Source organism: Patiria miniata, unplaced genomic scaffold (genome assembly GCF_015706575.1).
Source record: "Patiria miniata isolate m_02_andy unplaced genomic scaffold, ASM1570657v1 HiC_scaffold_4, whole genome shotgun sequence".
In the NCBI taxonomy this organism is placed as follows: domain Eukaryota; kingdom Metazoa; phylum Echinodermata; class Asteroidea; order Valvatida; family Asterinidae; genus Patiria; species Patiria miniata.
This window is the reverse complement of record NW_024037071.1, coordinates 160550-232638: the sequence shown is the minus strand read 5'-3', so window position 1 is coordinate 232638 and position 72089 is coordinate 160550. Positions and strand designations below refer to the sequence as shown.

General features: G+C 41.0%; 5 protein-coding genes and 1 long non-coding RNA gene across 7 annotated transcripts in view; 5 read left to right on the top strand and 1 right to left on the bottom strand.

Moving 5' to 3' along the window:
• The window catches only part of LOC119739602 (LDL receptor repeat-containing protein egg-2-like), a 13369-nt gene extending 11422 nt beyond the window's left edge, over positions 1–1947 (top strand). For both annotated transcript variants that reach the window (XM_038214585.1, XM_038214584.1), the window contains exon 4: positions 575–1947. In XM_038214585.1, coding sequence (XP_038070513.1) covers positions 575–744 — 170 coding nt within the window. In that variant the 3' untranslated portion in view covers positions 745–1947. The remainder of the gene's footprint in view (positions 1–574) is intronic.
• A 6023-nt stretch (positions 1948–7970) lies between these two features.
• LOC119739600 lies at positions 7971–9347 on the top strand. Its single transcript, XR_005272600.1, has 3 exons — positions 7971–8045; positions 8556–8645; positions 9070–9347. It is a non-coding gene; the product is annotated as an uncharacterized LOC119739600 (long non-coding RNA).
• A 9894-nt stretch (positions 9348–19241) lies between these two features.
• Positions 19242–20455, top strand: LOC119739582 (delta-type opioid receptor-like). The gene has a single exon (XM_038214567.1). The coding sequence runs from the start codon at positions 19297–19299 to the stop codon at positions 20338–20340; it is 1044 nt and encodes a 347-aa protein (XP_038070495.1). The 5' UTR covers positions 19242–19296; the 3' UTR covers positions 20341–20455.
• Positions 20456–36089: 15634 nt separating this feature from the next.
• On the top strand, positions 36090–44983 carry LOC119740149. Its single transcript, XM_038215357.1, has 9 exons — positions 36090–36581; positions 37227–37913; positions 38076–38150; positions 38407–38561; positions 39930–40145; positions 40863–41121; positions 41957–42108; positions 42903–43132; positions 43527–44983. Exons 1-9 carry the CDS (start codon positions 36492–36494, stop codon positions 43775–43777), a joined length of 2115 nt encoding a protein of 704 aa, XP_038071285.1. The 5' UTR covers positions 36090–36491; the 3' UTR covers positions 43778–44983.
• A 43-nt stretch (positions 44984–45026) lies between these two features.
• Positions 45027–47077, bottom strand: LOC119740150. The gene is made up of 2 exons (XM_038215358.1): positions 46306–47077; positions 45027–45648 (listed from the first exon to the last, which is right to left on the bottom strand). Exons 1-2 carry the CDS (start codon positions 46903–46905, stop codon positions 45322–45324), a joined length of 927 nt encoding a protein of 308 aa, XP_038071286.1. The 5' UTR covers positions 46906–47077; the 3' UTR covers positions 45027–45321.
• Positions 47078–56676: 9599 nt separating this feature from the next.
• On the top strand, positions 56677–69347 carry LOC119739759 (probable G-protein coupled receptor 63). Its single transcript, XM_038214812.1, has 2 exons — positions 56677–58991; positions 67104–69347. Exon 1 carries the CDS (start codon positions 57173–57175, stop codon positions 58988–58990), a length of 1818 nt encoding a protein of 605 aa, XP_038070740.1. The 5' UTR covers positions 56677–57172; the 3' UTR covers position 58991; positions 67104–69347.
• The last annotated feature ends 2742 nt before the right edge of the window (positions 69348–72089 follow it).

Sequence of the window (72089 nt, the reverse complement as noted above, 5' to 3'; positions counted from 1 at the left end):
ACAAAAGAAACGGCATCATGTCCTAAAACGTTGGAGAGGCAGTTAAGAAACACTTACTTAAACTGGATACCGCAAAAGCAGCTGCATAACTCCAGCAATCTGTGGGCGGATTAACAAGATGTTAAATATCGCAAGGACCTGGGTATGCATATTTCACACTGTTTATTTGGGGCTTATCCAAACACATCCTTAAAGTCTAAATTTCAATACATGTATTTCACTTCGCTAGGTTGCGAATCGGAAAAGTAGACCTCAATCGTGAATATCACTTAGTTCCAAAAATCACACAAACACACTCTTTCGAAGGTGTTTATAACACGCATCATTACTACAGCTTTGTTAACCATCGTCCTCCGTTAATGTTTGGTGCAATCTGCATGATCTTTGGGTGATAATTTCCACCGATAAGTCCTAAATCTCATAGGCTGGGAAAAATATTTTTAAAAAAAGAGCTCATTCAGGTATTACAGGTATTGAACTCTTACCTGAACCTGTGACAAGATGTCCGAAATAAATCATTAAGAGATCACTTATATATATAAAACCAAACACCATTCTTTTCTTTTGCGTCCAGTCGACTGCGATACCGGGTACATTACCAAGCCAGGCACGGCGTACCGATGCGAGGCCATTGCAGGGCAGGACCCCGAGGACCGAATGTGCATCCTGGGCGGCTGGAGATGCAACGGCAAGCGGGACTGCCCCAACGGTGACGACGAGGAGAACTGCCCGGAGCAACAATAGGCTCCATGATCACAATTTAGCATAACTAACCTCGGGCTTTCTTTCCTACCAAAACTCCAACAGTTTTGCTAGAAGCAAAGCTCCCACAAAGAGCACAAGGGCCAGGTCACACCAGGCAATTTTCATGACCAACTTGGATGCAATCCAAAAAAATGTATTGCAGTGCAAGCTGAATGAAACCCCGAGAAGAACGAAGTCATCTTCCCGATCCTTAAATTCGCAGAAATTCCGCAGAACACTGCATGCAGAGAAATACAAGTTGGTTTTCTCGGTGATTGCCTCGAACGGGTTGTCTGTAAAATTGCCTTTTGTGACATTGCCCTAAGAACCTGAACTCTACCAGGAGCTTTCGTTTGTCCCCTAAACTACAATACACAGTTAAATACAGTAACACTTTCTATTAATGCATGAATGATGTTAAACAAAAGAAAGCATATTGCAATATACACTGACTCCAATGTAAATTATGAGATGCTTGGCTAATGGAATATCTGGTGTTGAATTTTGGCGGGTTTGGATATTACCTCTCTTGTTCATGGAAACTTATTTAGATACTTAGACAGGTTGCCATAGAAGCTGTATATTTTTTTTCCTTTCTTAGCGACTGTCCCTTCGGTTTTCCACAGCAGTAAACTTTCTATGTTTTATGCACAAATAAAATGTTAAGTTTATTTCTGTATAAAATGTACATGCCGCGCGCTTTCAAGCACAAAACATTCAACAAGTATCATAGAATGGAAGTAGCGTAAACAAGAGTGGATGTATTGTTTAAATATTTTCACTTAATCTGGCTGTGAAGCCAATGGCTAATTGCAGGCTTCAATGATGCAAAGTGGCAAATTATTTTCATTGTATTTTGTACGATCAAATCCTAAGAAAGTTTGCTTAAATTAATGCAAAAAAGCCCAATGCTTACGTAATGTAATTGTTGACTTGTGATATGCTCGACTAAAACACCAGAAAGTTATATAGTGTTCAAGTGTTATGTGCTAAGAATCATTTTAAGCAATTGGAAATGTAGCAAAGATATATGGGAGCATTACTTTTAGACCAGACTTTTTTAACAATCGTATTTTTTATTCTAATATGTAAACCATGTAAAACTAACTTAAAAGTTCTTGTTTATTAGCTCTTTTCCAGTTAATTGTGAAATGTACTAATGACCAAATAAAGTGTAGAACGAGATGAATAGTTTACATTCTATCTATGCCGTTTGCAAGATTTGTTTTTAAGACGTTGAATTTCACCTGTGCTTTAATGACCTTTTGAGCTGGTGGTAATGTTAACATCGCGTCTTATAACATCTGGTCAGGGAAGAAATGATTACGTGTACATATCTTCACTCTGGGATACAATCATGTCAAACGGAGACATATGGAAATACATAATAATAATAATAATAGTAAAATACATCTACACCCAGGATTTGGCTTTGGGGCTCACAATTGTTTTAGTTTTTAATTTTTTAGAAGTCAATTTTTTTCAAAAAATTTGCCCAAACTTTTTGGATGCAAACCAAAATTGGGGTTTTTTTTGTGTTTTTTTTTGGGGGGGGGGACTTGGGGAAGGGGACTATTTTGACGTTGGTGGCGCCACTTACACCCTATTACATGTATACCACTCCAAAATAGGCCACATACATATGACCAAGGTCAAATTGTGGGACTAAAAAAACACAAAATGAATTTCAGGGGGGGCCTGAAGCCCCCGAGGGCCCCCCCCCCCCCACCTTGGGTGCGCTACTGTGTATATACATTGTATAAGTAGCGCCAAATTCATTTCAATGAATTGGATTACAATCACTAAAATAATTTTTTTTTAAATCCTATTTAAGATAAAAAAAATTAATTACCCCCCCTGTATTAAATTTAAAATTAAGATAAAATACATGGGAGTCAGAGGAAAAAAATATAAAGCAGGCAGAACATTTGCAAGTCACTAGCAGTTAAATTGGGGGTATAAAAAATACAATCAAATAATATTTAAAAAAGATTCACACAGTGTAAAATGAAGACACAGATTTCAGTTCATAAAACTACAGGGCGAGTAAAAAAAAACACCCAAATGTCGGGAATATTGTTTTACGTTTAGTGAAGTTCTGCATGTAGCACTTTCAAAATATAGGATATGAAAGCCCAATTCATGAGCTTTCTTTTAGTACAAGAATCATTCAAATCACTTATGTACTTTTCAAGTTGCGGAATTTAAACACAACCACCGTTTTAAAGTTCTGTCCACGGATCACAAAAAAGGTTTTTTTAAAGGATGGGCCTTCAAAGGGATTCTGTTGAATATTTTTAACGTTTAAACTTATCGCTGGTGATGTTTGAAGACAATTGTGACGACGATTCTTGAAATCGCATTTTTTTTTAGAAGAGACAGGTTTTACGGTCATTGTGTTTAAATGGTGATATTTTCTGACCAGATTGACCAATTCCAGACATTTTTTCATCTAAAAGTACCTAATAAAATTGCCTTTCCAGTTATTATTGTTTTTGGTGCTACATATTTTTTTTAAATATGAAATATAATTTTGGGGGTTTGGGTTTCGCTTTTTTGACTCCCCCTGTACTGTGCAGGGGCTGTTTTTTTTCCCTTCACTCTGCCGGGCAAATACTGTAAAAGCGGAGTGGGGATCGAGGAGGCGGAGGTTGCATCTCATTTTACGTTAGGGGCGCTGTTCATATTTTTTTTTTGGGGGGGGGGTGTTTTACAATCTCACCCCATCCGTCCCTCACACCCCTCTCCTCCTCGTTTGGTTGTATCTACAATGTACATGCACAGTGTACAATGTACAATGTATATGCATTTGTTCTGAAGTGACGATTTTGGACAGACAGCGAATAGGAAGTATAGCCGTTCGTGTTTTCAAAGCAACTGAGAGGACGATGTTTAGGCTACAGGCAACTGCATTTCTCTCACTGGTTATTTTATCCTTCAGGAATGTCTCCATTTACTTTCAATGGGAAAGAAAATGGAAAATAGGCTCACTTTGGTCATAATAATACTGTTTCCCGCCCCCACCCCCTCCCCCCCCAAAAAAAAAAAAATATGGGGACCGGTAGCTAGCCATTTTGCAATAGGCTGGTGCACGCAATCATTACCGCTGTGATTTTGAATTCGCGAGGCGGGATTCAGACCTATACACGTCATGCATATAATTTGCATACATCAAAAGGAATGCATGCTGATGCAGTCAGGTTAACTACTAGCTTCCTGTCCCCTGAATCCGAAGGACAATGGGGATAGGGAACAAGACTAACTGTTGTCATTATCCGTATGCTGCATTGACCTCTCTACATTGTACTAACTGCATGGACTGGCTGCTATATGCCTATTTTGCATATGCACCTGGACGCCAACAAACAGCCATCTTGGTCCCCCAAAACGTCACACTGGGACGTACATGCGTTTACATTGCTCTTCGGTAGAGAGTTTTTTTAAGCAAAAGCTTACATTCGCCGCCTAAACTATGAAGTAGAACTTCAGTACAAACTACCCTTTAGAAGTTGCGTTAACTTTGCTTGCGTCAAATGCTTTACTGGTTTGCCTGGAATGACAAGGCACTTTCTTTCTATTAAAAGCTGACAGCGTTCAGAAATAATTGACTGCCATCCGGTTCTCTTTTTAATGCCAATTAAATCACATTAAAAGTCACTTTACTTCTACCTGGAAACTCGGCTTACGATCGTAATGTGTTTGCCATTCCATTACGCACCATGTCTGGACGAGGCCTTGTCGCTGTGTACGAGCAATGACGCGAGCAAATTAGCCGAATAAAGAATAAACATTAATTAACTGTCGTCTTGTATTTAAACACATGTCTTACAAAACTTCCGTTTCCGGGCTGGAGACCATTAGCATTTTTTAAGACGACTTTCGCACCTCATACAGATCTAGCTATTTAAGGACCCTTTTCCATCGTGAACAGCTGACTCATCACTGGTACATTCTCTTGTGATAAAACCACGGGTCAGTGGGAGTTCCAATTCTACTTCAGGACCAACAGTAAAGATATCATAGTTAACCATAGAATATTATAGTTAACCATGTACAACCTGCACCCATTCAGCCCTGAGATGAATGACAAAATGCCTAATGCAGGGAAAATGACACCAAATACAGCACAGGTAGCCGGGAAAAGCGATCTCGCAATAGATTGCGGTTTGCCAGTCCAACAGTTTAATGTAGGTGAGGAAGAAACATCGGAGATTCTGGATCGAGTAGATCTATCGAAGGAGCTACGGCCTCTTCTGGTCAGCTTGAGCCTGACCGGCTTGTACCATCCACCGAGTGATCCTGCCAAGTCCTGGCCTGTAAGGCTCTTGAATTGGCGTCGTCTCTACTGCTTCTCCATCAATGTGGTCATGTGGCTCAACGTTTTTTGTGTTGCATTCCCGTTTATAACGGGAAGTTTGAGTTCTAGTCAGTTCTCGCCGTCCATCGCTGTCATAATTTGCTGGAATTTGCAGTCCGCTGTGTCTGCTTCTATCTGGTTCTATCTTTGCTCAAGTTCTCTACAACCATTTACCGCTTTGATCACTCATTTGCAGCAGCTGTTTGGCTCGGCATCTGAGACCACAGCTGAGACCACAGCGTTTTCCTCCATCAGCCGGCGGTCGGTTCGCCGCGGTGTCATAACATGCGTGGTCCTTCCGTTCGTAGCGAGTTCCTCAACTACGTGTTTGTATACTCTCCTGGCCACGTCTTCGATAGAAATGATCCGCAACGAAACAGCTTTTTTGCTAATCCCCTTCGGTCAAGCTGGCGCTGTACCTCTCGCGATCGCCACTTTCTTTGTGGAGTCGGTAGGCTGTTATGCAACTGGTATCTTCTGCTTCGTATGCTGGATTATCACGAAGCAGTTTGAGTCTCTGAACTCTACCCTCAAAAGTCGCATCTCTTCTGACGGTAAATTGAAGGGAAGTCTTGCATCGATACGAGAACAGCATCAGCGAATAACAAGGTATGAACAATCATCAACATTCCAAAATTGGCAAACTTTACTGGGATCAACTAGTTTCTAGTTGTGTGTACGTTAAATTATATCTGCCATTTCAGTTTGTCTTTAATTATATTGCGTGGTTTAAGGTCGACACCCGATATTAAATTCCTATTGTCTTCTTCGAGCTTCATTTTTCTATTGTAATCTTTTACAAGGGTAGTCCATTTCTGCTAAAAATAGCTGCTTTCAAAAGAACCCCTCGCGTCACATAGAAACAAAAGGAATGCGCAAATACAGGGAATGTGGACTCGAAATTAAAACAACAAATTAATATATTTAAAATTGACAGCGAAATGGACCAGTGAAAGAATACAAATATACACGCATGTGAGAGAAAAATACATAGTATCAAATGGAAAAAAAGAGGGGGTGTTTAAAATGTGAACCTCCTAAGTAAGGCATCTCAATAAAAGGAGAACATTTACACGAAGGGAGCAGAATAAATAAATGATATTTTACAGCAAACGAATCCCACATGCAGACAAAAGATATAAAAACCCTCATTTACCTAGTAAACCATTCTAAAGTCTCCTCAATTAAACGAGAACAATCACATACCATTTAGACTTTTCTCTTAATTCAATCTTCCTTTGATAGCTCCATCTCGTTCTTTTTCAACGATGGCAGCCACTGGTTTCTATTGTATATTATTATGTACAGCAATATGTCCACGTTCGAGTTTAGTTTAATGTGCAGCCATATGGTTGCGAAGGGCGATTTCTAAAGGTTACCGGTAACACTTTGTTTTGAATGAAACTATTTGTACACAGACATGTTCACGTTGGCGGGTGAAATCGGTCAGCAGTAGCGCCTACGGCGCTTTGCTGAACGATGCACATGGGTTGGGTCGGAAAATAATTGTTTTGATCCTCTTCGAAATTTTCCTTGGAGATAGTTCCAGGTGTAACACTAGCGTCCGCAACAACAGATTAAGCTAAAATTCGGAATATACTTAGATGATATAAGCTTTCAACTACTCATGAAATAAAAACTAAACAGTATTGACGTTTCGGCATCGATGACGGCGATTTTTTTTCATTGACATGAAGTTTATAGTTTGTTCTTCAGTTAGAATGTAACATTTTAATCATACTGAGCATATTTTCTGAGAAACACAATGTTCAAAAGACCATGTTTTAGGGGCTCACGAATATCAATGCTCCGTTACAGCGTCTTAGTACGAAATCGGATTAGCTTTCCTTGACAACGACCGACGCTTTGCCTTCGTGACCATATGACTGTGTTGGCCTACTTTGATGCACCTTGTATTCGGTCGCAAGAAACAAGAGATGACCAACAATAAAGAAATGCCGAGGGGGGGGGGGCTGTTAACATCTGTCAATGGGGGCGCTGTTCAAAACCGACCATTATTCACGCTAACGGACAATATATGGGCCTTTTCAAGGCGATACGTGCGTGAAATTTAAAAACAAAAAGACACGAGAACGGCCGATGGTACAAAAAAGGGCACAAATTCTTTTTTAAAAAGGGCACTTGTTCAGACCCCCCCCCCGCACGCTGGCTACGCCTATGAGGGGCGTTAATCCCGGTGGGGATGGGGGTATGATGTCCCCCCCCCCCCAAAAAAAAAAAAAAAAAATTTGACCAGGGTGATGTGCTTTTGAATTACCCCCATTCCCCCCCCCCCCGCCACTTTTTCGTGACGAGAAAAAAAAATGCGGAATTTGAGGTATTTGTCGAACATCCAAACAACCAAAATGTGGTCAATAGCAGAGAAGAGTGGAGAAACAAAGTACAAAAGCTTTTAATTCGCCGTTTTGATGTAAGGGCCGAGTATACATAATGATATAGGTGTATATCTCGAAGAGCGCCCCCTGGTGTAATGTGGTGTCCAGCCTCCCGAGCCCTCCCACCCCCCCCCCCCCCCCCCCCCCCCCGCTTTTCGAATTTCAACGGCCGGGCAATTTGTGAATTTTGGTCATCCCCCACCCCTCCCCCACTCGCCGGCACAGATTTACGCCACTGGATCCACATGACTCTCAGCAGTATAATGTACTTGATTGGGTGTTTTAATCATCCCTCCTCTAAATGAATTGAATTTCCATGTACGGCAAATTCGGTGTTAATACCCTCTTTAAAATTACACTTAGCCTAGTCGTTGTCTGCAAAGTCGAACCTCGGGCCGGGGTTGCGGGTTTGTCAGTCCATCACAAAATATTATGAAGCAACTTAAAGGCTGCTCTTTTTTTGCCATTCTCCGCAGGCCCACGATGCTGTGAACTATTTGCACGAAATATCACAGTGGCAGGAGCGAGACGATCAGATTACTGTACAGGTAATGCAACCCGATGGATGCCCTTCCCACCTTTTCACTGATCAAGCCCTCATAAAAAAAACACGAGGTCATTGCCCAATTATTGCATTATTGTGGTTTATGTTAATCGTTGATCCATTGACCTAGGGTCAAGTCTTCCGCGTGTGCATGACACGTGCGCACGAAATGTAAGTACAGTACGTCAGATGATCTACCCACAATGCTACCCGATGTATGCATTTCCTTCACACGATTTTGTTTGAAAGGGATTGCCGGATACCAAGACGGTACTACGCCACTGCCCATTGATCCCTCCATGGAATGTTTGCATGCCGTAACGCCCCTTACCAAATTATTGTGGGTTATACGCCAAATAATTACTTAACTTTTTTTAAGATAAGACGAACATAATAGGAGGTTGCATTTTGGTTTGGGAAACGTTTGGGTAAGTGCGAATCTACCCACACCAAAATAGCGCCATCCTTTTCTGTCCGCCATTATCTGAACTTAGTTTTCATCAATATCTTACAGTTGACCCTGTTTTTGGCAAAGCTGAATGGCGCCCCCATCGCTTTGACAACATGGAGTTTTTTACCAGTCACCAAGGACTTCGTGTTAACGGTAAGCGTTTGTGCCATTTTCCGTGATTTGTATGTCGTTTGCTTTATGCTGTGTGCTTGGCTTGGTTTTGTTTTAACGACAGTCAGGCATTCCTTGTTTTGTTTGTACGATTTGTGCCTGAGAATTTGCAATATTTTAAACTTTTGAAACCACTGTTTTCGGTAATATCTTTAGAGTGAATTCAGCATCGGCCTTCTTTCCTTATTTTTGCCGGGAGTCAGTCTTCTTCCACTGAATGCTGACGACATAAAGAAAGGAATCTTAAAAGACAGTCGTAATTCAGACCAGATGATTTGTCAGCCTAGTAATAAGTCATCCCCATAAGAAAACCAGGATAAGTATCTACCACTTCAGAGACTGTTGGAAAATCTCATGTCAAATTTTTGATATTCAGTGCCTTCTTTTGTCCGCTTGACTTTCACAGGTTATTGGAGCGCTGTTTACGTACTTCGTCATTGTTGCACAGACACTGCCCATGTCCCACCAGCAGCAAACTTGAACCACGTTTCCCAATGCAGCCTGAAAGATGACCCCAAAAACCTGCGAGAGTTTACGCGAGAACACAGCACATCAGGGCACCGTGTCTAGGATCTACAACGTGTGTACCGTCCTATTCTTTGCGTTTTTACTTGTGTCCTGACTGGGCCCATCCAATTAAGGTCAATACAGGGTGTGTAAAAAAAAAACGAATCCCAAATGGCAGGACCACTTTTGGAATGAAGTTTTGCCTGTAGCACTTTCAAAATATAGGATACCAAAGCCCATTTAATGAGCTTTTCTTTAAGTACAAGAATCATTCAAATCACTCATTTTATCATTTACTTTTCATGTTACGGAATTTTGAACACAAACACCCGTTTTAAAGTTGCGTCCACGGATCACGAAACGAAAACAATTCACATGCATCCCTATGAGAATTGTTTTCGTTTCGCTGAAAGAACACTTACTTTTTTGTGATCCGTGGATAGGACTCAGTTTAAAACGGTGTTTGAGTTCCGTAACTTGAAAAGTACATAAGTGATTTGAATGATTCTCATACTAAAAGAAAGCTTAATGACTGGGCTTTCACATACTATATTTTGAAAGTGCTAAAAGTAAAATTTCACTCAGAAATTAGTCTTGCATTTGGGTTTCGTGTTATTTACAGTCGACTCCCGTTAGTACAAACTCTGTTAATACAAAATTCTGGTTTTAACAAACATAAAGCCTTGGTCCCGACTGTGCATTTATATGCACAATGAATGGGACTGATGTTCCTCTTAATACAAAATTCTGATATAACAAACAATGCGGCAAGGTCCAAACGAGTTTGTTATAACGAGAGTCGACTGTACTCACCCTGTAATAAATTTCGAAAGAAAAGAAAGCATTGCAATTTACAATACTTTGAAAATAATGCGAATTGATGACTATTGCAAAATCAAAATTTTGGCTGACCTCAACTTCCGTTCAATCGATCACGGAGATAACAATTGGGTATATTCAAACACGGGAGTCTGTATTTACACTAGTCAGAGTTTGGTACCCAGACGTTAACATAAAAAGTGAACGTGGACTGGCTAGACTTACACGCTCAGGCTATTTTCCACAACAGAGGTTTTGTAATGACGCCATGTTGAGGGTACAATCTGACGTAAATCCACAACTATGTAAGTTAACATGTTGCTGTCATTCAAAAATAGTATTTTAAATTGTTACATTGTCTTTGATTTTTAGATGTAATTTTGCTTGAATAAACGAACTGTACCTGTTAAATACCAGTAATTGGCCTACGATGTGTCGATGTGTAAGCCCACTTGATAGTATCTATACTCTTAAGTTTCTCTGACGCCAAGACGAAATCCAAGGGCATAAAAAATAAAAGAACATTTTAGACTATTTTCTTAAATCCTTTTGGTGTTCTTCTTGTATAAACAATGTATATTCTTATTATATTTGGTAAAAAGTAGTTGTTTTACCTCAAACCGTTTTAAACAATGTGATATTATTCTCTGTAAGCGTGGGCCTAAGGATCCAAAGCGAGACGAACAGAGTCCTTTCTATTAAACCGCTTCATTTCGGACTCATACAACCGTACCCCATTCTCCCTGTACCTCATCCCCATGCTAAAGGCCTATTTGTATTTCAACCTCGGTCTCAGCATTGTTCTGATTGGTTATTACAATACAACAGCAAGCAGGAAATTTGAATCGTGCCCAAAAAAAAGGGTTAAATTTTGCCCAACTTTTTACCCAACGTTGGTACAATAGTCAACATCCACATCTTTTGGGCGAAAAATGCCCAACGGCCGTTGGGCAAACACGTTTATCTACACTTTGGGTAAAATTACAGACGGAACAGTTGGGTACTTTTAATTATCCATTGGCTGGGTAAATGTAAAGAACCAATTGTTGGTAAGCCATTAACCGAAAAATGGGCAATAATTTTGAAACGCTGTTGGTTAGTTTTTCTCAATTGTTGGTTACTAAGAAGACTCAGATGTTGGGTACTTTGTCGTCGACTACAAGACGGCTGGTGACAAGACTAGGTTGACCAATCTTTATTGCCTAGATTTGCTCAATTTTAGGGCAATTTTGTTGACCAATGGTTGGTGTTTGCGGATTGCCAAAATAAGGTATACCTTCAAAACGAGGCTTGTTTTACATTTTATTATAAGTATCATCATCAAACAGCAAACTTGTTAACACTTTTGAACACTTTTAAACTTAAAACTTTGAAGCAAAACCCTTTCAAGCATTTACAGGAGTCCGCTACCTGAGTTTTTTTTTAAATAATGATCTTTTAAAATACGATATTCAAAGAGATGATAAAAATTAAATCTGCAAAGTTTCCCTTGATCAACTGACAATAATACGTCAAGACTTGGTGTTCAATCATTTCAGAATTAAATATAACTCAAATCAAAACATGTTCAAAACAGTATATGTTGATGACTTGGTTTTCAATTACATGTACTACATAATTAAATACAATTCAAATTAAGCATGTTCCAATAAAATAAAATAGAAAATGTCAACTAATGATGATTGCATTCTGTTACAATTCACACTGTTCAAAATTACATTTGATATTGGAATTGGGTCCTTCATGTGCAATATGGTATATGCGTCTCAGGTGACATGAGTTTATATACATTTATAAGGCATTTTAACCAATAAATCTAGCACTCTATATCTGTGAAGGATATATTCATTGTAGGCTTCATATATTCATTGTTTAAGAGATGTTTAAAATTAAATCTGCGAAGTTTCCCTTGATCAGCTGACAATAATAAATATTGATGAATTGGTGATTCAATTACTACAAAAAATAAATATAATTTAAATGAACAGCATTCTGAAGAAGAAGAAAATGTCAACCAACGATGATTTCCGTTAAGGAGAATACACGAGAAAGTGTGGATTCGTAATTTAAGAATTCACGAGGCGCGAAGCGCCGAGTGAATTCGTAAATTAAGAATCCACACTTGCGAGTGTATTCTTCGACTTAAACCATTGCGTCAACAGAAGTATTGGAAAGAATGCTGCATCCTGACGCCACTTTTTGCTTCATATATCATCTCAATGAAGGTCATTCGTTGCAAAAATGATGATAATACATGAATCTGGGACTGAGAAATGTTTCAAATTTTGTTAGGAAATACCAAGTTGAAATGACTCTCCATAGACTTCGTACACAAGCGCGGAAGTGGCGTCAAGTTGCAACATGTGTCCCTGGCATGTTTAGCATGTGTATCGTCCACACCCGTACAACCAAGCCATTTTGTGTGTATAGGCTCCTTACGACAAAATGGATAAATAAGACGACGATTTCTTTCTGATTTAAAGTAGTTTTTGTAGTGACGGCGGCGAATGTGACAGTGAAGATGCATTGGTAATTTTCGGAAAACAAATTTTCACGCAGACGGTCCTATTCAGGCTCATTATGGGGAACAATTGTCCGACTTGTTCAAAGTGTGGATTCGTAATTCCGAATCCACACTTTACGAAAGATTCTTCGTTCCGAATCCACACTTTGTGACCAGTGTAAGAGATTCGTAGATCCGAATCCACAGTTTTAACAATAGTGTGACGTCATAGCAATGGTTTAATTTTGTTTAACATTGATGGCCATCATCAGAGACTGCTGTAGTAAATCCCGTTTCTCGATTATCACAAACATGTCTGTTGGCTCCAGCACAGATTAGCTGTACAAGACTAGCACGTAGGGCTGGGGTGTTTTATCTCATCAATGATGTCCATATAATGGTGGCATAACGTCCTTCATGCAAAGAAAAGTAAAACAAAGACAAAATATGAAAATTAAATAAATCACTTAACTGAATAATTGCAAGTAGATCAATCGCAACCCCCCCCCCCAAAAAAAAAGTATCTAGCAATGCACTGAGAGCCCTAATTAAAACCTGTGTTAGGCCAAAAAAAAAAATATTCGGTCTCTGGTCAGACCAAAGTTCCGGAATTGACGCGGCCACGCGGCTTTTTTTTTTCCTTCAAGCTTGGATTGTACAGACAAGGTGGGGTACTATTTTGCTTTTTTGGTGTCCTCATGTACATTGGTGTCCTCAATAATTTGCCTTGGTGCTTTCGATCATTTGCCTTGGTGCAATTTCCCATTCCTTGGTGTGCTCTTTGGTAAAAAAAAAATTGAGGAGGTGCGGAAATAGAGGGCGCTGTTGGAGCTACCGCGGAACATTTTGGGAAAAAAAAAGATCGACGCGCATGATTAAAATCGACGCGCGCGCTGACCAGAGACCGACTTATTTTTTTTTTTGGCCTTATATAAGAATGCATGAAACAAAGGGAGTTCAAACGATGTGTTTATTTGCACACGTGAAGTAGAAAGTTTATAAAAACATTTAACCATTTTTCAGGCATTTTACTTTGCCAATGTGCTGGGTGGGAAATTTTCCCAACTTTCTGAGAAATTTATTTTCTGAAAAACGTTGGGCAGGAATTGTATCCAATGTTTGTGGAAACTTTTTTCGCAATGATCCGTCCACTTTATTCACCATTGGTTTTTAAAGAAACCTGCAGCCCTAGTAGTTTTAAATCAAACTCAAATTCCTCATTGCACTTATGTTTATGTTCAACACTACACCATAGGAGACATGAAATGGCAATCCCAACGATTTCTGTATAGCTGTCACTTATGCTTGTAGCGTTGTATCGGCTACCTCGTGTACCGTGATGGCAACACGTACATAATTATGGGCCTAACATTTGCTAGGCCTAACTCCATGATGCTCGTCGCATCATGGAGTTCTGAATAAACTCATACATAAAGGTTATCTCAGCTTCTTAATTATCTTGGAAACACGAAAACTGATTTCTTACCCAGATATGTACCACTCAGGTCCGACAGCCCACATTCTCTTAACGAATCTTCTGCCTCCGTAACTAATTTCGTGAGCTAAAAATGATGATGCATGGCCGGCCTGCCCATAACACTGCACTGCAAAGTTAGCAAAAAGTGCCCTCTATCGTGTAAACATTCCCAACATTTTGGGAAAAGAAGATACTTTGCTCAACATTTTAGTAAGTTTATCAAACCATAAAATAGCTACCCAATAAATGGACAACGTTTGCCCAAATCATACAGATTGTGATTTGACCAATGTTGGTCAACATGCTTTTTTTACCCAATTGGAAATAATATCCATTTGTTGAGGTAAAATTGCCCAACTAATTTTTGCCCAGCCCGCATTTACCCAGCATATTGAATTTTCAACCTGCGTAAAAAAACTTCCTGCCGTCTGAACAATCACAGATAGTAAAACATTCACAGACAGTAAACACAAAATAATGCTCACACATCAGGCTAGTCATCAACAGTCAGATCAAATTTCAAGCAAGCACTGCGACTAGTCGAATTCAGTCAACAGGCAAAAGCAGGCAAGTGGAAGGCACAGCAGGCTTATCAGTCTCCTACACTCAAAGCATAGCTGTTTCAAGTCACAAGAACAATCACGGCCAGTCAATCCTGCTTTATGCAGGCTGGAAGCTCTTAACTGTACAACCCACCCCCCCCCCGAAAAAAAACACCATGAGTTGATTGATTTTGACCTAAAAGACTACATGTACTTTGCGCAGAATGTATGTTTGCATAGGAGGGGTTTTTAATGCAGAATAAACACGCATTTATTTTAATCAACCCACCCTACAAAATATGTTTGTTTTTATTTCCGTTTTACTTCTTTGCTATTTTAGGGTAAACAGGTAGTTTGGATTACATGGGTAACTTCACCTTGAGGCAAAAAACAAGTTCGTGACGTCATGATAATAAACATGTTATTCATGGATTTTAAAAGATGTTTTAGAAACCAACACAGGTGCAAGCACTGGCTGAAGTGCAATACATAATTTCTGGGAATGAAGTTTTTTGCGAGTAAGTCAACCCTTATATCATCTAAGTATATTCCGAATTTCAGCTTAATGTTGTTGCAAACGCTAGAGTCACACCTTGCACTATCTCCAAAGAAAAATTTCGACGAGGTTTTTTTTCCGACCAAATGCACATGCACGCTTTTCAGATTTATAGTGCCGTACTAGTAGGCGCTATGGTTGACCGATTTTGGCCCGGAAACACAACGACGGGTACGAAGGGAATATTAGCATATTCATTAGCGTCACTCGGCATGACTTGGCGTGGGTCTAGTCGATCAATGGAAGCCGGCAAAAAGGGCGATATTCACTAATTAATAACTCGTGAAGGAGGCTATTACTCACATTTTTACTGAACACCATAATGGATAGAAACCTTAATAATATTGGTGAGGCTAAGTGCATAGACTGACAGATATTGCACACACCAGTGTTACAACTTTCAAAAATGTACGTTGCCAGGCCTATTTTTCAAATTTCAACGAAAAGTAACGAACATATCACAACGATTAAACTTGGATCGTTATAAGGGAATAAACCCTGAAAGTTGCATAAGGATACGGTCTTTCAAACGGTAGAAATTAACTTTCAAAGATTTCGCCCGCCAACGTGCGTTTGTTTATGGTGTAAATCGAGGACACACACGTGCAACACCATCGATAAATCGAGGACAGAAACTGAATCAAGGATTCCTCGGTTGGAAAACGTGTACAAAAAACAATGAGAGCTGTTAATACAAGGAACAGTTAATACATAGGAACAAAAGAAAATCCTCGATGTCTGTGTGCACGTAGTTTCATTCAAAATGAAGTGTTACGTAACCTTTAGAAATCACCCTTTGCAACCACATGGCTGGATACTGCTGCTATACCGTTGCTTAGAGAGGTTGTGGAATGCTGAAAATCGTTTTGTTTTTTATATTTTTTAATTGTAGGGTAGACCCATATATCATAATGACAAAGTCCCATTCTTTTGTAATGTGCGTTTATATGTTTATAAAACTGAAATTCATCGAGTAATTTGTTGGTCGGCGAGCGCATAATTGAAATCAACAGTCGTCGGGTTCTTCGTAAAATGAGAAAAATCGTGACGTAATCAACAGGAATTGTTCATACTACGCTGCATCGGGAGTCCTATTTATTACGCCACGATTTACTATGTTTTGTTTGCTGCCCCCAACGACGACTTTTACACAAATTGCACGTTCGGGTCGAAACAGGACATCGGAAAAACAGCTCTCAAAAGTAATTAACCAGCGAGACACAATATAATGTTCCCGTTACTTTCTCGTCTTAAAGGGCCGAAGACCTTTATCAGCTATTAGGCCTATAATTAGTTTGTTGGAGGATACTGCCACTGCACTTGAGGGGGTGACAATTATATCAGCCGTGCGCAGCACGCTGATATACTGTGATCGTCCAGTTTCTTTCTTTCTTTCTTTCTTTCTTTCTTTCTTTCTTTCTTTCTTTCTTTCTTTCTTTCTTCGGGCAAACGGTCACGTGACCAATGAAAAAATGGCCATAACTCCTAAACTAGTTGGCCGACTTGAAACAAACTTGGCCAAATTAAACCTTGTCACATGCCCTACCTAGCCATGTTCGTAAAATCCGGCCACTGGTCATTAAAGGGGCACTAGAGGTCATTTAATGAATATTTACAAAATGCTTCTTCTCCCACAGTCTTGACCCAATTGATGTAAAACTTGGTCAGTTGTATCTTTAGACCAAGCCTCACAAAACTTGTTCACAGAATTTGACCAGTGGTCACCTATTGGTCAGTAGGGGTCATTTTATGAAAAAAAAATAAAAACCTGTTTTACATTTTAAATCTTTGCAGCCCTGTTCAGTGTATTTTTTTATCTCTAATTCTCAAATGTCATATTCCTGACTTATTTTGTTGTTGAGTTATTTCAAGTGTTTCATTTTTCAAACACACATAAAAAACAATATAAACACATAGGAATTCTGGGAAGGTTTCAAACCACGACGATACTGTGGATGTTGTGTGACATACAGTGCCACACTCTCCACAGTCTTTGCACACAACCGCTACGTGGCCTTGACACTGCATACTTTTGGTCTGTTAGAGCAGCAGTGCCACCTGTGTAAAGATATATGTGTTCAGCCAGATACTCCACCGTGGATTAAAAAGTACAGAGGCCAATAAATAACACTACTGCTGTGAATAATTTTTGACAGTTTTGTGGATTAATCTACTGGCATTAACTACTGTTTCATGTATTGTTTTGACGGCTATTTTATGTTTCGGCAGTCTTAATGTCAAATGTTCATAGTTGTTTCTCTTACATTCTTTTGCCAATCTCAGCCACATTTAGCAATGATCACCTTGTGGTCAGTGCGAGTCCGTATTCAGACAAACCGATAAAACGGCAATTTAGGCTGATATCCGTGCTTCGGGAAGCACATTAGCTCTAGTTTTCTCTTTTGTCCAACTGACGTCATTGGTGGCCTTTGTTTTCTCCGAAGGTGTTCCTTGTTAAAAGAGACGTGATTATTTTCTCCGTTGATTATGTTGGCCATCGTTAGTTCTAAAATCAAACAGGTTGCGTTTGAAAGGGGTAATGAACGGGAATCAGGTTTCCTTAAGGTGAACTAAATTTAGAATGAGTAGAATGTAAAAATACACAGGGAGACACGGGCGTCGCGAGGAGGGGGGCAAGGGGGCGCTAGCCCCCCCCCCCCCCCGCCCCCCCCCCCCCCCCCCGCCCGGAAAAGCAAAACAAAAAATCAAACAAGAAAGAAAAAAAAGAAATAAAGAAAGGGGAAAATGGAAAAATAGGTGTGAAGTCATATTAATTTAGCTATTATATATTAATTTAAAGCACATTTCACAAAATTGGCGTCTGCAGGGGTGTCAATGTGGGTGGGCAAGTGTCCCCCCCCCCCCAACCTAGAAACAAATTATTAAATTGAGAATATGCTAGCGAAAGTACAAGGATTTTGCAGGGGAAATGTGCTTTTCCCCTCTCCCTGAAAGTCCTGGCGACGCCCATGCAGCAGGGAGATTCCCAAATCTCGATTCCGCCCACAAATTCAAAGCAATTACAGATTTGTCAAAAAACTGGGGAGGAGCCAAGGTGAGACCTATGCAAGTCTAATTCACAGGTGTCAGTCGGTCAGTTAGCGAGTGAGTTAGTAAGGTACAAAGATGATTATAGGTCGGCCCGCGTATCTATTTTTTGTTTGCAGCATACATCGCATATTAACCAATCACATCACGTACCCTAACATGAATATTTATCACGCTGTGTAAATGGAAGACCCTTAGGGTCTCGCGGTGTTTCCCTTCCATTAAACTTATCCGAACCAACAGAAATATTGGATGAAAATGGACATGCGTTCGAACCACAGATCTTGCGATCCATTCCACAATCCACTAGGCCACTGTGGCAGCTCGACGAAAGCCGTTATTTGATGTACATGCATGAATGAGAGATAGCGATGGTGTGACACCATTCAAATTTTGTTATGAATAAATATCGAACTAACTGAATAACCAAAATCCATTGACGTTGTGTACTGCAGATTAAAAAAAAACACCGCCGGCCTGCCCCCAGCTCTGGAACAGAAACTAAGTAGAACGAAGAATCACATAAAACACTCCGCATTTGGTTTTCCATAATTATTTTTCAGAATGTTTCGCGCGATAGTTAATCAATAATGTAAAAATAATCTTCTATTTTCGATCGATTTTTGCAGTCAAATATGCGGACTAGCAATGCTATTAACTTGACTGGGTTTTTTTTGTCACTTATACTGAATCGTATCCTAAATGTCCATTCAATATTAAGGCGCTGCTGCGAATGCGATGCAGTTTTGTACACATTTAGATGGAAACTATTGGTCGTACGTATTGCACACCCGAATGAGTTAACATTCTTCAAGTCTAAAAGTCTGTGACATATAACTGCATGCACAACAGAATCACTGTCCACCATATTCTCTATTCGTTCAAACAGTCGTAAAAACATAAGAATGATTCACCACATGTTAAAACAAACCGCCCATTGCTTGACCACTGGACATCATCACATCACATAGGCCAATAGGAACCAGCTTTGTGGTTGAGGCCCCACCTTAGTGGCACGGATTTTATCCAATCAGATACGCTGGAATCCAGTTTGACGTTCGCCTTTGCTTCGGTCGTGATTGCGATTTGATGCACAATGGTATAAAATCCGTCAGCGTTTCCTTTTTTCATATCTGGGTGTTGACAGTAAGTCCGCGACAGTTTATCATCAATTCCGGCGCATGAAGTATAGGGCATATTCTATTCTCAAAATACTCGACATGAATTCTACAAAGGAAGACGGGCACGGTAGTGAATTTGGCTCTCTGATCACAACACTCACCGTGATCACCTCCTTCCTATCTTTACTTGGTAACGGCACGGTGATCACCGTCATGTTAGCCAGACGTCGAGTGTTCAGCTCCTTCACCAATCGTCTCATCCTGCACCAGTCCACCATTGACGCTATTAATGGGCTGATGTTCCTCCTCCTACGAATAGTCAAGAGCCTCAATCTTGTGGTGTCTAAGGAAAACAACTTCTACGACCAACTGGTATGCCGTGTCTTGGCCTCAGATGTGCTGTTGTGGTGCGGGTACGTGACGTCCACGTACAACCTCGTCCTCATCTCGCTGGAACGGTTTATGGCAATCTGCTACCCAGTGAAACACCGGAAAATGGTGAACAAGCACAAGTTGAAGATAGTCATTGGAGTACTCTGGGCTATCAGCTTCGTCTACAATTTACCTTTATTGTTTCTGAACGCGCCATCCGAAGGACGCTGTCAGATAACGGCCGCTGAACTAAATTCGCAATTTCTCTTAGGTGTTGTAGCATTTCTCATCGAATACCTTGCACCTTTAAGTATCATAGTCTTTGTGTATGGAGCAATTTTTATCAAACTCAAAACGAGACGTGACGATTCGCATAATTTTCGAAATCAAGCCAAAAAGAACGTCCTTGTTACACTCCTGATGATAAGTGTCCTGTTTGTGGTCTGCTGGACGCCTGTCGAATGTGGCACCGTCATGCTATTCAGTCGTGATTTTGATGATGATGTGCCGGTGGTGATGGCTGCAATGTCACTGCTTATCAGTTTTAACATGATCGTGAATCCCATTGTGTACTGCTTCATGTACAAACAGTTCCGAGATCAGCTGAAAGATGTAGTGCTGAAACGACTGCGACGTAACCAGGTGCAGAGTGATGAGCTGCAGGTTCCGAGACACATGCCAGATCCTATAGTGGTAATACCGAGGGACTCCCTAGCAATGGCACATCTTTAACGACTCGATCTTTGATGTTTTAACAAATAGTATACAAATAATAAAGGTTCATGAGTGCAATGTTGAGAATATTCTCATGATTTGAAAGATTGAATGAGTTGAATGGAACATTCCATCTTTCAACGAATGAAAATATTCTCACCATTGCACGAATGCAAAACATTCATTATTTGTTTTATATGACATCCAAGTAGATCTTTGTCATTTGATTGGAGGATACAACTTTAAGAACAAACAAACTCCCAAAATTGAATCATAATCCACTACCTTTTTCAGCTGGTTCAATGCTAGCAAAGATTTAAAAGTCATCAAAGTCAAATCATTGACAAAAATGAAAATTAACATTGTAAGTTCTTAAAGTAATGCAAAAAAATTATTAGGGCAACTGCATCAACTTCAAAGGCAGGTTTTGTACTGCTATAACGCATGATATTGTCTAAAGAGCGCAAAGATCGTAGCGCCGGGTGCCGGGCCGTTGCACGTCTACAGCGTGCGCGCGGCGTGCATTGGATTAAAAGGGATGGTACGACAATGCACGGTGAACGGAACCAAAAATGCACGGTTATGACGTCGGCCGTGCAATGGTTCGATTAATGAATGCCGCGTGACCTACAATCCTCCAATCAAATGACAAGGGTTTACTTGGGTGAAATATTCAATAGAATAGTATTCTATAGAACAGTATTTCAATATAAGTGCAAAAACACGGGAGGCTTCAGCATGTTTGCACTTTGGTGAGTCATCCTTTTTCTTTTGCGGGTGGGTCTCCTTTCGAAGCCAGCGAAGTAAGAGCACAACACACTCCTCACGTAAGCGTACATTCGTATCGAGTGACGTCACAAAATGGTGAATATTAGAAACGACTTCAAGTGAGCTAGTTAAGCCGCAGTTGATTCCACCCTTGTATAAAACAGTCTGTGTTAACTCGTAAGAGGTGTAAAACTAGCAAATTCAAACAAAAAATTGCACGAAACAATTTTTACTGTACTGCAACCTTCTAAAAAAAAAAGTATAGCTGATCCATGTCTTATACGGTGTAATATATATTATGGTCTCGATAGTATCGTCCATCTGTATCCACTTGGAGCTAGTGAATAGTAAAATGAAATTCATAAACAGATTAGACAGTTTACCTATTGCAAGTGGTCAGGGAGCCCGTCATACAGGTTGTTTTTTAGCACTACGCGCGCGAGGCACATACCATAGATATGGCTAAAGGGGCGTTTCACAAAATATGAAGCAAAATTGTTTATCAAATTCGTTGGAAATTTGCGAATTTTTAAATTTGTTTGACTTTTTGACCAAAAGGTATTTATGAATGGGAATATGCAATTGGCCGGTATTAAACAGGTACGTTTAAAACTGGCTAGGGGCATGGACGCGGATAATGCCCCCGGCTTCGGCTCGGGCTATTTTCCGCGTCCAGGCCCCCAGCCGGTTTAAAATGACCCTCGGAGTTCTAAACGTACTTGTTTAAAGCCGGCCAAGCATATATTTATTCCCTTAGTAAATGGAGTGTCATTTCTTCTTTGCTAAAAAGGTAAAATCATGGATATATAGTCGCGTCCATCACAAGTCCTAGTCTGAGTAATAGGCGAAATTTAAAAAAAAGATGTTGAGGATCCCCACCCGCTTTCTTTTTGAAGGCCGCCTCTTTTTTTTCTTTTCTTTTTTTTTAATTGAAAAAAAAAACGAAAAAAATTATACATTTAGGCCTAATGATCTTTTTCCGAAAAAAATTCGTGCTCTCTAGCGTCACCGTGATTATGCTGTGGAAATTTTCGATTTCTCCGTTTGGTTACAATGGGGGCTATCAAAAATAACCCGACCGGTCATTTTGTAAAATGGGTAGGGCGGCCATTTTGGAAAACGTGTACAAAAACGTGTTGAGTCCCTCCGGTTCTTTTCAGAACCACACATACTCACAAAAGAGATGTATTCACATGGTGCTACCGCAAACTTATTCAAATGAGCTTGACAAAGATTTTCTTTTGTTATTGTTTATCCACTGTTACTTGTGTACTGGACTTGTGAATGGACGTGGGATTTACAAAGGGCGGATCCAGGGGGGGGGCCAAAGGGGGCCATGCCCCCCCCCCCAAAAAAAAAACGAAACCATTTTTTTTTTTTATGTGACATCGCAATAAAGGCAGGCAATGAGTACACCACCATCTTTTCCTCAAAAAACATTGGTTAAAGTGGTCAGAAATTGCCTCAGATCGCACCACAGAGCATCTAGAATCCAACATTTTTTCGGGGCCCTTAAGCGGGCCCCGAACCCCACGCCGTAATTTTTGACCCGCTTTTTGGGGGACCCAAACATTTTTTGGCCCCCCCCCCCCAAAAAAATTGTGTTCTGGATCCGCCCTTGGGATTTACATATGACTGGACTTGTGATGGACTTGTGATTACATACGTAAGGCCAAAAAAAGTCTCCGGTTTCTGGTATGGAGCTTGCCCAAAAAGTGGTGCGGCGACGCGGCTTTTTTTTTACCTGATTTGTTTGCTTCAAATGTCGGCTGATGACTGCAAATGGTGCCCGACTAAACTTAGTGCAAATATATGGGAGTCCAGAGAGGCCACATAAAGCTTATTCTCGACCATAACCCAATCTAAAAACACGTTAAAATTGTGCAGCAGCAGGATTCCAGTCAAACCAGTGAGTTTGGCGGTTTTGAGACATCATCTTTTATTGAAAAAAAAAAGTTTTCATTTTGCCGACGCGCATGGCTACGGCGACGCGCGCGCATACCAGAAACCGGAGACTTCTTTTTTTTTGGCCTAAAGGGAATATTTCCAGTTTTAAATGTCATCTAAAGTAGATTCTTTCATAACTAGATACAATTGAGTATGCCCTGTTCGTTTGGTTGGGAAGTAAAACTAAATTATACTTGTATGTTTGATTCGTTAAATGCTATTGGTGCATATTTGCATATTTGCGCCAACAGCAATGATGACATCTTTATATAGTGTTTGATTGTAACGTAATACTGAATGTACTTGTGTTTGATTGAAAAGTAAATTCGATTATAGTAGTATTATTGTGGTAATCACGGTAAAATCGTTTTCACATAAAAGTTTGATTGTGAATTTAAATTTGATTATACCTGTACGTTCGATCGTAAAGTAAACTTGACTTAATTCTCTCACTTCAATTGTGCTTAATTAAAACGTGTATCGCAGTTAACACTACACTTTAACAATCCGAGATTTAACAAGTAAATTGATGTTGAATAATTATTACGAAATCCAATGTGAAATAAACGTGTTTATGAAGTATTCAAATCCTGACTAAGCGGGGAATTCGGGGGTCGTTTTTCAACCCATTTGTTGCTGCACTTTTATTGCTTGTATGTACCTTTATGGTCTCAAGTTACAACAAACATTTCTTTTTGGTCGCAAACAATCTTCGTACACAATTTGATAGTTGGATTCGATTGAAAAGGCAAATAAACTGGAATTGCTGTCTTCCTTTCTCAAGAGTTCCACAGTTTAACGTATAAAAAAAAACATTTTCGTCTTACTTGTCATCAAGTTTAACATAGCACACCTTTTGGATAGGCCTATATACACTTCATTGTTTCACTGAAAATAAAACGAATAGGCTTCTATGTAAAGTAAGGTTCAATATATACTTCCGTGTTGGTTGTAAAAGTAAACTTATACTAATATGTTTGATGATACAGACAAGTGAAATAGTTATACTCCTGAGTTTTATTGTAAACGAATTGGATGATTTTCAATTCAGGCGATTCACAATGCAGTGCGCCACCAAGAGTTTGCCATGGAGAGTCAATTTTTCAGGTTTACGTTCGACAAAACATGGTCCATTTGAATGAGTGTCAGAAGACAACTTGAGCTAATATGTTATAGATTGGAGCATAGCGTTCTGCCGCCTTACAGAAAACTTGTACTTCACATTCTTACATTTGCTAGTGCATTTTTTTTAATAGAAATTTTGTTTTAGTTCGGGGGGAGGCTAGACAACCGCCACTGTTTTTCTCTCTGGTTTGAAAACCGGAGAAAACCGTCACTTTACTCGCACTGAGAAAACTATTTCAACCCATTTCTTTTTCTTGATGTCCGTTAGTGTTCCTATTCATTTTTCGACGGATTAACCCAACCCCTCAAAAAATGCCTCAAAACAAATTTGTGGACAGTGTGGACGTATGCAAGTCCACAAAGCGTTCACGCTTCCTGGTGAAAAAAAACCTTGTCTACATTTCAGCACGGATGAAATTGGGCGTCCTCTACTATAACATCCAGCCCTCCCCCTCCCCCGATGAGAAACCCGGATACGCCGCTGCTCTCAGTGTAGTCCTGGCCCAAGACGGAGCGATAGTTGCATTGTTGTGTAGCGCACTTGCATAATTGGATTTTTACTTTCTTGCACTAACTTCTTGGCCATTTTGTAGCAATGGGGACGGGGCCATTTTACTTCAATTAGACCGTCTGTACTAGCTCTGTGCATCATCACCGCAGTATCTCGACCGTTGATTGATTCCCGGAAAGCGCTAAATGATATGATACTCGATCATACGAAAGCCCTGTAGTGCCATCAAGTATATATTTCGCCAAGTTCGTTTTTATGAGTTATATATTTGGCCAAGTTCGTTTTTATGAGTTATATATTTCGCCAAGTTCGTTTTTATGGGTTATATATTTGGCCAAGTTCGTTTTTATGAGTTATATATTTCGCCAAGTTCGTTTTTATGAGTTATATATTTGGCCAAGTTCGTTTTTATGAGTTATATATTTGGCCAGGTTCGTTTTTATGAGTTATATATTTGGCCAGGTTCGTTTTTATGAGTTATATATTTGGCCAGGTTCGTTTTTATGAGTTATATATTTCGCCAAGTTCGTTTTTATGAGTTATATATTTCGCCAAGTTCGTTTTTATGAGTTATATATTTCGCCAAGTTCGTTTTTATGAGATACATTTTGTCCAAGTTCGTTTTTATGAGTTATATATTTCGCAAAGTTCGTTTTTATGAGTTATATATTTCGCCAAGTTCGTTTTTATGAGTTATATATTTCGCCAAGTTCGTTTTTATGAGTTATATATTTCGCCAAGTTCGTTTTTATGAGTTATATATTTCGCCAAGTTCGTTTTTATGAGATACATTTTGTCCAAGTTCGTTTTTATGAGTTATATATTTCGCAAAGTTCGTTTTTATGAGTTATATATTTCGCCAAGTTCGTTTTTATGAGTTATATATTTCGCCAAGTTCGTTTTTATGAGTTATATATTTCGCCAAGTTCGTTTTTATGAGATACATTTTGTCCAAGTTCGTTTTTATGAGTTATGTATTTCGCAAAGTTCGTTTTTATGAGTTATATATTTCGCCAAGTTCGTTTTTATGAGTTATATATTTCGCAAAGTTCGTTTTTATGAGTTATATATTTCGCCAAGTTCGTTTTTATGAGTTATATATTTCCCTAAGTTCGTTTTTATGAGATACATTTTGTCCAAGTTCGTTTTTATGAGTTATATATTTCCCAAAGTTCGTTTTTATGAGATACATTTTGTCCAAGTTCGTTTTTATGAGATATATTTTGTCCAAGTTCGTTTTTATGAGATATATTTTTCCCAAGTTCGTTTTTACGAGATGTTCTTGTGTGCAAAGTGTCACGTGCGCGTTGGCGTTCATCACTTGTTATTCTGTGAGAACATGCGAGTTCTGGATCGATCCTAGGCCAACCCCACAGTACAGGCCCCTGAGTCTTGCGGGAACGAAGCTAAGTTTAATTTGCCGTAGGCCCCCACCCAGATTCAGTATATCCTGTGTCGCCCTGCTGTATTGACTGGAGGCAGCCCTGCGCTGTCCGCCTTGATCTTCGAAGGTACGGTAAAATGGGAGTAATCGACCACTTATGAAAAACTGGCACTGCTTTGTATAAATGAGAATGTGGGATCTTAACCATAATTACTCATGACATGATCATGTACTAACCATGATTTCAGCATAGCATCAACCCTAGTCAGACCAGTCCATGGTCAGACCCAAGGTTTTTGCTTAGTAACGACTGGTCGAATTCTTAATCAGGTCGTATATTCCACTTACTGTAAACAGATGGGATGGAGAATTCGACCGGAAAAGGAAAACCAGCACTGACTAGTGTAACTGAGAGAGTGAGATCTTAACTGTTATTACTTATATTTATTAACATGACCATGTATTTACTTTGTTTGCAGTATATAATCAACCCTAGTCAGATCCATGGTTTGTGATTAATAGCCAGAGGTCGAAATCTTCCCCGGTCGAATATTTCACTTACACTGACTGTACACTAGGTGGCCATTTATTACTCAGATTGGTCAAGGGGTACTGCACTGAAACTGCGCCTGAGAGGGTAAACACATGGTAAATATGTAAAGCACCTGAGGCTGAGAAAGTGGACGTGGTGCTGAACGGAAATGCATGGAACACTTTCCTTTCTTCTGGCACGATCATGTTAGTACTGTGATGAATCATCAACTATACGTTTTATACATTAACATAAACTGTATAGTGACTTGTCTGTAGTGCCCAGTCACTCATACTAGAACATCAGCATTTAATTGGCCAGCGCTGTTAGTGGGCGTGGCTTAAGTCATCTACTAAGCAATACTGCATTTTCATTGGTTGAGGCACCCTGTGTACTTAAGTAATGAGGGGCATTTATTGTATGTGAATGTATATGACCATGTTGGCCTATAAAAGGCACAGTTCGAGAGAATAAATCTCACTTCTTCGCCTGGTGGGACCAAAGAAGTCAAAGAAGTCTCCTGTCTCTGTTTTATTGTCTAATTGTCACTAATTAGGGTGTAAGTCTCCCCCACTTGAGCCACTTGAGCCTCTCGAGCCACTTGAGCCACTTTAGCCACTTAAGCCACTGGTCAGCCGGTCAGCCACCCAGAGCCACCGGTCAACCACCCAAACCACAGGTTAATCCACCCAAAACCACAGATTAATCCACCCAATCCCCTAAAACACAAACACAAGTTGAGTTAGCGCTTTCCCCTGGTGGAGCAGATTTGGGAGTGCTGTTCGTCACTTGGTGCTGTGGCCTCCAACCGCAGGTGCTTCAACTCCATCGGGACTGGGCCAGAGAGGCAAGGGACCGACTAGGCGACGCACGTTACATTGGTGGCAGCGGTGGGATCCACTGAGAGTGACGGGACAGCTAGCCAAAGGAACCACTGGGTGAGAGTGGTCAGAATTGATCTAACAGAAGCAGTGATTTGAGGATAACGGAATTCAGCGGTGGACGTGGAGAACCACTAGTCACAGCAACAATGGACAGCAGAGACGGGATGTTGGAAGAAAGTGTTGGATACTTTGAGACGACACCGGCCAGGGTGACCAGCAGAGCGAGCATTAGGCTACACCCTGCGGTAACACCATCGCCTCCTATATTGACACCGGCAAGATCTGCCGAGAGGATGCCGGGTGTTGGCATCAGGGCGCAGGAGCCAGTGACGGCACAAAAGCTCTTCCAACAGACCGGAAGAGTTGGGGAAGTGATGACACCTACGGTCGGCACAGCGGAGGCCTTTCCTCAGGCAAGATTCATGTCAACACCAGTGACATGGGGACCGGGGGTGGTAGAGCAGCCAGTCTACCGGAGTTTGACTGATTGGGGTGGAGTAGAACCAGCAGAGGTTCGACGGCAGAGACCTACTGGAACGAGCGATGGTCTGGTGGAGTCTGGATGGCCTTCGGCCCGGCCAAGGATGCAGGCTCCAGGGGAAATGCCAGGTAGCTTAAACACCCCACAGTCGGCGTTTGATGCAAGGTGTAATCTGCAGCAGCGGTTGGGAGAGGCGCCTGGACATCAGACGTGCACAGCACCACAGCGGGTGGTGGAAGAAGTCAGGAGCACAGGGCAGCACCTGAGGAAACCAGTGGATCCGGGAGAGAAAGGATCAGTAGAAAAGAAAACTCTGCCTGAACAAAAGGGGCAGGATCCACCCAAGAGAGCAGCAATTGCAGGGGCAGAAAAAACCAGCAGAGTTCATCGGAAGCCAAATATCGTGCCGGATCGATTCGCCGGGGTGGTGCCATGGAGAGACTACAAATCTCATTTTGATTCATGTGCAGTTATTAATAGCTGGACGGCAGAGGACAAAGCTTTCTTCCTGGCAGCGAGTCTCAAGAGTCAAGCACAGCAAGTGCTGGGAGACAGGGCTACTGGAGAAGTGCTGACCTATGCGGAGCTAACAGCAAGACTAGAAAGACGTTATGGGCCTGGTGAGCAAGCCGAAACGTACCTAGCCGAGCTTAGGAGCAGAACAAGGACAGAAAACGAAAGTCTGCAAGCGCTGGGGCAGGGAATACGTCGACTCACGGAGCTGGCGTATCCTGAGCTGCCCCGAGATAGCAGAGAGCGTCTGGCACGAGGGTATCTGGTGGATGCCATACCCGATGCAGAAATTAGAGCGGGAATCTTCAGAGCGCACCCTAAGACGTTGGATGAGGCGATCAGAGCTGCGCTGGAGACCGAGTCTTTTCTAAAAGCGGAGAGACAACGGCAGCAAAGCCAGGGTGGTCGCCCAGACAGAAACAATCGAGTCACAAGACAAGTGGAGATTGTCTCAAGGGATGAGTTTGAAAGGCAAACACGGGCAATGTCGGAGCAACTGAGGCAGGTGCATCAGATGTTGGCCGGGCTAACTCAAGCAATGCAGAATGACACACGGCGCCCTGAACAAGCCGACTTCGAACAGAAGCGTCAAAAACTAGCCTGCTACCACTGTGGAAACACGGGGCACTTTAAGAGAAACTGCCCTGAACTGAAGAACAGCGCACCGTCGGGAAACGACTCCGGACCAACCCAGGGGGTCGTGGGAAGGTCGGCAACACAAGACCCCAAACCTGTGATACAGATCCAGAAAAAGTAGAGGATGGTGGAGAACTTCCAAGGAAGCAGCTCCACCCAGTACCACTACCAAGTGAAGTTGCTTCATATGGGGTATTCGTGCCGGGTGAAATTGGGACACATCCACTGCCATTCCTAATAGACACTGGGTCGTCAGAGACATTGATAGACACAAAAGAGTACAACCTGATGGATCGAGAAACCAGACCTATACTGACACCGGTCGATGAAGTTATCCGCCAAGCCGATGGGAAACCACTCCCAGTAAAAGGAAGTGCCCAGATGGAGATACAAATTGGAGCATATAAAGCGCAGGTGGAAGTCTTGGTTGCATCCATCAGAAACCAAGGAATACTTGGCATGAATTACCTTCTGACCACTGGCAGTGTACTGGACTTGAGGCATCAGCAATTGAAGATTGGGGAGCATGTAATTCCTTTACAAGGAAAAGATCAGACGAGCATTTTCAGCTGCCGAGTGCGAGCAGACCGGACTACAAGGATACCACCCGGGAATGAAGCAATCATCACTGGTGTCCTGGACGAGAAGAAAGACCTCCATGGATGGGGGATCATCGAGCCAAATGACAGGAGTAAGGTGGCAAAACGAGGTCTGATGGTAGCGAGGGTACTTGTGGATGCCACTGCAGATAAATACCCGGTTCGAGTGTTCAACCCAAGTACTACAATTGTGATGATAAGTGGAGGAAGTGTCTTGGGGACCATCACATCCACGGCTGATAAGGACATTCAGAAAGATGATCGATCTACGATTAGGATGATGGAAAGAGGGGAAGAAACAGCAGAGAACAAGGCTGGTCAAGAGCTTCCAGAACATCTCACCGATCTGTACCAACAGAGTGTTGAGAACCTACTGGAGAGTCCAGATAGAGACAAGGTGAAGAAGCTACTCATCGAGTATCAAGACGTTTTCTCAAAGGGCACGGGAGACCTGGGGAAAACGGACCTGGTGCGTCACGAGATCAGGACAGATGATACGGCCCCCATACGCCAACGTCCCAGACGTCTCCCTACCTGGCAACGGGCTGAGGCGGACGAGCAGGTACAAGACATGCTACAGAAGGGGATAATCGAGCCATCAAACAGCCCATGGGCATCTCCAGTCGTCTTAGTGAAGAAGAAAGATGGATCCACCCGGTTCTGCGTGGACTACCGGTTTCTCAACGAACACACACTGAAAGATGCATACCCGATACCCAGGGTGGACGACAGCTTAGATTCGCTAGCAGGGGCACAATGGTTTTGTGCCCTTGATCTGGCCAGTGGATACTGGCAAGTGGAACTAAACGAGGATGCCAAGGCCAAATCAGCTTTCGTTACTAGAGGAGGACTGTACCAGTGGAAGGTCATGCCTTTTGGCCTCTGTAACGCCCCGGCTACATTCGAGAGGCTGATGGAAAGGATTCTCTCCGGGCTTCAGTGGGAAACACTACTACTGTACCTAGATGACATCGTGGTCTTCGCCAAGACGGTGGATGAGGAGATAGAGAGACTTGAGGAAGTCTTCCGGAGGCTGAGACAGGCCAACCTCAAACTAAAGCCGAAGAAATGTAGCCTCTTCAAACAATCAGTAGCCTACCTGGGACATGTGATATCTAGTGAGGGCGTAGCCACGGACCCCGAGAAAGTGAGAGTTGTGGAGGAATGGCCAACACCTCGTTCCACCAAAGATGTAAGGAGTTTCATTGGATTGGCTTCTTACTACCGACGTTTCATTCAGGGGTTTGCCAAGATTGCCCAACCATTGCACCGACTGATGGAAAAGAACCGGATGTTCCTGTGGACAGAGGACTGCGAGGTTGCTTTCCGCACTCTGAAGACACAGTTGACATCAGCACCCATACTAGTCTACCCCGAAGAGGGAGGAGAGTTTGTACTAGACACGGATGCCAGTAGCACAGGCCTGGGAGCTGTGCTATCCCAAAAACATGATGGTGTGGAGAAAGTCGTTGCATATGCCAGCCGCACTATGTCAAAGCCAGAAAGGAATTACTGCGTCACGAGGCGAGAACTCCTGGCCGTTGTGACATTTGTCAAGCACTTCCGGCATTACCTGTATGGTCGACACTTTGAAATCAGAACCGATCATGGAGCCTTGAGATGGTTGCTAAACTTCCGTGACCCAGAAGGACAACTGGCTAGATGGATGGAGATCTTGAGTGAGTACGACTTCACGATCCAACATCGGCCAGGTCGAGTCCACCAGAATGCCGATGCACTCTCCCGCATGCCATGCAAGCAGTGCGGAAGAGGTATGGAGCAGAACGAAAAGGACCAGGTGGAGATGCCTAGAAGTAGTTGCCCAGAAGATTCGGCAATTGACGATCCTCGGAACGAGGGAAGACAGGAGGAGACAGAAGGAAAAGGTCAAGGCCAACAAAACGTACCGACGACAGGGGTGAATGCAGATCGTGGGACCCGAATGATAAGTCTCTCACCAAAATGGACGCTGAAGGAACTGAGGGAGAAACAGTTGGGTGATCCTACGATTGGACCTATTGTCAGAGCTAAGGAGAATGGAGGGGACAGACCAGAGTGGGAATCTCTCTCCACTGAGTCAGCAGCAACCAAAACATATTGGGCCCAGTGGCAGCAGCTGAAGATGCAACAGGGAGCTCTATGCCGACGCTTTGAGACAGATGACGGAAGGCAATGTAAGTTGCAAGTAATTTTGCCGTCATGCCTGCGGGAAAGTGTCCTGGATGAACTCCATGATAGTAAAACGGCATGTCACCAAGGAGTGCGCAAAACCCTACACAAGGTCCGACAAAGGTACTACTGGGCAGGAGTATCGGCCGATGTGCGTTCCAAGGTTCGACAATGCACAGTGTGTGCAAGGAGGAAATCATCGGGCAAGAAACCCCGAGCTCCCCTTCAACAATACACGGTTGGCGCACCGATGGAGAGAATCGCTCTGGATGTTATGGGCCCCCTGCCCAAGAGCGACCGAGGCAATGCGTATGTACTAGTTGTGGGAGATCCATTTACGAAGTGGATTGAGGCGTATGCACTGCCAGACCAGAAGACACCGACCATAGCAGAAACTCTGGTGGAGCAATTTATTTGCAGATACGGCTGTCCAAAAGAACTCCACAGTGACCAAGGCACAAACTTCCAGTCTGCCATATTCAAAGAAGTTTGCAGATTGCTGGGGATCGACCAGACGCGGACTTGCCCATGGAACCCTAAGTCCGACGGATTCATTGAAAGATTCAACCGAAGCTTGGTGAATCTGGTTGGGCCGTTCGTAAAGCCAGACCAGAAGGATTGGGATGTCCAGTTGGCATACTCGATGATGGCATACCGAAGTACGGCTCAAGAAAGCACCGGAGAGTCACCTTGCACCATGCTTATGGGGCGGGAGATAGCACTACCACTACACGCGCTTACCGAACTACCAAACGACAGTGATGACCACATGTCGACTGACTATGCCAAAAATCTGCGACAGAAAATGAGTGAGGCACATCAAAGAGCTCGGAGCAAAATGAAAGTAAATCTTCGGAGGCAAAAGCGCAACTATGATCGCCATGTTTCGGGTAGCAAGATACAAGCTGGAATGTTTGTATGGCTGCACAACACTGCACGCAAGAAAGGATTGTCTCCCAAGCTGCAGTTCAAATGGATTGGCCCGTATCTAGTCCTGAAGAGGTTATCAGACGTGACCTTCCGGATTCAGGAGAAACCAAAATCAAAGCCGAAGGTTGTGCATTATGACAAACTGAAGATCTACACAGGCCCAGAGAGAAGAAAATGGCGAACCGAGGGGAGAGATAGCGTTCCTGTGGAGCCGGAGACCGAGGATGAGCAGGAACCTCCACCAACTGATGAAGATGGTGTTCACTTGGTGGACGATGATCCACTTGGAGAAACCACAGACAACATTGGGAATGCCCACTTCACCTCGAGCCCTCTGTTGAACGATCGACAGAACAAGAATCGGCGGGGGAGGAACGAATTTCCGTCCAAGGAAACGGCAGTGAAGATATCACAATGGGCCTAATTCCAGACGAGGAGCAAGAACCAGCATCAAATACCCAACTCTTCGTCGGGCGGTACCCAAAACGCCAGCGACGACGTCCCGCTAGGCTACAGGATTACGAAGTTTAGCCCATACAAGAAAGAAAGGGATTTAGCAGAAAAATCAGCTAAAATGGTCATCGTTGCGGCAACTTTTAACTGCTGGCCACCACAGCCACCGCTAGTTCCACTTCAGCCACCACAGCCACCGCAAGTTCCACCTCAACCTCCACTGCTACTAGCCACCCCAAGACTGGGGGAAAGTCATTGAAGCTGCTTAGGCAGCTTCACACCGAGATGGTGCCCCAAGTGAGCTCCTCCACGGAAAGTGAAGACCCAGCTGGGGAGATGGCGGCAGATCACATCGAAGTAACCACCATCATAAGAGTTTTCCACCGAGGGGTCCTGTTCAACCAGAAGGAGGCCAAGCAGGACTTTTATTTCTAGCAAGATAAGAGAATTAAGTCAAGCTCATGTATAAAGTTACACACAAGTTGTCAAGTATTTATAAAAGTTAAAAGAGTTTTGAAGTTCAAAGTTTTAAAGTTTAGTTAAGTTGTTAAACGTTTTACAGTTGATGTTAAAAGTTACAGTTAATTTTGAAACTTTAAAAGTTGAGGACCAAGTTATTTCTAAAGGAGTTGGGTTAATATGAACCACTTTATATTGTTATACATGTACATGTACTAAGAAGACTTTTATAGAGGTATTTTGAAAGTGTTGCTCATCTATTTTATATAAAGCCATCTATTTTATATAAAGTCATCTATTTCATATAAAGCCATGTGTTGATAAAAAGGAATAATCATTCCATTTTAGAGTTGTTCTAAGATGATTGTTAAACTAGGTTTGTGTGCACAAATACTGCTGCTTATGAGATTTATTAAACCCACTTTTACAAAGATTGTAAATTTTATATAAGAATACTGAATGAAGGATGTGGCTCTGATTCAAAATCTTAAGTTTTCAAATGTTATTGTGTGGAAACTTTAATCAATTAAGACTCAACAGTTTCAGGGACTGAAAACTCTGGGGGGAGGTCGTGTGATGAATCATCAACTATACGTTTTATACATTAACATAAACTGTATAGTGACTTGTCTGTAGTGCCCAGTCACTCATACTAGAACATCAGCATTTAATTGGCCAGCGCTGTTAGTGGGCGTGGCTTAAGTCATCTACTAAGCAATACTGCATTTTCATTGGTTGAGGCACCCTGTGTACTTAAGTAATGAGGGGCATTTATTGTATGTGAATGTATATGACCATGTTGGCCTATAAAAGGCACAGTTCGAGAGAATAAATCTCACTTCTTCGCCTGGTGGGACCAAAGAAGTCAAAGAAGTCTCCTGTCTCTGTTTTATTGTCTAATTGTCACTAATTAGGGTGTAAGTCTCCCCCACTTGAGCCACTTGAGCCTCTCGAGCCACTTGAGCCACTTTAGCCACTTAAGCCACTGGTCAGCCGGTCAGCCACCCAGAGCCACCGGTCAACCACCCAAACCACAGGTTAATCCACCCAAAACCACAGATTAATCCACCCAATCCCCTAAAACACAAACACAAGTTGAGTTAGCGCTTTCCCCTGGTGGAGCAGATTTGGGAGTGCTGTTCGTCACTTGGTGCTGTGGCCTCCAACCGCAGGTGCTTCAACTCCATCGGGACTGGGCCAGAGAGGCAAGGGACCGACTAGGCGACGCACGTTACAGTACTATGGCTTATAAAAGTATGCATTAAGTTTTATATACATGTATACTAGGGCAGTTCAAATGTTCAATGTTTTTAGATTTGGATGTTTTTCCAAATTGTGGGTGGGCAGGTCAAGGTAAATAATGGGAATGGAAATTCACTTAGTATTTAAAGAAGGTAGTGGATATTTTGCCGGAGGTAACGCCGGCAAACTAACGCGTACTAAAGGTTTGCCGGCGGCAATCCATATCAACAGAGGGCGCTGTACTCTTTAAGATAGGGCTGAATTATAACATGTATTAAATTCACACTAAAGTTGTGTAGCACAATCGGTGCATTAATTGGTTAAGCAATTGCTCTAGAGAGTGGGATGTCCCGAGTTCGAATTGTGATCTCCGCCACATTTTTAAGGTTTTTTTACCATCCCCAAATAAATAAGAATATTCTTCTTTTATTATTTTAATATGTCTCAAACATTTTAATTTTTATTGCAGAGTATGACTTTTTCTTTTTCAGATTTGTGGCTCTGGAGGATTTTTTTTAAAGGGAAATAAAGTCCGAAATTATAAATGGTCTGATTCCCATCTTGTACAAAGTTACAACAATAATATTGGCATGGAGCCAGACTAAAATTTGTCACCGGAAAATGTTTTTAAGTACAAAAAAAACAGTAACTGCGCATGTTCAGTGCATATCCGGCAAACTAACGTTTACTGAAGGTTTGCCGTCTCCGGCAAAATATCCACTGCCTTTAAAGAAAAGTCAACACAAATCAATAGAAATTTAAAAAAACATCGTCCAACTTGGTTTCCAAATGTGAATTGATTTTGTGTATAAAGAATACACATGTAGGCCTACAAGTTGAGGTAGTAGACAGTGCTTTTAAATAGAGAAATGAAGCCAAGTCCTCGTCTAAGCAAACACATGCCATAGAAGTCAAGTTTTCACATGATACAAGACACTTAGAATTTCTCAGACCAGTGTCATAACGTTTGTACACCGGGTGTTAAGTGAATTTCGTACTGGAACTCTTTCCAGAGGCTGTGTACAGCTGGTAACTTGGTATGGTGGATTGTTATTTGACATTATAAATCAGTTACAGTGAATAGACACTGCCAGGTTTGCTGGAACCTATCCTGCTGATAGAATCATGTCCTCCCCCCCCCCCCCCCACATTTAGCCTGTCCTAGTTATGCTGCTCACCTCTGCCCACCACCAGCATGCATTATAATCAAGCTGTACTTAATACTCGGGCTAAATTCAATTGATTCAACTCTCCCCTTTCTCAAGGAGAGAGAAGTTAACAGGCAGATTGGGGAATTTTTCTAAACAACCAAAACCAAGTTAACCTCCAAAGCACTGATGTCAAGCACTAGTCAGTGTAGATTTGAGGCTACAAAATACTATTTAGGAATATGGGTGAAGACCAAACCTCCCAACCGCTCCCCCCCCCCCCTTGTTCCATGTCATAGCCCAAAATCCACACCTGTAGTCCTAGGATCCTAGCACTTACTGTCACCGGCACTGCTGACATGTGTTCATTATTTTTGGTTTGAAACAGATGGCTGAACAAAGGAAAGATGTATATTGGTTTATGCATGAGGAGAGAGGAATACCTGAAGCTCAAATCGACAGGATGAAGCAGGAGAAGGTTAGTCAAGTGGTGTTCTGATGCACTTACATTATTACCAGTAGTGTCACTGATGCCATAATGGGTATAAGGGCATCCTTTTAAATTGTATGGTTCTCATTTCCAACCACCCTAATTTTGGCCTCCGACCACAAATGAAAAAGGCTTTTGTATTTTTCCCGACCCTGTCAAAAAGACCCTGCCAAGAAAGAATACAAAGTACTGGGGAAATTTCTAAGGGCACTTATCAAAAAACGAGCAGGAAATATGCGATTTTGTGTATGTAACTCCGTGTTGCAGATCAGGTGACGTTTCTGTGCGAAGCAATTTTATCCTTTTATCTCAGCCAGAAACCAAAATGAACTCATGCGAGTACATACAGCTAGACAATCACAAAAAACGCACTTGGCCTAATGTTTGTATTTATTTCTACAACAGCAACATGGACTTTTTTATAGTTGAAATGTTACTTTCTTTCGACTGACCAACTGTACTTCAAATGGAAAAAGATATGAGAACCATCGTATTAAAAAAAGAGTGCCCTATTAAAAAGGATGAAACTAATAATGAAATGTTGCACCATGAATCGGTTGTTAATTTATTGATGCAGATATAGATCTACGTATTCATTTGCAATGTGTTTGTTTTGTAACCTCCCTCCTTCAGATTGATGAAACTGTAATACCCTTCATGACAGACCAGAATTTGCAAGGGTATCTTCCCCTCTTCGGAGACCGGCTGGCAGTAATCAACTACTGCAAGAGCGAGCAAAAACATGGAAGAGGTCCAGAGGAGAACAAGTTGATACAAAAGTTAAGATTGAAAATGATGAATAGAAGGGGCCAAACGGAAGCCAGAGACACCTCACAGCATGTACCTAAACTCGGCAATAAGAATGCCAGAAAAGACACACGCAGAGTTGATTTTGGTTGGCTTAATTACAACTCAAAAGAAAAATCATACAAACAAGTGAGGAAACAACATGGAGGGGGTACACGCCAAATGACCGTGAAGAAAGACTGTATTGCACATCAGCTTAAGACTGTTGCCGAAGGCCTTTATTTCAAAGAAGGTCAGTCATCCAAGGGTCCCCTCCACAAATTTGAAACAGCACTTGCAGATTTCACACAGCATGAAATTTCTGACAATGAGACAGTGGAGGAAAAGTATAATGCTGCTCACATGCCAGTGCTGCGTTTCTATCTTCTGACCAAAGAGAAGGATACAAAGGCTGCAAAGCAGGAGACCGATGAAGAGGACAGTGCAGATTTCAGCGTATCTGATGATGAGCAGTATTTAGATGTGGGACAAGAGGTTCAGGTTGAAACTTCTGATGAGGCATCAAACCATCAGGTGAGTTGAATCGTTTCTGGGTATAGTTTTTGAATAATGTTTGAATGTTTCAATAATTTATCTACATCTGCAGCTGAAATCTCGAATGAAAATCTGTGCAAGATTATGTCTCTCACATTTCATTTTCAACTGTTTGGATAAACCTCTCCTTTTCAACCTCAGGCAGAAGATGCAGACGCCCGAGGCATGTTTGAGCAGACTGATACTCCAACTATTCAGTTTCGAAAACAAAAACAGGTAAGGTGGCCACTAATAGTAAAAATGGGATGCAAATTTGCTGTGCAAGAATTTTGGTGTTATACAATTATTTAATTAGTTTTCCTTGAAATTGATACTGTGAGTATTTGTTGTAGCTAATGTATTTTGTCCTTTTTCCCACTGGTTCTGTTACAAATTTTTTTTTTCACTTCTTTAGTAGACTACCAAATGTGGAGGTGCTGTTGAGTACAGTTGTGAAAGCAATGTGTTATTTCTCTTGCATGACAACATTCAGGATGTCCACTTGGAAGGAGGATGCTCCAGCGGCACAAGCTGTTACAAGTCTTACATCGAATTGCTGAGTGACTCTGAGAGCGATGTTGAAGACATTGAATTGGCTGCTGCAATTGAAGCAAGTTTGCAAGACACTCAACCACTAAATGATGACAGGTAATAAGTGTATTGTTACTACTGGCTCAGTCATGTCAGTTAAGCTTACAGCAGCATAGCAAAGGGCAGGGGACAACTTCCCCATTCTGGGGACTCTTACCCCCCCCCCCCCCTTTTATTGACCTTGGTAATTTTGTATACATTTGGTTGAGCTCATGAAAACCTTCTTTTCATCTTGTTATTTTTTTGTCTGTTCCAGTTCTGTTTTCAGTTTCTAATAAATGTTAGGTCCCCTTTGAGCCCATCAATAGTCATATTGGCCCCAAATCCACACCTCCATTTCCCCCCTTAAAAATGTTACCCCCCCCCCCCTCCCCCCCAGGAAAAGGCTGGCTACGCCACTGTGGAGCAACTGTGAAAATGCTGAGAAAAGAAACTTCAATTGAACCCGGAAAAAGTACAATAGAACATATTAATAAGTTTGACCGCTCTGTTGTTTCGGTGAAAGCCCAAATTTAGGACCATGCCAATTGAAAGATAAAGTTAATTCTTCCCATTGTTACTGTAAAGTGTGAGTTCCAAAATAAAGGAAACCGAGATTCATCTGGAATTTCTCAATATTAAAAAGAGATATCATCAAACTACTGACGGGTAATGATTGCATGATTATTACACTTTCATTTGAAACATCGTTCATTGAAATCCGGCAACGGATGGCTGAACAGCTTCCATTTTTGTGACACGTGTCAAAATCATTTTTGCAAGTAAGTGTTTTCAGGTGCATGATGACACTAGCCTAACCTTTTACAGCAAAACCACTATATTCATGCATGAGCACTGCATTCTTTACTTTGACAAGGCAGGGTGCATGCATTTCTCTTTATTGGTTGCCAAAGCACTGTGGCAAATGTCACTGACTTATTTTGCAACTCAATCAAGCAACTTACTCAAAACTTGGAAAAAAAGTAATTTTGATATGTTTTACACAAATGATTGCTGAGCAGTCATCTATTATCCGATATACATGATTGATGTGTCATATGAAAGAAGAATAATAGTACTATCATTCCCTGATATTACTGTTGTGATTGTTCTTTTCATTTTTCAGAGATTTGAAATTAAATCTGGGTTTCCTTTAGCATGGGTGCCTATCAATATTTTTGTATTGAGGAAGGCTGGCATATTCTGGCATTTGCCCTTTGTAAGTCCCGGATGAGAATATTGCTATAGGGCGGCAGTTGTGATTTCACTCACTCATAACACTTTTCTTGACTATTCAAGCTGTCCTCAAATCCCCAAAATGAACCTTAAACCTGTTCACTATTGTTTCACTACATTTCTTGGAGAGAGAGGTCGTCATTGACACCAATGAACACCCATAAGCAAGCAACTACTTTCCAACTAATTGATTGCTTTCTTGTGATACAGAAATAATGAGGATGTTGTGAGAAACATTATCACAAAACTTGCTGGACGGCGTTCAGATGGAGAACCTACAACCATTGTTGTGCATCGCAAGCGACTACTTGCTTCCACTATGAGGGCTGTCAGTAGGCCTGGTTTCAGCTTTTGGACCCAGGTGCGAATTGTGTTCTCAGGCGAGGATGCAGAAGATGGAGGAGGACCCCGTCGTGAATTCTTCAAGTATGTACTTTCAACAAATTTCTTTCAGTAGTGCTATTGTATTTTTTCATGGACCATGTAGTTTGGGCATATAGGGCCATTCTCTGGTTACGTGTGCGACATTGAAATTATATTTCTTCTTCTAAATGTTGATGTCACACACATAACCAGAGAATGGACCTTAGTAAAATTACATAGTATTAAATAATTTAGACAGTTCAGCCTTTCCTATTTGTTAAGAGCCTGTTACCATGCAGTGTTTAAATCTCAGTGATAAAGTACTACCGCAGCATGCAGCACACACCATGCATGAGCCAAGTCCATCGCGTAAGGAATGTGCATAAAAATGGCTAGAGGGGTGTTTGGGGGGAAAAAAATCTTCAGCAAAGTCATTGGAAATTTATCGTACATTGACTTATTTTTACTTTCTAACTTCAAAGATATTTTGTAAATGGGAATAAATCCATGCTTGGCCCAGCTCAGGAGAATACATGCCCATATGTATGGCTGGGGCATATGTCAGATCTCCTCTGCCGGTCTTAATATGGCGGTTAAGACCAACAAATTACATTTAGTGCATTATGATAATTGATTGGCAAATTCACAATTTAATTACATACTACATTGTAGTAATCTGGAAATGTTTCTAATGAGATACTGTGATTGTGCAGTAATATACCTGTAGTTTTGAAGGAGGAGTTCACAATTACTCATTAGTTTTTCTTTTTTCCCTTCCAGCCTTCTTGTGAAAGAACTTCAAAGCTCAGGGATATTTGAGAATTGTGAAGGCAGATTGTCATTCAAATATGATCTCCAGAAAATCAGCCAAAGGGCATATGACATGGCTGGTAAACTCATCACTTGGAGCTTAGCCAATGGAGGACCAGGGCTTTGTTCGCTGAGTCCCTCTGTCTTTGCTGCCATGGTTGGCCAACCAGTTGATACGGAAGACATCAGATACTTGCCAGACCAGATGTTTCAATGCAACGTTGAAAAGGTAACAACATGTAGACCATATCCAACTTGTCTGAGTACAGTACTATTGCGGTATCTGTTGCTAGATACGCTAGATTTGCACGGTCGCTTAGATGATGAGCCTGATCTAATCATACACCCTACCTGGAATTGTCTGCTCCTGGTCTGCTAGCTTGCCATGCAGGGTCCCCAAAATGAAAATAAGGGCAAGCTTGCCAGTGGGTCATGGGCATAGGCTTACATCTAATGAACCTGCAAACAAACTTGGTCATTCTGGCCATAGGCTTGCATGCCCTATTTGTAAGCTCATGGGCCTGTATTTTTTGCAAGTTTACTCTATTGTTTTAAACGTTTCAGTGCATAAAAAATTGGTGCAGGAATGGAATCTTCCCTAACCTTAACAAGGGCATACAAAATGAGATAATAAATCTTGTTAGAAATGTCCCTTACCTACCCTAACTTCATATACATGTATGGCTGTCAAAAATCATGTCAACTGCAAATTTTAAAACCTTATATTCTGATAGTATGTACAAGATTCACTGTGCTGACTGAAGAAATTTATTAAGCTACTATTATACTGCAGGACATTGCACAGCAGCACTGAACAAGGTATCAACAGCACAGGAAAGGATGTCTGCTGATTATTTGATTGCACTTCCAGTGAGGGAGACCATAGGAACTGGTTTGCATTTGGGTGCCTCAGCAAACGCAACATTTGATGTACGGTGCATGAATGCATGGCGTCTACCTTGCACTTTTCTCCAATCTCTTTCCAAAAACTAGCACAATCTGTAGAGGGCTTTGAGAATGTTCTGTTTTTTGCTTTATAGTTTTGGAATTAATTATATTTTCAGTTGTTGGGCTCAAAGCAAGAGGACTTCCCTGCAGTCATCGTTGAGCTGACAGATTGGCTTATTGACCAGGGTCTCACCAGCATTCACAAGATAGACTTTGCAGACCGAGACAATCTAGTAAAGGAGCTGGTGACCCACCAGATATACCACAGGTACAAGCTCAAATCAGAAAAGATGATCATGAGTGGCAACTTATTAAGTGCCATTGTACAGCATTAACTATAAAGATGTTTTATTGTCTTTGTTTTGATACAATAAAAACTAATCTTAATATGAAATTTGCACCCTCTACTGTTCCGCCACTTACGGCAGTGTGACGACACGAATATAGCTGTGTGACATCATGTATGCATATTCATTAATCGCTCTACTCTCAAAACTTTTTATGCTACCGTTAAGTAGTTATATTCTTCTAACGCCCCAACTACAGCATAGTTGGAAAGTTCCAACTACAGTTGGGAAGTCCCAACTATAGTTTGGACAGTCCCAACTATAGTTGGGACAGTCACAACTATAGTTGGGATAGATGGGACAGTCACAACTATAGTTGGGACAGTCCCAACTATAGTTGGGACAGTCACAACTATAGTTGGGATAGATGGGACAGTCACAACTATCCCAACTATAGTTGGGACAGTCACAACTATAGTTGGGATAGATGGGACAGTCACAACTATAGTTTGGACAGTCCCAACTATAGTTGGGACAGTCACAACTATAGTTGGGATAGATGGGACAGTCACAACTATAGTTTGGACAGTCCCAACTATAGTTGGACCACCAGTCCCAAATATAGTTGGGACTGTCACAACTATAGTTGGGACCACTGCAGTAGTTGGGACGTAACAATACATTCTCACCTCGCACTGACCCGAGGTCATGCAAATGTGAGCAACATCATGACTTAAATGAACCTTGGTTCAACATTGTCTTTTACACACTCCAGAGTCCAGAGCTGCATTGGGCAGTTTACAGATGGACTAGGCCCTCTCTGGGAGGACGTCAAAGGAAGCCCCAAAGCAAGTGCCTCTCTCTTCATCTATGATGACCATCCTTTGTCTGTAGATGTGATGCGCAAACTCTACAAGATAGAGTACTCACCACCAGGCTCTAACAACAGGAATCAAGAGGAAGACACCATATACTGTTTTGAGGTTTTTCTACAAAATTGTGAAGGTTAGTCCATCATAAAAGAGAACTTTCATAACTGGGCAAAGCACGCTAAATTTATTGGAGTTAATGTTCCCAATTCAGTTTCAACATACAGCAGCCATTATTGGAACACAACACTCGGCCTACTTTGGGCCTAACAGCAGAGGGCGCTATAACAGTTTTAGTCATCTCCAATTACTACTCAAACACAGCTGGAAGGAGCAATAGTACTGATTGAAGTGATGTTCACAAAGTTTTTCAACATTGAAATGCCGTATTCGTTTTGGTTATGCAAAGATAAAATAGCATGCATGTAAATTTGAATTTACTTTCCGCAAAATGTTTCTCTTTCTCAACTTTTTCGGTCTGAGTCTGGAAAGGACATGTTTACTTGATCCTGAATATCCCTCTTTCTCAGACGAGATCACTGAGGTTTCACTGGAGGACATCCTGGAGTTTTGGACCGGTGCTCCCAAACCACCACCATGTGGATTCAGTGAGGACCCCAAAGTCTCTTTCTTCACGGCGGTTTCGGGCATAAAGCGTTTGCCATCAAGTCACACATGTGGCCCAATTCTGTGGCTCCCCAGAGGAAAGGAAGATCCAGATGAGTTCCAAGCCATGATGAGATTTGCAATCAAGGAAACCCAGGGATTTGGTAAAATATAGACCGAGGCAAGGCAGTTGCTTGCTGTGAGGATTAGTTTCACAGGTTTCATGTTGTGAGTTTTTGTTTTTGGTAAAGTCATACATATACAGTCATGAAACAAGTTACTTTCATTTTAAGTATACATATCCTTGTAGTTCTAAAAACATATCATTCAGCAGTTAAAGAGGGAGGAGTAATGTCAACTGGTAGTGTGGTTTCTGTCGAAGTATATTTCCAGTAGCAGTATATTTTTAGTAGAGGCTAGAAATGAGGTCGATGATGAAAGTTTTGAACAAAGTTTTAAAAAGAGTATACATGTATTTCTATTTTTATAGTTAATTAACTGATGACTTACATTTCCAAGGGGTATATGTAGGGTGCATTGACTTAACATTGACACCTAAAGCTGCCACTGCCATTAAGCCTTCTTTATAGGCTTAAATCTTGTTACAAGAGCAAACAAGGGATTTTGTAGACCAAAATATGTCAGCACGGGGGTGCAAACAGCATACTTAAATGCAGAGGACTGTCCGTAGAGGGTAAGGCAAATGGAAATTATGTTTCAGATTTGTAGGACAATCAGTTAAAACCCATCTGGTATCCCCAAGGTTAGTATAAGATTTTAAGGATGAAAAACAGCACTGATAAAAAGGGCCATTTCTTTTGATGTCGCAAAGACTCCATGCTAATTTATAGAAACAATTCATCCATGAATAAATGATAATATCATTAAGCACTGTGCAGTTCTTCAGTATCAGATGCAGGGTCAGGAATATCAAGAACACTTTCTGAAAACCTTACTGGTCAACTGCCTAGAATCATATACACTGCATGGGACAAGGCTTAAGTTTATGTGTTTCTTTTATTATGACTGGAGCTTACAGGGTAAAGAACAAAAAGAGATCCGACGAAAAACGCCCTCCTAGCTTGCTGTAGGGGTGAACATTTCATACCACAGGTATACAGGTTTTCCCATCAACGACCCTTGGTGCAGTGAAAGAATGTACGGGAAAGCCTTTTTGACTTTGGCATAAACTGTAATTGTCGGAGACAACAGAAAAAAATGGACTTACACATCACATATAAAAGCCTTTCTTGCTGTATTGCAAATATGTATTTACTCCATGGTGTTCAAATTACATGATATTGAAACTAAGCTTTGATTTTTATAAAAGTTGACGTTGTTCTAACATGGGAAAATAAAGTGCCGGAGGAGTGCAACAGAACTTTTACTGTTCTTGGTGATCTGTTATCCACACTTTTAAACATGTTTCTAATCCTAGGATGTACATGCATTATCACAGTATGACATGTGACCCCATACCAGTGATCAACAGACTATGTCCAGCTCATATTTTTTTTCCATACCCCTTTCTCATGAAGCATTGATAATAAGATGTTCAGATAAAAATCAATACAAAGGTTTTTACATTGAGGTGAGACTAATACAAGCCCATGAACCGCACAAAAATGAGACCATTTATTGTAAGGAAGGACAGCGGAAGCTCCTGCTTAACAATGACCTGACAGTATGGGCTATAAGTGTCCATGGATCAAATGCACATCAGATTCGATGGAGTATTTCAGTTCGGAGGAAATGATAGAGATCTTGTCCTTCACGAGGATTTGTTGGTGCTGTGATGCCTGCTTCTGCCATTAATGTGATACACAGGTCAAAGACATCTCTGTCACAAGGATACGGGCTCTTGAATGTACACTCACTTTCACATACTTCAATCTCATCAGGCTGCACTGGTACTAGGAAGTTTTGAGTTCCATATAGCTGTGGCATACTGTACATCACTGAAGGGCGACCAAAGGGTCCATGCCTATTTCTAGATGAAGAAATTCGATGGGAATTCCATTCTTTCTTTATGGTATCTACATCATCCTGGTGGCGGGGGGGGGGAACAAAATGTTTGAAGTATCAGTATAATTAAATTTTTTGTAATATTCATTAAGAGAGCACAGTAGAAATCAAATCACCCAACTTAACTAGATAATGTTATGGCCAATATAAGATTAATAATCATGGTAAGAAATGCAAGACTTTTAGAAATGCTGCAGCTAAAGGCTCTTGAACACTACAGTTTGCATTGCATGTGTGTAAGTGCAAACTGATAGTATTTGATGGAAGTAAGGCATGCAAAATAGCTCCATTTTAAAACCAGCATAGGTGTAGGAGACGGGGGGGGGGCAGAGGCAAGGGGGCATGTCCCCCCCCCCCCCACTTTCAAAAGTGGTTGGGGGGGAAGTACCTTTTTTGCCCCCCCCCCCAACTTTTTTAGGCCAATATAATTTGGTTCACCATTATTTTTGATACATGTCGCGCGGTGGCACTGAAACTGTTCACAATTTTAGTAGAAATTAATTATCTGGTGTTTGCCACTTTAAAATACCCTATGACTAAAAAGAGAGAAAAAGTCTTTACTTTATAAACCTAACTATTTTTTCCTCCGCTTGGAAAATTTAGTGTGACAGCCAGGGGTGCTTGCCCCCCCCCCCCTCAACTGTTCCAAGGGTTGCTACGCCTATGACCAGTGCATACCTGGAAAAGATTCATGAAGCAAAACTGGACTAATGACTTGTCAAGGAAGTCACCACAAAAATCGCCATTGTCCTTCAGCTCTTCGAACAAATTCATCCAGAATTGCAAGCAGTGTTTTCGCAGGACGCTCCACCAGCATTCGATTCGCTGATTGTGTTGACTACTTCCTTGAATGAAACTTCTTGCTCCAGAAAATGGGTCCTGTCCGTCGGTTCTGAAAAAATACTGCATTGCACGGATAGTGCTGTTTTCAGTCCCAAAGTCTGCCCTAATTACCCTAGGGCACCCCACATTGTCAAGAACTGTTTGGATGAAATAACCAGCTATGACATAAGGGTCGCTGTTAGTCGAGTACGATTCAACCCAAAGTACATTTCTCGAATATCCATCAATGCAGCCATTTATGCATATTCCATAGGGTTTTAACTTATCGTTTGAATCTACATGCCAGATAAAGTTCGGACCTCTACCGCGGTAGATTCGTCGCCGCAGACGTCTCCTTGATCTTATTTCCACACCCTCAGGATCCAATAAACGTAGGAGATGACGTACTGTGTCCCTTTTTACAGTAAGACCGTTCTGAATGCAACGTAGATGCATCCATCTGTATCCGTGAAGCTGCCCAGATTTCTCCAATTCGCGTTCAATAAAGCAGGCTACATCAAAAATGTCTGAATATTCCTTTCGCCGAAACAATCCCAGCCCACGGAGCTTGCGATGCAGGTGACGTTTACTAATGATTATGTTGTCATTAAATAAGAGGCAGGCTATAATTTCATCATAACTAAGACCTAAATAAAAGTACAGACGAAGAAGGTCCAGCAGCATGACTATCTAATGAGATCCGCGTGAAGAAAAATATATCTCATAAAAACGAACTTGGATAAAATGTATCTCATAAAAACGAACTTGGACAAAATGTATCTCATAAAAACGAACTTTGCGAAATATGTAACTCATAAAAACGAACTTTGCGAAATATATAACTCATAAAAACGAACTTGGACAAAATGTATCTCATAAAAACGAACTTGGCGAAATATATAACTCATAAAAACGAACTTGGCGAAATATATAACTCATAAAAACGAACTTGGCGAAATATATAACTCATAAAAACGAACTTTGCGAAATATATAACTCATAAAAACGAACTTGGCGAAATATATAACTCATAAAAACGAACTTTGCGAAATATATAACTCATAAAAACGAACTTGGACAAAATGTATCTCATAAAAACGAACTTGGCGAAATATATAACTCATAAAAACGAACTTTGCAAAATATATAACTCATAAAAACGAACTTGGCGAAATATATAACTCATAAAAACGAACTTGGCGAAATATATAACTCATAAAAACGAACTTGGCGAAATATATAACTCATAAAAACGAACTTGGCCAAAATGTATCTCATAAAAACGAACTTGGCGAAATATATAACTCATAAAAACGAACTTGGCGAAATATATAACTCATAAAAACGAACTTGGCGAAATATATAACTCATAAAAACGAACCTTGCGAAATATATAACTCATAAAAACGAACTTGGCGAAATATATAACTCATAAAAACGAACTTGGCGAAATATATAACTCATAAAAACGAACTTGGCCAAAATGTATCTCATAAAAACGAACTTGGCGAAATATATAACTCATAAAAACGAACTTGGCGAAATATATAACTCATAAAAACGAACCTTGCGAAATATATAACTCATAAAAACGAACTTGGCGAAATATATAACTCATAAAAACGAACTTGGCGAAATATATTACTCATAAAAACGAACCTTGCGAAATATATAACTCATAAAAACGAACTTGGCGAAATATATAACTCATAAAAACGAACTTGGCGAAATATATAACTCATAAAAACGAACTTGGCGAAATATATAACTCATAAAAACGAACTTGGCCAAAATGTATCTCATAAAAACGAACTTGGCGAAATATATAACTCATAAAAACGAACCTTGCGAAATATATAACTCATAAAAACGAACTTGGCGAAATATATACTTGATGGCACTACAGGGCTTTCGTACGATCACGTACCGCGTGACGTGTATATTTACACCCGTCAGGCGAGCCATCGAGCTATTTCTCGATCGCTGATTGGTCCGTAGGAAAGCCTACCGAGAAACTTAAAAGTTAAACCGCTGATACGAAATGGCCCGCTTGTCTATTAGAGGGCGCACTATTCACCGTCCACTATCGATCACTAGCGTCTTGGGCAAAGAATACTCTCAGTGACTCGAATCGAGTCGAGGCAGTTACCCAATTGTACTGCATTCGAGCTCGGGTCGGACTCGAGTCGAGTCATCGACTCGAGTCATTTACAACTCTGAAAAAATAAAAAAATAAAAACCTTGCAGTCTCTTAATGGCAGATGTTTCAGGATTATCCTATTATGTGGATGACGAATTATCAGGTCAGGATTACGACTGTCAATTCAGACACCCTTCTCGTCAGCATTGAGTGGAAGAAGCTTGACCATCCAGCAAAAATAAGGAAAAGAAAGGCAACACAGAAACAAACACCCACCTCCGTTCACCCCTTCACTTAATCTCCCACAGACTTGAGTCATGACTGAATACACTAAACTCTAAACAAATTACTGAAAACAGTGCAGTTTCAATGGTTTAAAATGTTGCAAATTCTCAGAGTGTACAAACAAAACAAGGAATGCCCGACTGTCGTTAAAACAAAACCAAGCCAAGCACAGAGCATAAACTAACGACATACAAATCACGCAAAATGGAACATCAGAAACTCCTACCGTTAACACAAAGTCCTTGGTAACTGGTATAAAACTCCATGTTGTCAAAGCGATGGGGCCGCCATTCAGTTTGGCCAAAAACAGAGTCAACTGTAAGATATTGATGAAAATGAGTTGAGAATACCTCTTGACAGAAAGAAGGCTTATCATATGCAGAAGGATTGTAATCAGTGAAATAAATAACACTGTGAGGAGTTATATACATGTAATGGACATATGGAATAACAGTCCTACAACGCAGATTTAACAATCGGTTTTTAATTAGCCTTTTCAGATAATGGTGGACACAAAAGGATGCCGCTATTTCGGCTTGGGTAGAATCTTTCGTAATTACCAAAATATTTCCCAAACTAAAAAACGCCCTCCTATAATGTCCATCCTATCTTTAAAAAATATTACTTGGCGTATAATTTGGCAGGGGCAATTCGGCATGCCAAGGTAAATGACAATCCATTCCATGTATTACAAGGGCAGTGGCGTAGTACATGTATCGAGTTGGTCGCCGGTAATCCCTTTAAAACATATCGTGTGAAAGAAACGCAAGCATCGCGTAGCTTTGCTTACAATTTGCTTGCCAGCTCAACCACCTTCGTGTCATCATCGCAGAGTTGTAATGACTCGAGTCCATGACTCGACTCAAGTCCGACTCGAGTCATAATTTTGGTGACTCGACTCGACTCGAGTCCCTAAGAGCAAATGACTCGACTCGACTCGAGTCAAGTATGTAGCTCGAGTCAATTCGAGTCACAAATATTTGAACACTATACATTAGGTAATCACAAGAGAGAAAGTAATTTGTTGGCTTTATAGACTCGAGTCTTATTATTTTTGCAAAGTAAAACTTTCGAACAAACGCTGATATAAAGCACAGGCAGGCACCAGACTATTCCTCATTTGCATACGTTTCAAAAAATGTAGATATACAAATGATCCAATACCAGGGTGCGAGAGCAGGTAATGGTGGGAGAGTACTGGTCGACACCTTGGTAGCGGGGTTGCGTACGTATCCCGTGCGCACGTGTCATGCGCACGCGGAAGACTTGACCCCGGGTCAATAGATCAAGGATTAACACTGCCATAAACCATAATAACACTATAATGCAATAATTGGGCAATAACCATATGATTTTTAAATGGGCTTGATCAGTGAAAAGGTGGGAAGGGCATCCATCCGGTTCCTTTACCTGTACAGTAATCTGATCGTCTCGCTCCTCCCAATGTGATATTTCATGCAAATAGTTCACAGCATCGTGGGCCTGCATTGAAGGGCAAAAAAGAGCAGCCTTTCAGTTGCTTCATAATTCTGGTGGACTGACAACCGGCTACCCCGGTCCGAGGTTCGACTCTACAGACAATGACCAGGGTAATTGTAACGAGTGTGACACCGAATTGTCCGTACGGGGATATTCAGTACATATAAGGCATATAGACGAGGGTGATTGAACACCCAATCAAGTACATACTACTGCAGTGCTGAGAGTTATGTGGATCATTTATCGAGCTCAGACAACTAGTGTTTGCCAACGCTGTAGGTCTACTTAAATTAAACCTATTGTTCCTCTGATCATCTTAGGTCCTAAAACAAGTCCATCACAAGTCATCCAGTTGTACGTGAAGTCACTAGGCTATTTGAACTGTGACGACGGCATTCTTTTATTGTTGGTCATCTCTTGTTCCCCGTTACCGAATACAAGGTGCATCTAATTTAATAAGAAACCCTAGATATATTTATTCAAGCCAAAAAGCCTGTACCAGCGTGCGTACCTGTCCGTTTAGCGCTGAAGCATACCAGCAGAGTATCCCGGTAATCACGGCGTTCACAACCAGCCACCACGAGAATGCGGTGAGACTCACTTCGCTCAGATTACCGCCGGCGATCACAACTTGGTAGAGCATGAAACTCAGCGTAAATAGCAAAGTGGCCATCATGAAAGCAAGGAAGAAAGAGAAGACGGTATCTGCCCGGAGAACAACCCTGGAGGAGACAAATCGTGAATAAATCATGTATCAGTACCAATTTCAATATGTGAGATTTATCGTGAGTAAATACGTTCATGAACTACTTTAAAGCTGGATTGCTCAATAATAAATAGAGCACCGTGATATGCCACCGTCTCCAGCGATGTATCGACATCGGAGCCTCGGAGGGCGCCAAGTCGAAAGTGGCAGATTCTGAAAGTGAGTACATGTATTTTTTGTCGCATGGCGTTCAAATCTCACCCTCTTGCACAAAGCTAATGAAACTCGCTGCATAAAATTTGCCATGCTGTTTTGGTTTAATTCCACTGATAAACAACAGAGTTATTTAAAATCAAAAGAGGACATGTTTTTGACGCGAAGTGTATGCAAGTATAGAAACCATTGGCCGCCATTTATTAAAAGAACCAGATTGGGTATCAAAGGAAGATGGAATTCAGAGAAAAATCTAAATGGAATGTTAAATTTCTCTTCTAATTGAGGGGGTTTGATATTGATTTAGTAGGCCTATTAGAGATTTTACATCTATCGTCTGTGGGATTCGTTTCGTGTGCAATATCATTTATTTATTCTGCTTCCTTCGTGTAAATTTGTGTAGCCCTACCTTTTTTTTGTAAGGCCTTCCGTAGGAAGTTAACATTTTACCTTGAGTTCATGGCATGCTTATTTGTATTCTTTTCACTGTTCCATTTTCCTGTCATTTTTAAGTAAAATAATTTCTTGTTTTACTTTCCAGTCAATGCTCCCTGTAGTTGAACTATTTTTTTAATGTCTATTTTTTTAATGTAGTTTTTAATGTGGGGTTCCTTTGCAAAGCAGTTATGTTTAACAGAAATGGATACCCTCGTAAAAGATTACAATAGAAAAATGAACCTTAAAAATTAATTTAATATCGGGTTTTGACCTTCAACTACGCAATAATTATTCTGATAGACAAACTGAAATATCAAATATAATTTAATGTACAAAATAGCTAGACACTAGTTCATCCTAGAAAGTTTGCCAATTGGAATGTTGATGATTGTTCATACCTTGTTATTCGCTGGTGCTGTTCTCGTATCGATGCAAGACTTCCCTTCAATTTTCCGTCAGAAGAGCTGCGACTCTTGAGGGTAGAGTTCAGAGACTCAAACTGCTTTGTGATAATAGGTTGACAGTGACTGTGTTGTGCAGTTATACGTCACAGACTTTTAAACTTGAAGAAAATCAAACACTGCGGCCGGTAGAGTACATGGGGTTGACTATAGGTGCGCGCCCATGTTATAACTTGCATGGGTACTGTGCAATACGCACGACCAATAAAGTTGCCATCTAAATGTGTGCAAAACTGTATCGCATTCACAGTAACGCCTAAAAGTTTTATTGAATGGACATTTAGGATACGATTGAGTATTGGTGAAAAACAGTCTAATAAATAGCATTGATAGTCCGCATTATTGACTACGAAATGTAAACTTGACTATTTTTACATTATTAATTAGGCTAACTATCGCACGAAACAACGAATTTTTTTGGGAAGACCAAAATAAGGAATAGGATGTTTTATGTACTTTCTCCGTTTAACTAAGTTTTTGTGAAGAAGAAGGAACTGCCTGTAATCATATTTGTACCTCATTGACTCACTCGCTAACTGACCGACTGTCACTTGTGAATTAGACTAAAAGTCTCACCTTGGCTCCCCAGAATGACTGATCGCATTTACAGTAGCGCATAATGACTTTTTTTGGCCCCAGAGCCTACAGCCCTTGTTGCGCCCACAGGCGCGGATCCAGGGATGGTTGGGGTGGGGTGGGAGGTGGTCAACCCCCCCCCCCCCAGCTCTGTAAAAAAAACTTCATAGAAATTCATTGAAAATAATGCGCCCCCCCCCCCCCCCCATGCTAATTAGGCACCCTTCCTAAGAGAATTTTAGGGGTCTGCCCTTCTAAATAATCTTCTCTGCGGCTATACGAATCTATCTGCCAAATGTTGTGTTTTTGGACCAGTCGGTCACGATTCCCACCATAAGCCAGCTGAATTGTTCAGCCTATTTGCAGGAATATACAAGGATGAACCTCTGGAAGTTGTTGGTACGACAATCTCATTGACCATCCGGTATTTTAGTTTAGTTTGTGTCTCTTCCATTAATTCTACACCCTTGATTTTGTTTCTATTCTTAAATAATTCATGTTGCTGAAATTAAGGTCATGAAAAAAAAATGCTTTCTGGTGTCAGAGGTGACCAGGATAAATGTTTACATCGTGTTTCACTAAAGTCCCAATCTACGATCATCGCTATCAATGGTGAGTGCCGCGTACAATGGCTGATCAGTGTCTATCCTTGTCGTTAATGATAAGTCGGCTCGTGTTCACGTTGTTCCATTATAACTTTCTGCATATTTCTTGGTCTGTTTACATTTTTGACTGTTTACATCCCGTTGGCTGTCCTTGTGTAATAAGAAGTCACCAGAAAGATGTTGACAGCGTATTTCCCGAAATTTGTGTCTCAATTTACGATTCAGCGCTTCATTCATCCAGCGAACTCATGGCTAGCGGCAAATCCATCGACGTTGCGATGTGGCGTCGATTTGTCGTTTCACTATTAGCCTACTGCTTATTTTGTCCCTTCTTTCTTTACTGTTGAAATGAAGGTAGTGGAAAAGTAATCCAACCGACTATTCCTAAGGCCCTATTGAAGCTAATCAAGACACAGGTGTCGCACACAGTGACCAATCAGTGTATATCCTTGGTCATATAATGACATGTCTGCTCATGTTCAGGTTGTTTCAATGAAACTTTCTACTTTTATTTGGAGTTTTCCGTTTTCCTAACAATACTTAATCCTCCCATTTCCATAGGATTTTTCACACTCCCGAGGGAGTAAGGTTCTCACTGACGTACAGAAATTGGTATAGATATACACATATTGGCTGTCCTTGTATAGGACGGCATGAAAATTACATTCTGGCGTCTGAGGTCGTGACAACAAAAATATCATGCCCTGTTGTGAAGCTGGGTTTTTTTCGCAAATGCGGAACCCATACATTGTAAACTGAAATATAGCTGGGACTTCAGAAAAGCTTAAAGTTAGTGAGGATGGCGGCTTGAGGACCTCTTACTTTTACGATGAGTACACTGTAAAAACGTTGGGCATTACAACGTTGGGTAAAGCTAAATTGAAGTTTGTTTTTAGTGAAGATGTTGGTCATTTTCCATAATATAGGTTTTCCCGGCCAATTTCCTAAAACGTTCATTTACTTCTGAAAATCGGTCATTCATTTTCGTCTGAATTTGAGAAATTGAGAATCGCTTTAACACGCGTTTCATTTTCGCTACCAGAGCATTCGATACCATTTCAGTTCAATCAATTAAGTGATTGAGCAGCACCTTTCGTTTATGCTCATTCGGATTCGTTTACAAGACTTCCTTTTCGCTTTTAGAGGGCGATTTCAAACATTGGCCATTCTATTTCACTTTTAGTTAAATGTTATGTGATGCAATCTGCTATTTTGAATGACAAAAATGTACTTTTGATTGCACATTCACGAAATTGTATTCCAGAACTCTGCGCGAAAAGGTGTGCTTGCGTAATGAATGCACAGGCAACGGAAGTGGCCGTCTGTTTCTCAAAATCTACTGCACGGACAATGAAAACGATTGAACTTTCGTTGAATTGAAATAGGATTAAAGACGTGCATTCATATTCAGACGAAAATTAAAGACTGATTTTTAGAAGTGAATGAACATTTCAGGAAATTGGCTGGGAAAACCTATATTTACCCAACACCAGGTGCTCTAATTTGGTGAAAGGCATTAAACAAAAACTGTAGAAAATTTGACCAGATCATCGTAACCTCCTTACCCCAACTAAGTTAGGTATTTCTTGTCCTCTGAATTGGGTATAACATCGGGCAGAAAAACGTTTGGTAAAGCTAAGTTGTCCAAAAGTCAGTCATTTTTAGTGAAGATGTTGGTCATCAGTTACCATAATATTTACCCAACACCAGATGCTCTAATATTGTGAAAGGCATTAGACAAAAATTGAAGATAATTTGACCAGATCATCGCAACGAGAGCATTGAAACGTTTGGTAAAGCTACAATGTCCACAAGTTGGTCATTCAGTTTTAGTATAAGTCGGCCGTTGTCATTTCCTAAACTACTGATGCTCATTAACTTGGTGAAGGGCACTATAGACAAACATTCTAGAAAACTTGACCAGATGTTCCGTAACAAGGCTTTCTTTAGTTGACAGGCGCGGATTAATGGTGGGGGGGGGTCACCCCCCCCCCCAGCTCTGTCAATTTAGGGTTTTATTCATAGAAATTCCTTAAAAATAATGCGAACCCCCCCCCCCCCCCCCCCTGCTCTGACACCCCAAAAAATACTGCTAATATTGTCTGCCTGTGCACAAAATACGGACAGAGCCAGCTTGGTTAGGGGGTATTTTGTACACTTTTCTGTAATATGATGTTATGATAATCGTCGGATTTGAACAGCGCCCCCATTGACAGTATGGTACGAGCCCCCCCCCCCCCCCGATACCAGGGCTTTCTTTTTAAACCTTCGCATTTTGCCGCTTATACGTTTGACATTTTACTGTAAGTATAATCATTCTTAATTTTGAAAATCGGGCGTCAACTTAACGTCGACCGTTTTCCAAACGTTCTTCCGTAATGTGACCATGGAGGTCTCAATCTACCTCCATGATGTGACCTCCTTGGTCTGGGCCTTTCTTGGTTTGTTAACATTAGTGCCATTTTATATGGGCAGCCGCAAGCGCATAAATTGAAGCCGTAGTTGGCAACCATTACGCACCCAATACATAGTAAGTTTAGGAATTATGTTGTAGCTTTGTTGACAATGTTGTGTTTTCAACAATCAAAAAATATTTTGTTTATCTGTAATAAGTCTTCTTCACTTTTGCAGTGTTGGACCTTCCATAGTTTTGCAACCCGTGGTTTGGCAAAAGTGCAGTTTGCCAACCAAGCGTAGAAAGGTCTACAGACCTTTCCAAGCGCGATCTACAAAAGGGCGCCGTTATCTTGCCCACCATTACTGAACGCGTTTTTGCATAAATGTGGGCCTTTGTTTAAAACAAATCCCCCCCCCCCCCAAAAAAAAAACCAGAGAGAGAGAGAGAGAGAGGGGAGGGGGGAGGGGGGGGGCGTAGAGAGAAGAAACTTCTACTCGACAATCACATTAGCCCCAACAGTACGATATACTTATCCGCTGAGGTATGATTTGATGGTTTTATTGTGGTAGGCCTAAACTCTAATGAATATTTTGAATTATTTTTGGCGGCATACTGGAAAAGGTCCCTGTGGATAGTGCCTTTACGTGTGCATGAATTGCCAGACCAAGCAATCGTCAAGGGCGCCCTCATTTATTTCAGTTCACATGTTTTCTTTTAATTTGGGCCGACAGAAGATTGCCCGCGCGACAAAATTATGGAGAACGTGTAGCTATCAATTTCTCATCTTCGATTTCAACGATCGATTTGTAAACAAAATGTTTGACTTGCAAACAGAAAACTGTCTGGAATAACCCAGTGAGGGAGTGTGAAACATCAAACGGCCGTCGGATAGCTGCAGGTAGATCCGTCATGCACCGCTGGTCAAATTCCGGCCTTTTCAGATACGGACAGGTACGGCACTGCGCAGGTAGCTGCATGCAGTGTATAGCAAACCTGCACGTATTATGTACATTGTGGTGTAATACAGTGTGTGCGGCAATGCATTGTTATACACCTGCATGCCAACGGATTTAATTTTGATCGACAGAAGAAGAAAAACCAGTCAGAATCCGCTGTAGAAATTAGAATTTTATCAATTGATGGGGACAATATAGGCCTAAGTTGCAGGAAAATGAGGTGAGAAATTCGGAGAGATACGCCGCGGTTAAGCAGTGGCGTTTCGTGGTATTTGGCAGCGATGTACGAGACCATAGAAACGATGCATGGGGCGAAGGTGCATGTATAGTGGAAATGGTGGCCATTCTTGTTGACTCAACCAGACACCAGAAACTGTGCTAGGATCTTCGGTAGGTAGGCCTACGTGTGCAGATATTGTATCGTTGAGTGCATGGACAGTGTTTGCGTGGGAAGTCCGTATCCAAAATGACGGATTCCGGATTGGTAACGAGTGCGATAAGTACGGGTTTGTGGATATCTCCGGATTCGTTGACGACTGAGCCTTCCGAAATCATGACTGTTGGCTTGAGCACAATTGACTTGGATGCTTCGACCGGTGATCTGTCTACTACTACAGATGATGTTAATCTAACGGGGACATTGGATAATGCCACTGGATTGACAACAGTGTTACAGAATGTCACCAGTAGTGCAATGATGTCATCGTCGTCTTGGAGTACAGGAGAGGTGATGACGACGACAGTAGCAGACTCAGCGGTAGCTGTAGCTGCTGCCGTCTTCTTGTCGATCTTCGTCCTCATAGCACTGGTTGGAAACGTGTGTTGCCTGATCGCTCTCACTCACAAAAACCTGGAAAAGACGTTCGTGTTGAACACGTTCCTGGGCAACATTTGCGCTGTCCAGCTGTGCGACAGCGTACTAACGATGCCGCTGGTAATAGGGGCCGCCGCCAGTGGATACTGGCCATACGGTGAATTCATGTGTCAGTTGAGTGCCTTCGTCCTGAATTTGATCAACGTTGAGACCATTATAGCTCTGGCTTTACTGGCCCTCGACCGCCTGTTGGCAGTGCGTTGGCCCAACGTTTACAGCAAGATGAACCGGGTGAAAGCCAGCCTTATCACAGGGTATGCTTGGCTTCACGGTACGGCATTCACTCTGGTCATCGTTGCAGGAGTGATAACAACGGAGTACCTCCCAGACTGTTACCTCTGTTCCGTTTCCTCGCAGACTGGAACAGTTTACTTGGTGTTTTTCTCGTTGTTTTGCTACATTTTACCGTTGATCATCATCGTCTCAATGTATGTGGTCATTATCAAGGTAGCAGTGGACGAAAAGCCCACTGTGCAGAATTTCAACGCTGAGGTTAACTACGCTAACAGGTTGGGTCGCCGATCCAAGTTGTGGAGAGAACTCAGACAAGCCAAAACTGTAGGGGCACTCGTGATCCTGTGGTGCCTCTTCGAAGGCCCCTATCTTGCCATACAGACTGTCTACTTGTACGGTGACTCCGGTTACCCTAGTGCTTCTGACAATGTGTTCTCAACTCCAGTCAAAACTGGCTTTACTTGGATGCGGTTCTGCTACGCGTGGATCGTGCCGCTTGTTGTTTTCGTAGGCGTTCCAGAAGTCCGGGAGCAATTATCAAGCACTTGTGCTTGCCGCAAGAAAAATATGGTGGACTCGGGTCGACAAGAGATACTGGCCCAACCTGGGGTTCGCACGTCATGGGCGCCGAGCGACTCGTCCAACAGCCAACCTTCAACTCTCGGTCGTTCCTTCCACGTCCCGGTCCTCTTTGCCACGTCCGGGGGACTACGTCTGCAGATCGGTAACAAACAGAGGGGGAACGATGTAGACAAGGCAGAAGATTTCCACCAGGGCTTTTACCCGGATCCCCGGACCAAGTATGACCCTACCAAGTCCCGCTACCCACCGCCCCTGACCCCAGTGCCGCAGAGCAGCGATGAGGACACAGGTGGGAGCTGGGACATCCGTGCTGCTGTCCGAGGTGACAGTCCAGAGCCTGGTGAGATAGCCCAGGAGATCCCCCAGGCGTCCCTCAGGAAATCATCGGACCCGGATCGAGATCGTTCGCCAAGCACCTCGTCCAGTTTCCAACTCTCACTCACAAGCCGGGAGCTGAAATTGAGCCGCAACAACGGTACCCCTCGTAGTCCAAACGGAGCGCCTTCCCCTAGCCCAGTGGTTACCCCACGTCAACAAGCGCCAGAGACACCGCCCGGATCCATTCCCCAATCGGAAACCAACACACCTCGCTAAGGTGAGTAAATTGATTCCAATTCTTTAATAATTTAGTTTGGGAAAAGTAATCATCTTGCCATTCAGATCTTCGATCATTTATTTCGACAGACCACAATGTCAAGCAAAATTCTGTTTGGAAAAATTTGACATTACACAAAAATACACAACACGCATTTGTTTTATATCATTCTATTAAATACCGACGTAATTTGATGTAAGTAAAAATGATCCAACACCACAGTGCTCGCCCAGATCAAACAATATTTTGAACTGCTTTCAAATGAAAAAAAAAGTTTAATGTTTAGAAAGGGTGCAAATCTTAAACGTTTTATAAAACTCCATTGGTATCACTTAAAAACACACACGCACAAAATATTTGGCTCTTGCATGGTTATCGCGGCGTTTTTTTTCTTGTTTTTTGATAGAGTAAAAGAAATGTATGTAAAACAATATTTTGCAAAAAGGTCGTTGAAAGAAATTGCTTGCACGGAACATTTTAAGTTTTTACGCTGTCTTCATTCCGGCTTTAACGCGGGAAATTCAAGGTTTGGGTGGAGTTCAAGGTTTGGGTGAAATTTCACAATGCAGAATTTGAAATTGCATCAAGCTGCCGAGCTGAAATTACGCTTAGAAAAGACCGTGAATGTCATTTTGCTACGTTTTTAACACTTCTCTTCCAGGAGAAACAATGTCAGAAATCTGCACAGAACATTAAATTTTGGCAAAAAGCGGCCTTATCGTCCCACGGGTAGGTTTACAAAGAAAACCACACAGTGAAGTAATTTATCATTCTGTTTAGCAATCTTGTCCAATTTTCATATAATCACGCTTTCTGAATTTAATTATGTTTCAAAATACCAAAGCCTTCAGAAGATCATTACTGACATTGTAATTAAACCCTTTCTAGTTATAAGCGGCACATTTTTTTAAAAACGTACACATAATGTGCACTTACTTCCGTGCCAAACGCAAAATCATGTAGACGGTATGCAACGCAGGTGATATTTAACATGACCTTTGCATTTACATGAAGTCCAATGACAAGTGACCATTCTAGACCAAATAAGTTTAGGCCCAAAAAATGCAACTCCGGTTTCTGGTACGGAGCTTGCCCAGAAAGTGTGCGGCGACGCGGCTTTTTTTTTTTTACCTGATTTTTTTGCTTCAAATGTCGGCTGATGACTGCAAATGGTGCCCGACTAAGCTTAGTGCAAATATATGGGAGTCCAGAGAGGCCACATAAATTATTCTCGACCATAACCCAATCTAAAAACACGTTAAAATTGTGCGGCAGCAGGATTCCAGTCAAACCAGTGAGTTTGGTGGTTTTGAGACATCATCTTTCATTGAAAAAAAAACTTTTGCCGACGCGCATGGCTACGGCGACGCGCGCGCATACCAGAAACCGGAGACTTTTTTTGGCCTAAACTATAAACAGGCAGTAATTTTTGTTTTCGTGATTGCATAGGACCTGACGAGTAAAGGTTTTATAAAAGTTGATTCCTATAAATTGTAACATTGCTCTTTATTTAAAAGAAATTGAAATAGCTTTTCGTGTACATGTTCATCCTACAAGTATCGAAAGCTAGAAGCCTAAGCGCCCATAAATATTTTTGAATTGATCTGAAGCATGTATTTTTTTTTGCTGTCACTTGAACACTTTTGTTTCAAGGTATCCCGTGTAGAGTGCACTCCAAATGTTAAGCGGTCCAGATTTCGTGGCCATCATTAATTTCGGATTAAGATCATCGTGAGCTCAACTCTGTTATAAAACAATCAACACTTTTAAAGGAGTATTAAAAAGATTAGGCCTATGACACATACAAATACGCTTCACGTGTAGATGAAAGCCGAGATATCGTTGGGTTAATATAATTCGGCCAAGATGTACATAACTCGGTCCAGTAATAATGGTGTACATAATGCTCTGGGCATGCGTATCACGGGGGGGGGGGGGGGCTGGCCTGTTAAGAAAGAAGAGAAAACGTGAACTGTTTAATTGATATTGCAAAAAATATTAAACTTCAATAGTAATCATTGGAGATCTTGAAATACTTAAATCGAATATGAGCAGTGTTGTAGTACTCGTACTCGGTACTCGTACTCGAGTACTTTTTTTATAGTACTTGTACTCGTACTCAAATGTGAAAGTACTCGTACTGGAAATGACGGTACTCGTACTCGGGCAGCAAAGTACTTGTACTCGACATGTCGAAGTTGTACTCGATCCTCAAAGTACTCGTAGGCCTACTCGAATATAAGTACTCGGGAAAAACCCGTATAGCTTGACCTACCACGGCCTTGTTTTATCGATACTTTCAGTTTGAAATGCTTGACTGGCTTGCGGAGAAATCGAAGTTTCCTGGATTTTCCTCTGTGCACGTCTGGACAAACATATTTAACAGCTGGCCGTGATTGGGTCTGTATATCAGTCTGACTGGGCCGGGACCAGGGCCAATTACGCACAATGAACCATTTGCCGTACTCGTACTCGTACTCGTACTCGGAAGTATTCGTACTCGGAAGTACTCGTAATCGTACTCCGAAGTGCAAGTACTCGTACTCGGAAGTACAAGTACTCGTACTTGGAGACCAGTATTTGTACTCGGAAGTACAAGTACTCGTACTCGTACTCGATAACCTAAGTACATATGGTCGGCCTATTTTGTACTCCTTGCGCTCACTCGTTCCGTCTGCACAATCGTGCTGTTTGACTGCGAAGCAACTTATAAAAGCGACTATTATCGGTGTCACATCGTGTATAATGTTAATGACTTTAAAGTTATTTGGAAGGTTTGACGCCAAGTGCTCAAACGAAATTGAACAGAAATTTTTACAAACTCTGCCTGAAGGTGTTTAGTGAAATACCACGTAATTAACCGGTTTCCAAATTTCTAAAAATCAACAAGCATCAGCACAGCGGGAGGTGTGGTTTTTTTTTAATATTAATTCATTAACAATTAATGCGCCAGAGTCTACTCATGCGTATCCGGCCCTGTTGAATAAAAGTACCTCGAAGATGGCTGCTGTATGTACGAACGATCTACAGGGTGAGTAAAAAAAACGAAACCCAAGTGTCGGGACGATTGTTTTAGTGAAGTTTTGCATGTACCACTTGCAAAATCTAGGATATGAAAGCCCAATTCATAAACTTTGTTGTAGTACAAGAATCACTTGTGTACTTTTCAAGTTACGTAATTTTAAACACAACCATCGTTTTAAGGTTCTGTCCACGGATCACCAAAAAGTTCAGTGTTCTTTCAGCAAAACGAAAAACAATCAGATAGGGATGTGTGTGAATTGTTTTCGTTTTGCTGAAAGAACGCACACCTTTTTTGTGATCCGTGGACAGAACTTTAAACGGTGGTTGTGTTTAAAATTCCGTAACTTAAAAAGTACATGAGTGATTTGAATGATTCTTCTACTAAAAGAAAGCGTATGAATTGGGCTTTTATATCCTAGATTTTCAAAGTGCTACATAAAGAACTTCACTAAAACAATAGTCCCGACATTTGGGTTTCGGGTGTTTTATACTCACCCTGTATTTAGGTGCACAAATCGAAATGAATCGGACTGTTTCAAACTTTGTACCTCCGCCCTGTCCAAAGGTTTGAAGCCTCTTCAAGGAAATTTGCTATCATTAAGAAAAACCACGTGACCTCTTTACTAACAGCGCCCTGACGCAACTGATTCGCCATCAGGTTTGCAGTTAAGGGTTTTTTTTATTGAAAACAACAAGTTCCCTTAATAATCAATTATTCTTGATCTTTGGAGGTTGACCGGCCCTATGGGAATAGAATATTGTTTAATCTCAAAAGCCGGTCTGAAATCCGTACCGACTACCCATGGGAAAAAACAAACACGCGTCTACGGCGCCGTGCGTCTTGGTTGATTCAAGATGGCGGACGTGATGCTTCAACATGTTGGCATTGTCAGCCAGTCCATTTAGCATAGAGGACATGTCAACGGACGAAACGTTGCCTTTCTAAATCATTGGCGGTGCGCTACTTGCATTGTACCAAGAATAGTGATCGCTGAACCTAGTAAGTTGAGTTTCGGATAATGAAAACGGAAAAAAGTTGCACCCTGACGCCACTTTTTTCATCATTATCTCAATGAAGGTTGACCTTTGCAAAAATGTTGAAAAGACATGAAATTGGGACTGAGAAACATTTCCAATTTTGTTAGAAAATACTTTGAGAATGCACTCAACTCTCCATAGACTTTTTACACAACCACAGAAGTGGCGTCAGGATACTACATTCTTTCCATGAAAACCTGTGAAGCACCCCTGCTGAAAAAACGAAGGTTCCTTCTCTGTGCATTCATGGAGGATTTAAGTATCAACATGTACATTCAATGGTCTTGGTAAACTAATAACGGGATAGGCGCCGAACGTTAAGTCAACTCTCAACAGGTGGAACCTGGCCAATCACCATTGTCACATCGTGCGTATTGTCCAATTGACGTCATCTACATCAATAGTCCCATCGTAACTTACAATAGGTGGCATTAACTAGAGAGACGATGTGTCAACAACCCCAGTCGGACGACTGAGAACATTCTTGTGTACACATGTGACTGGCTCATGTATACGCTCGCAGGCTCTGGAATTTAATTTGAATGTAACTCGCAAAAATGAAACCAATACTTCATCTTCTTGATCGCCTTCCATTATCATCATCGGTAATCCAGTCTTAACCCTAAAGGGGCCGGGTTATTTTGACCATCTCTCAGCCGGGGGGGGGGGGGGGGGCGGATTCCGCCCCCCTAAGATCTCGGCCATCGAGTGACGAAAAATTTTGAAACTCGGCACATGCATAGAGCAACTCTTCCTAAACATACCCAAGAAATTTCATGACTATAGGTCAATGGGTTTTGGAATTATGGCTAATTAATTATTCATATGTACGAATGGCAATTCTGCTCTGTGTACACGACGTATATGCAAAAAATCAGAAAATTTTTCGCTACGCGGCAACCCGTGGTCCGATTTTTATGTTTTTGGTATCAAAAGATGCGCAAAGCTCGAGGCTAAAAAGTCATAACAGCTCGGGTCGCGAAATTTTTTTTTTTTTAGAGGCTATCACGGAAAATGTTGAGGGGGGGGCGGATTCCGCCCCCCGGCCCCTTTAGGGTTAAGATGGCGATTAATTTGCTTCGCGTTTGAAGAATTAAACCTGGGTAGTTTGTGACATATTTTTTTATCACATTAACCTTGGACAGAAACCGGCAACGCTTGAGTTTTTGACCATGAATTTACATCAGGGTACGCCCAAGCAAATAAATTCCCATAGACACCAGTGTTAATCCCATAATTAAAAAAAAATACCCAGAAATACCCAGAACTCTCACAGGTATTCAGGCTGCACAGAAAAATGATGATCAACATGTCATCTTTCATTTGCTTCCCAATTTTTGGAGGGTTGACCGATGAGTTTTCGAGAAATTCTCACCCAAAGAAGACGACCGCTAAAACGAGTGATGTTTCCAAAAATGGAAAAGCAGCCATCTTGAAAAAAGATCCGTCAACAACATGACCAAAAAGCGCCACTTTCGGGTCCAATTGCATCCAAAATGCTCGGAATTGGAAAAAAAAAATACGGCTGCGTTCGTCGCCACATCGCGCAGCTCATCGCCACATCGCACAGCTCATCGCAAGAGGTATACATATTTTAAACATAGTTAGAGGGGTGTTTAAAAAAAACATGAAGTAAAATTGTTAAACAAACTCATTGAAAAAAATTAATTTTTGATTTGTTTTGACTTTTGAATGAAAGGTGTTCATGAATGGGAATAAAATGTGCTTGGTCGGTATTAAACAAGTACACGTTTAAAATCCGGCTTGGGCCTGATTGCCCATAATTTCCCTGGCCTTTGGTTCGGGCCATTACTAGATATCATTTATTCCCTTATTAATACAGCAAGAAATGCCGAAAAGAGACCTTTTTTGGTGTCCTCCACAAGAAACCGGTTCTACCAAGAGTCAATATTCTTTTAGTTGTCCCAGAAAATTACCCAAAATAACAACAGAATATCAACCTCCACCATTCAAGTATCTAATCGTATACACGCTAAAAATGTTGTCGTGGGGATAAAAAGGTTGGACGTGACTCAGTCTTGTTGGGGAATTATTGTTTGCACTCGAAACAATCTCAACATAGGCTTACGAAATCATAGGAACTTGAGGGGTCTGTCAATAGATAACGTATTTGGGGGGGGGGGGCTTTAAAAAACACTTTTCAAGATGAACAACATCTACGTCGAGTGTTTGGTACAGATGCCAAAACGTTCTTTCCCACAAAAGCAATTCGGTTTATGTGCATTGGTTAAGGCAGTAAAGCTCGTTCAATCCAACGGAAGATGACATCTTAGTTAAGGTGCCGCACCGTGCCTGCCCCGAACAATGAATACCTGGGGTATAGTTCTACAGAAGATGCTCTGGCGAGCTTTTGTTCCGCTTTTTTCCGGAGATTAACTTAAAAGTAATAGCCTTTTAAAAAATGGAGCTCATTATTTGCATTTCGTTCTGAATAGCTCTTCCCATCGGTGGTGCATTATTATATGCGCACATGAGATGGTCTCAAGGCCCTATTATAAAGACAATATCGATCTATCTCTGTATGCATTCTCACCGCACTGTTACCAAACAGCTCGATGATACCTAGACTTGAAAAAAGTCGGTGCGTTGATTGTAAGTTGTCCGTGAATGCTGTGGGATGCCCCAAAACACAAGAAGAGCAACAAGAGGACTTGGTCTCAAGTCCAAACTAATATAGCCACAATGAAGAATGCATACCGTTGGGGGAAAATCAATAAATAACCTCTAGTATAGTCGGATATGATGATGTATTTTTAGGCACGACATCTGTCTTTCAAGGCCTACCAATACTGCCTACTTGTGAAACTTGAAAAGTGACTAAAAAGGGTTGCGGACAGAAATCGTTAACTGCATGTTTGTCAGTTAAAGATGTAAGGGCTCTTGAACAGGTGCATTCGGACAAATTATCCCATCGGTCAAAAACAACGAAACCCAAATATCGGGAACATTGTTTTAGTGAAGTTCTGCATGTAGCTCTTTCAAAATCTAGGATATGACAGCCCAATTCATAAGCTTCCTTTTGGTACAGGAAACATTCAAATCACTCATGTATATTTCAAACACAACAACATTTAAAATTCTGTCCACGGATCACAAAAAGGTGCAGCAAAACAAAAACAATGTGCGTGAATCGTTTTCGTTTTGCTTAAAGAACGCGCACCATTTTTTGTGATCACTGGACAGAACTTTAAAACGGTGGACGTGTTTAAAATTCCGTAACTTGAAAAGTACATGAGTGAAATTGAATGATTCTTGTACTAAAAAAAAGCTTATGAATTGGGCTTTCATATACTAGATTTTGGAAGTCCTACATGCCAAACTTCATTGCAACAATAGTCCCGACATTTGGGTGCCTTTTTTAACTCACCAGGATATAAGCAAATAAAAATGTGCTAATTTACTGATCCATTTTTGCTGCTGTTTATATAAGCTAAAATGTTGTCCCGATCCTTTTTTATTTGCTTGAACAGCAGACAATGATCTGAAGATTTCGAAAATATTTCGGCTGCAGAAGAGTATACTTTATACGGATGCATCATAATCTGTATCCTGGTTGCGCGTTCTCAATTAGTGCGAGCCGTGTTTTCATATGCACATTTTCATCATAATTAGGTTCGCATGTACAGAGCTAGCATTAATAGGGAATCGTTCATTCATTTTAGAAGCCATTACATGTACGTACTTTATTCCATGTTTTCTTCGTTTAATGGCATATTTATAACTCAGTTTCTCTGAAATCAAATTTGATAGGAAGGTAAACAATCAATTTCATGGTTCATCCGACCTCTGATCACCTCCAGAAAAACCTAATCATCTTCTCGCTTGCATTGTTTATTCTTCTTACTGTACCATGGCAACAGGGCCGAAGTCCAACACGTAACGGGCTTGCTTGGTCTGAACATTAGCCGATGTCATTTTGAGAACCATTTAAAAAAAATACAGTAATTGCTCTGCCTCCACAGGGTGAATCGTGCGCCATCCGATGGGTCTTGTCATTTTTTAATGCCGTTGTTTACTTTCGTTTGACAGGTCAGAAATTCCCCGCCCTTTTTTTCCAACGTTGCCTGGAGATGAGGCGAATTATCACCGACGAGCTTTTTTGGGAACTTGGAGCAGCAGCTTTGAATGACGTCGTGAGCTCCTATTGTCTGGGTGAAGGTGACATTGACCTGCTGCATTTTTGGAGGTGATAAATGATTTCGGTTGCTTGTACACGTATTTACTTAAGAGCCATTTTGAGGGATTCTCTTTGTATTTTGCAGTCTCGAAATATTCTTGGCATTTATTGCTTGAATGTCATGTTTGTCGGGTCGTTATGAAGTTGCCATCAAGCCTATATTCTGATAATGTATGTATGGGTCAATTGAGATGTCCACCACTTTTTAAAATCTCAGTGCTTATTAATTCAAGGAAGTAGGCATGCTTACATTTTATGTTTTTGTTGTTGAATTGCTTGACAAAAGAAAAACAAATACACGTTATCTACGGTATAGACTTGTGTTATATTCTCCAAAGCGAAACTTGCCTACATTCAGGCCGCACCAAACTGTTGTCAACCCGGGGTGTTGTACAAAATGAAAATGATAAATCTGATCTTGACTATTGATTGAACGGTTTTGCATACCTTGATCATTATCACATCCGCAAAGGAGATTATCTTTTCATCGGATTTGGTTGGTTTGTTGGTTGGTTTGTCTGTTAACAAGATAACTCAGAAAGTTATGGACGGATTTGCACGAAATTGTATTTAGCCTAGGGTGGTCCTTGGTACAAATACAAATCCATTACATTTTGGAAGTGATCATATATCCAGATCTGGGTCTGGATCCAGGATTTTGTTTGAAGGATTCTTCACCATTTATATGCGAGTATTTTTTTTGGGGGGGGGGTGTACTGACAGTATGGCGGGGAATTATTGCTTAGCCTTGACGGAGGTTTTCGCTCTCCGGGGGCTTTCTATTGAAATTACAGTCTTTCATCGTACATTGTTCTGTTATGTTTTTACTTGAATTAGTCCTTTTTATGCAGATTTTATACATGAATTTGTTTCGACTTGAAATCGTGGTTGCATCACAACCGTGGTGTGTCACCTTCGATATATATTTTGCAACTCCGTCTGTGCCCTGACATTGGTTTCACTTTGACAGACCTTTGATTAAGTATGGCTCAGTACACACACTCTTTAACCATCAAACAATGTCGATTATCATCGCTGTAAAATGAATAATGCAAATCAGGACCACAATCGACGGCTGTTTGAGCACTTGCTGTGGTAGATATTCGCTCGTATCCAATCGCCTTAAACTAAAGCTCGCTGGTGAATTGCTTTAAATGACTTCACACGGTATTTAAAACCAGTCATATTTTCACTTCGAGTAAGTTGTTTCATTAAATCGGTAGGGCCGTTCCGGGTAATAACAACGTTCCTATACTGCCTTTAATCAGTGACCCCAAAAGGGCAAGACTTCCACGTGCGCCTAACGTAAACGCACATTCGTGGCGGTACTCTACCCACAGTGCCTTGCGAAGCCTGTATTTCCTTCACCAGCGCCCTTGGATGGTACGTTTGGTACGAGCGACCAACGAAACTTGGAGATAGGTCAGGTACGGGCGTACGTGTACATGTACTTTACTCCATCTCTGCATGGGGCATCGTCGGGGCAAGTTCATTATAGTGAAAACGTTTTCAAAAAGACCAGTGAAGCGCAACTTATTGGAAGAGTGCATTGTTCAATTTTATTTTTTTGTAACCTCCATCTCAAGTGGAAATGCCTTTGGAAATGTATATTCCTTAGGAAATGTGTGTGTTTTTGCAATAGATTTACTAGGGACTAAAATTTGTATGTATATAAAGAATAGAATAGAATAATTTTGAAATCCGTCCATGTGAATCAGTATTTGCCTCACGAGTACATGTGATAAGTTCACCTTGAGACCTACTACACACAAGCAATTTATAATAGTAGCTATAATAAGATGATTTGGTAAAAAAAAATATTTGCAATATGATTTGATGCGCAATTTATATCTATTTTTACAGGAGCAGTCAATAACAATAGAAATTAAGTAATAAGAACACATGTACAAATGTACATTCGACTCTCGTTTAATATTATAGCTGGACCTATCCAAAATGTTTGCTATATCAGAATTGTGTATTAAGTGGAGTATTGGTCCCATTCATTGTGCACATATAGCGTGTGTCAATAAAAACGCAGGATTCAAAGCGATTTTTTTCTGAAAAAATTATGCTACTGGTGTGCCTAATTTGATAAGGATTTGATTGTCCATAATTTCGTCTTTGACAAGATTTTTGTTACGTGGAATTTGGACTTTTGGTTCAAAAGTTATGACAAGTTTTGTGAAGCCCTTCTGAAGCGGGTTGGTCTGATTCAATGACCTTAACACAACGACCAGTTATGTACAATGTAGGTATGCATTGAAGACAATTAAACCAGAACAAAACTTTCTTTGAAACAACTGACGATAAGTATCACTTAAATTTAATAACTGGACTATCATTGTTTCAAATCATCATGATTTATTGACTAATAACATTGATTGTGGACTAAAGGATTATGTAAGCCTAATCCTGCCACACATGTCCTTCTTTGTGATCCACAAATACTTTCACCTGTACTGAATTCAAACCTTTCATTAGGTATGTGTGATTTCACAAATCAGACCAGCTTGGAATTTATAACCCTTCTTCAATGTACTCTATCTCTGAGATGGGATGGGATAAAAAGCATAGTGAAGAGAAGGAAAGGTACATGTACTTTGAAAAGAGGGTTAACATTATGATGAATAGGGGTGGTTTATATTCTTAATATTTTTGTTTCTAATCCTGCGTTTTTATTGACACACGCTGTATAGTGGTTGGGACCAAGGCTTTATGTTTGCTGTAACCAGAATTTGTACAAACAGTGTTCGTATTAACGAGAGTCGACTGTATATGGAACTTGTGTCGACCCTGTAGCCAATGTCATGGAACTCTACGCACTAGGCCTACACATTACCTTTGAAATTTAAATGCAATGAATGCAAAAACGAAAATCCATTCTATTGCAATTGGCATGTTACCTTATTTACCTTATTATTTGAAAGGGAATACATTATTCTCAGTAAGATAGCCGAGCAGTTGAATGGGTAGGTCTTGTTCAAGATACATTATTCAAGGGTACGGTCATCGATGTTGATAATGAAAACAAAAAATTATGATCAATTCTTCTGTCGAGCATTGGCGCTTCGTCGCTACACACAAATTGCAATAAACTCAAGATTGATAAATAATAGTACATGAAATCAATCTGTAAATATTTTTTTGTGGTCACTGTACATGTTAATTAATATGAACACAAATATTTTCTTGCAAATAAAAGTATATAATTATATCTATTTTGTATTAATTTCCAAGTTAAAAAATGTCAAGTAACCACGCGCAAGTAATTGGTATTTCATTATTTTTTGTGTGGGAATGATCGAATTCAAAGAAATAAGCCAACTGAACTTCAGTAGCTCTGTCGTTTTAATGTAATTTTGATGTATATTTTGTGAATATCTGTGTAGCTGAAATAGTCCAAGTTAGTCTCCCTCAAGGCTGAAATAACGCCAGTCTTTCCCTCGAGTCGCGTTCTGAACCACAAACATCCTTTCCCGCAGCCGTAGGCTACAAGCTAGATCGGCATATACATCTTCACAATATTTAAAATATATCAGTTTTGTTCGAGAGAAAAACAAAAATAAAAACAGGCTCTCCAAGTAAACAGGTCTGAATATCATATTGCCACTTAAAAATAACGGCAGAAAAAGAAGTAAATTTTTTGAGCGATTTTACCTTAATTTTCGACGGAATTTCCCCTTTAATAGCACATCTGTCCAGAAATCGATTTGGAATGCGTTTTAGGGCCCTTAAGGCATCTTTCTAGCAACTTTCAAACAATTTCATTTTTAGGCCAAAATTGAAAAAAAATGCAAGGGGTTAAGCTTACATTTTTAGTCAAAATTGGCCAAAAATTGCCTTTTCTCAAAACAAGGCAGAAATTCATCTGGATGCAAGAGGAACGTCAATCAATACTCTAACTCGCACAATTTTAAAGATTTGGGCAAAAATCATCAATTTTTGGAGAAAAAGAAGTTAATATTTTGAGCGATTTTACCTTAAATTTTTCACAGAATTTCCCCTTTAAGAGCACATCTGTCCAGAAATCGCTTTGGAATGCGTTTTAGGGCCCTTAAGGCATCTTTCTAGCAACTTTCAAACAATTTCATTTTTGGGCCAAAAATGTAAAAAATGCAAGGGGTTAAGCTTACATTTTTAGTCAAAATTGGCCAAAAATTGACTTTTCTAAAAACAAGGCAGAAATTCATCTGGATGCAAGAGGAACGTCAATCAATACTCTAACCCGCACAATTTTAGAGATTTAGGCAAATATCATCCATTTTTGGAGAAAAAGAAGTTAATTTTTTGAGCAATTTTACCTAAATTTTTCGACGGAATTTCCCCCTTTAGAGCACATCTGTCCAGAATTCGATTTGGAATGCGTTCTAGGGCCCTTAAGGCATCTTTCTAGCAACTTTCAAACAATTTCATTTTTGGGCCAAAATTGAAAAAAATGCAAGGGGTTAACCTTACATTTTTAGTCAAAATTGGCCAAAAATTGACTTTTCTCAAAACAAGGCAGAAATTCATCTGGTTGCAAGAGCAACGTCAATCAATACTCTAACCTGCACAATTTCAGAGATTTAGGCAAAAATCATCCATTTTTGGAGAAAAAGAAGTTAATTTTTTGAGCGATTTTACGCTAATTTTTCGACGGAATTTCCCCCTTTAGAGCAGATCTGTCCAGAATTCGATTTGGAATGCGTTCTAGGGCCCTTAAGGCATCTTTCTAGCAACTTTCAAACAATTTCATTTTTGGGCCAAAATTGAAAAAAATGCAAGGGGTTAACCTTACATTTTTAGTCAAAATTGGCCAAAAATTGACTTTTCTCAAAACAAGGCAGAAATTCATC

Excerpts from the sequence above, each read along its gene's own strand:
- LOC119739582 (XM_038214567.1), top strand. The coding sequence starts at position 19,297 with ATGAAGTATAGGGCATATTCTATTCTCAAAATACTCGACATGAATTCT.
- LOC119740149 (XM_038215357.1), top strand. The coding sequence starts at position 36,492 with ATGGCTGAACAAAGGAAAGATGTATATTGGTTTATGCATGAGGAGAGA. Across the intron at positions 38,151-38,406 it reads AGTTTCGAAAACAAAAACAG|GATGTCCACTTGGAAGGAGG; the intron begins GTAAGGTGGCCA and ends GACAACATTCAG. Across the intron at positions 41,122-41,956 it reads TTCAATGCAACGTTGAAAAG|TTGTTGGGCTCAAAGCAAGA; the intron begins GTAACAACATGT and ends TTATATTTTCAG.
- LOC119740150 (XM_038215358.1), bottom strand. The coding sequence starts at position 46,905 with ATGCATCTACGTTGCATTCAGAACGGTCTTACTGTAAAAAGGGACACA. Across the intron at positions 45,649-46,305 it reads GCTTCATGAATCTTTTCCAG|GATGATGTAGATACCATAAA; the intron begins GTATGCACTGGT and ends CCCCGCCACCAG.
- LOC119739759 (XM_038214812.1), top strand. The coding sequence starts at position 57,173 with ATGACGGATTCCGGATTGGTAACGAGTGCGATAAGTACGGGTTTGTGG.